The following is a 51,961-nucleotide window of genomic DNA, read 5'->3' on the forward strand; positions in this document are numbered from 1 at the left end:
AAAAATGCAAAACAAATTTTCTAATTGAGAATTTTGTAATAATTTTTAATAATTTTCTTAGAATCTGAATGACAACTAAAAAGTAATCAAGCAAGTAATTACAATTTTATTTACATGTTACATGTTAATATAAAACATAAAAAGAAAAAAAATGTAATGGAAATGCTTGCGTTGAGCTTAAAGTCTATACTTCAATAAAAAAAAATACATTTGTGTAAGTGTAACCATCATATATATATTAAGATGAATCTGATATCAATAATGATTCATAAAATATTTTTTATAATTAATAATTAGTTTTTATAATAAATTCTACATTTAAATATTTTACTATAAATTATAATAAAATTAATATATTGTACATGAAAGTTATAATTTTACATATTAAGGTAAAAATATTAGCATCATGGTCCCTACACTAATTTTTTCTTTCAAAACAAAATATTTGTATTTGAGATTTTATTATTTATTTTATTTATTTATTATAGATTATATATTATTAATAAATCATAGATACACTATATTAGTTATTTTTACACTAAAACTCAAAATTAAGTATTATATTAACTTATTATATTTTATACTTTTGACAATGTTGACATTTATGTGTATTTATATTGATTAAAATGAATTATAAATTTGTATTGTAGTATTTTAGTTTATTATAAATTGCAGTCCTATTTTTTAAATTACTATGATAAACTTTATTTTTATTAAAAAATTATATTGATAGCTACACATTCAACATAGTAGTTATATATATTTTTAAAAATTAAAAATTAATAATTATATAATTATTATATTGGTTATGTTTAGATCATAAACATTATTTATAAGTGTACTATAAAAAAAATTATGTGCATTTTCATGTGTATTTATATTTATTAAAATAAATTATAAATTTATACTGATAATATAAATATAAATATAAATAATATTATTATTTATTTAATTTTTAATATTAAATATAGTTATATGTGAATAATAAATATAAAAAATATTAACGGTGTTTCCAATAGTACAAATAAAAGAAATTCATTCAAACACTTTGACAATGTAAACTTTATTCTATTCCAATTGTAAATTATGTTATTTCAAGTATTCATGATAACTTTTAATTAGTTAAATAATACATCAATGATAAACTCGTGTAAAATGAATTTGTCAAGTTCGTTTTTATCCCCATACAAATAGGCATGAAATGATCATTATTAAAACTTTACAAATGCGTCTTTATTTTATTATTGTGTATGAAGATAATCTTGTTAAAGATTTTGTATGAAATTTAAGAAAAGAGTAGTAATAATTTCATCCAAATGACATTCATCTTATGTTTTATTATTTTACAAAAAATACTCCTATCTCATAAGTAATCCAATACTTAAAGAAGTTGTAATTTGGAGCAAAGTAAAAATGGCTGTCCAAAAATATTTTTCTTAAAAAAAGATTTTGTATTGATTAGTTTACAAAATTAAATAGGTCGAAAAATAAAATTAAAGAATGAAAATTTAAACAATGTAATTATTGAGAGTAGTTTGTAATTGAGGATACGAAGAGAATCATTTTAGTCACTTATTTAAAGTTTGTTTTTAATAAATTGTGGCGGTGGATTTTATTGAATAAATTATATAACAATAATATCAATTTTTTTTTTTATGTTTCTATTACTTAATTTTTTTTATGTAAAATTAGTTATATATATATTAAAAAATTTGATGTAAAATTAGTCATATGCATATCATCTATTAAATTTATATTTTTTTAGAAAAAAAAATTAAAAATTGAAAAAAAGTAAAAGTAAAAAACTTCACTAATCATGCAACTACAAAAGTAATGTTTTTTAATATATCAGAACCTTAAATATATATGTTAGATAACAGACATTGTAATTTGGAGCAACTTAAAATCATTTGTGGAAAAATCATTTTCTATGTGGAATGGGCTATATCCTGTACGGTTTTGCCATAACATTGCAAATTTGGTTATAACTACTTCTGTTTTTTATGTACCAATTAAGTGTATGCATATCACGATTTTCTAATGGACCATTTTTGCTGTCACTTTTCTTGCCTTTAAACTCATGGGTGTTAGGAAAAACGGGTAATTTTTCCACTAAAACAAAACCTTAACAGAGCTATCCGACAAATAATATTGAATAAATAAAGCGGAATAATAAAAGAGATAAAGAGGAAAAAAACACACCCGAAAATTGTTAACGGAGTTCGGCCTGTTTAGCCTAATCTCCGAGCACAACAAAAACTACTCACTTTTATTATTATGAGAGAAGATATTACAAATTGGGATATATAACAGTGAAGGAGAAGAGTTTAATTTATAACCCTCAAACCTCCTTCTCAAACAATGAACCCACTGATGTGGGACTTGGGATTAAGCCAAAATCAACAAATCTCCACCTTGGCTTAATTTCAAGTCCCACCTAAAACAAATCTTCTCAAAACATAACAAAAACAAACTTTACAGTGCTTCAAATTTGCGCCTCCGGGAGCCAACTTCAAATGTGCAAGATATTAACCAAGTCTAAACAGTGTTCAAACTTGGTCCTTGTAACCACCTTGGTGAGCATATTTGCAGGATTCTCCGTAGTGTGAATCTTCTGGAGAACAATCTCCTCTTCTTCGAGAATCTCACGCACAAAGTGATAGCGAACATCAATGTGCTTCGTCCGAGCATGAAAGACTTGATTCTTTGCTAAATGAATAACACTCTGACTGTCAGAATATAACTCAAGTTGTTTCTGACCAACTCCCAAGTCTTTAAGCAACCCATGAAGCCAAATTGCTTCCTTCACAACCTCTGTAATCGCCATATACTCTGCCTTTGTCGTAGACAAAGCCACCGTAGACTACAAGGTAGACTTCCAACTGACTGGCGCTTTTGCTAAAGTGAACAAATAGCCAGTTGTTGACCGTCGCTTATCCAAATCACCTGCATAATCAGAATCACAATATCCAACTATGCATTGACCAAGTGATTCATCTTGCTCAAATGTCAATCCAACATCTAAGGTACTTTGGAGGTACCGTAGAATCCATCTCACAGCTTGTCAATGACCCTTGCCCGGATTATGCATGTACCTGCTAACAACACTCACAGCCTGTGAAATATCCGGTCTTGTACACACCATTGCATACATCAAGCTTCCAACTGCATTTGCATATGAGACTTTCGCCATGTATTCTCGTTCTTCATCAGTCGTCAGAGATAAACGACTACTCAATTTCAAATGAGGAGCAAGTGGGGTACTTACAGGTTTTGTATCTTCGTGTATACCAAAACGTTGTAGTACCTTCTGCAAATACTGCTTCTGTGACAGCCAAAGTTTTCCCCTCTCTCTGTCCCTATTTATCTCCATGCCGAGAATCTTCTTGGCTTCCCCCAAATCCTTCATCTCGAACTCTTCTTCTGCCATAGGAGAGTCACTTGTGGTATTTCGTGTTGGGATCACCACTGTCGGCTCAAACTCCACCTGCTTCCGGGCACACTCCACCTGTTGCGGAGTACTATCAGCTCCTTCTGGATTTACCTTCTTTAACATGGCAGATTCATCAAAGGTAACATCCCTGCTGATAATCGTCTTCTTTGCCTCTAGACACCACAAACGGTATCCCTTCACTCCAGGACTAAAGCCCATGAAAAGAGCTTTCTTTGCCCGTGGATCCAACTTTGATTCAATCACATGATAATATGCAATAGAACCAAAAACATGCAAAGAATCAATATCAGTTGCAGGTTTTCCAGACCATACCTCTAACGGGGTTTTGCCATCTATAGCAGATGATGGCAAACGATTGACGAGATGTTGAGCGTATGTCACAGCCTCAGCCCAAAACTCTCTGCCTAACTCAGCATTAGACAACATACAACGAACTTTCTCCACAAGTATCTTGTTCATACGCTCTGACACCCCATTCTGCTGTGGTGTTTTTCTAACAGTGAAGTGCCGAACTATGCCACAATCTTGGCATACCTTCAGGAACGGATCACTCTTGTATTCTCCTCCATTGTCGGTTCGGAGAACCTTAATCTTCCTTCCTGCCTGGTTTTCAACTTCATCTTTCCACTTAAGGAAAATTTCAAGCACATCATTTTTGTTCTTCATAGTAAACACCCAAACTCTCCTGGAAAAATCATCCACAAAAGTGACAAAATAATGCCTACCTCCGATTGACGGAGTCTTGGCAGGTCCCCACACATCTGAATGCACATAATCCAGAATACCCTTGGTATTGTGAATTGCAGTGCCAAACTTCACTCTTCGTTGCTTTCCCAGAACACAATGCTCACAAAATTCAAGTTTGCAAGCCTTCGTACCTTTCAACAATCCTTGCTTGGTAAGAATTTGCAAGGATTTCTCTCCAGCATGTCCCAACCTCATATGCCACAACTTCGTTGCCTCAGCATCCTTCTTAGAGCTAGAAGTTGCTGCCGCTACTGTCCCCACCACTGTACTACCTTGATAGTAATACAAATTGTTCTTCATCACGCCTTTCAACATCACCAGTGCTCCTGAAGTTGCTTTAAGAATTCCATCTCGCATCGTCACAACTAGGCCTTTAGATTCTAAAGCCCCCAATGAGATGAGATTCTTCTTCAACTTTGGCACGTACCGTACATCCCGCAAAATTCTGGTGGATCCATCATGATTCCGCAGCTTGATTGAACCTATCCCAGCTGTCTTACATGGATTATGATTACCCATGTAAACAACCCCGCCATCAAGTTCTTGAAATTCAAAGAACCAATCCTGAATGGGACACATATGATAGGTACAACCTGAATCCAATATCCACTCATCTGGATACGATGATGCTGAAAGCGAGACAATTAAAGAGATATCTGATTCCACATCACTTTTGCATTCTGCAACATTTGCATCTTGCGGAACCTTTTCTTTTTTCTGCACTTTTGGACAGTCTTTCTTCCAGTGTCCTTTCTCATGACAGAAAGCACACTCATCTTTGGCAACGACTCGACCTTTAGACTTAGACATCCCTCTTCTCTCCTTTGTTTGGCTTTGCTGACGACCTCTTGCCACCAATGCTTCTTCTGATGTCGTTGATTTGGTTCTCATCTTATCCTGCTTTCTCAATTCATGACTATATAAAGCAGAACAAACAGCATCTAACGACACATTCTCCTTCCCGTGAAGGAGCGTAGTCTCCAAATGTTCAAATTCATCAGGAAGAGATGATAACAACATCAAAGCCAAATCCTCATCCTCAAACTTCACATCTAAATTCAACAGGTCTGCTACTAATTGATTAAACATAGTGATGTGTGCATTCATAGTAGTACCTTGTTGGTAGTCAAATCGGAACAACCTTTTCTTCATCAGGAGCTTGTTCTGACCACTCTTCTTCAGAAACTTGTCCTCCAATGCCTTCCACAGTTTGTGTGCAGAAGTCTCGTTTTTTACAGCGTACTTCTGCTCTCTGGACAGGCAGGATCGAATAGTTCCGCATGCCAACCGGTTGATGATGCTCCAATCTTTCTCCTCTACCTCTTTTGGTTTCTCTCCTTCAATAGCAATATCAAGACCCTGCTGAAAAAGAGAGTCCAAGACCTCTCCTTGCCACATGCCAAAATGTCCAGTGCCATCAAATATTTCCACCGCCAATTTCAAGGTGGACACCGGGAACCTCGACCATGATGAAGAGGAGCCCGACACTCTGGATACATCCTTGGCTTTTTCTTCTTGATTTGCCATTACAAACTCAAAATATAATATTCAATATTACAAATAATTTCAAACAACCCAAGGCGAACCTTCGGCTCTTGATACCACTTGTTGGGAAAAACGGGTAATTTTCCCACTAAAACAAAACCCTAACAGAGCTACCCGACAAATAATATTGAATAAATAAAGCGGAATAATAAAAGAGATAAAGAGGAAAAAAACACACCCGAAAATTGTTAACGGAGTTCGGCCTGTTTAGCCTAATCTCCGAGCACAGCAAAAACTACTCACTTTTATTATTATGAGAGAAGATATTACAAATTGGGATATATAACAGTGAAGGAGAAGAGTTTAATTTATAACCCTCAAACTTCCTTCCCAAACAATGAACTCACCGATGTGGGACTTGGGATTAAGCCAAAATCAACAATAGGTACGTACAAATGGACTCCTAATATACAAAAGAATGAGCGGGTCCCATGAATATAGTATGTTGTTTTTTTGCGTTTGGTGCAATCTGCTATGAAAAGGTTTATCCCCTGTGTTGGGATGTAAAGTTAGACAAGATAAAGGAAAAATTGTAAGTGCTTTTATCTCAATATTATAAGAAGATTCGGTTCAAATGTTCTCGAGTAAAAGGAGAGCGATCTTTCATCCTCTTCTATTTTTTGCTAAGTTAAACCATTTTTATGGAAGTTATTTACTTTTTGTTCTAATTCAATTATTATTTTCTCTTAAATAACTTTTTTTTTACTTTTCATATATCAAGAATTAAAAAATGCAAACTTTAAGAAGATGCTAAAACGGGAAGAACTTGATATATATTTAGATGACCCAACATTAGATCTTGATTTTACAAAACATATGGATGTTCTTCAATGGTAGAAGAGTAATAGTAATAGTCCATGTTTTCCAAATATCGTGATTACAATAGTTGCATCTGAATTTGCATTTAGTATTGATTCAAGGATTCTTAATAATTATAGAAGTCGTCTTTTGCTAAAAATCATGAAAGCAATTATCCGTACTTCCAATTTGAGACATGGTTTTTCTTATGATAATTTGTATAATTTAAATCTAATTATTATTTATTACTTTGATAAGCAATTTTTAATATTCTAACATTTTTTTTTCATTTTTATGTGATATTGAAGACGATCAAGAAAGTGACAAAGATGGAAGAGAGAAGAGGAATTGTTCTAAGGGTGCATCTAATAATCTTGAAATGGAACATGATTAATAAATTGAGTTTTTGATGAATTTAAATTTAGTTTGATTTATGTTTAATTTAGCTAAAGTATGCTCTGATGAGTTGTTGATGACTAAATTTTACTGTGAGATGTGTTTATTGTGACTGGAAAATTGAGTTAGTGATATATTGTTTGAAATTTGGCTAGTATTGAAATTTTGTATGCAATGCTAAATAGTAATACGTACATCCTTTATATGCTATATGCTAAAAATTAATATTAACTGTTGTTTAGTTGTTGGATTGTTGTCTTGTTTTGAGAATGTAATTCCTTTGGAGGATTGATGTAACCGTATTTGTTGTGTTCTTGTATCTTGATCTGGTATGTTAATAAAGTTGATGTGTTGTAATGTTTGTTGGATCCCCAGCTGGTTGGGTGTTAAGAAGCTTGATTTGAAAATTTTGTATAAAGGTTGGAACACGAACATATTCTTACAATTATGCCTTCATACAAAAGATATAACATCTGATAATAACTAATTAGAGATATATCTCTCTTCTTCTTGTACATAATCGACTTTCTCTATTGATTATTTGTAATACCTATTTATATTATTCATTAGGGAAATTTTTCCTGCATCATACCAATTTTAACTTCCACCCTATCTCTCAAATTTTCCAAAATGATCCTCTATTCTATTTGAAAATTCCAAAATCAAAATCTCATTTCGAAAAAGTGAATGTGAAATATATAAAAAAATACATTTTGAAAAAAAAAATTGAGAACACAAAATCTAAAAATGTATTTCAAAATTCATAAATATATTCTAGAAATCCAAATATGAAAATGTATTTTAGAAAAGAAATTCTTGAAGTATTTTTTATTTGTACCCACTTTCATTTAAGAGACATTTTCATTATTTCATTAAAAATCGAGTTGAAGTTCGAATTGTTATGGTGAAAAACAATTTCCATATTAAAAAAAAAACATACCTAATTAATTTCTTATATTGTTTACATTTTTTTTATTAAAAAAGAAATGGCTGATCCGCTAACGAACGAGCCAAGCTATCAATTTTAAACTACTTAGGTGAGTCATCCAACCCGACCCGCGGGCCACAACAAACTAGGCCAAAACAGAGAGGTCGGAGAGTCCCTTTTTGCCTCCCATGCGTGGAACCCCTCTCACTATCATATCCTGATTTTGTTTCACCAATTCGTAGGCCTCTCTTTTCTTTTTACATGATAATCCATTTTTTTATATAACAATATTACATCTATTATTATTTGAATTTTTTTATATCATTTAATTCTAAATTTATCCTTTATTATATATATTTATTTCTATATTCATCATATCAAGAATTGTATACAACTTCTATAGTTGTCAAAATATCATTTTCCTTATATACGGTTGGTTATTAATTCAGATTTTATTAATCTTAAATTATTTACCGTTATTATTGCATTAATGATCCGTTTAGAGGCCGGTTAGTATTCCTATTTTATAGCTTTCAGTAATTGTAATTTTATTATATATATTATTTCCTTCAATTACTTTCTACAAGTGGTATCAGAGCTAGTCTGTTATCATGAACTCTACCCAATTATCAGTCTTTATCCTTGATGGAAAAAATTACAATCGGTGGTGTGTGCATATGAGAGTTTTGTTTGATTATCATGAGTTATGGGATGTCGTTGAAAGTGGAGTGTCTGCATTAGCTGATAATGCAACTGAGGCGCAACGAGTAGCGCATCGTGACCAGAAGAAGAAAGACAAGAAGGCTTTGTATCTCATCCATCAAGGGATGAGTGACGAGACGTTCAAGTAGATAGAAGGAGCAACAACTGCAAGTGAGTCTTGGATCATTTTATCAACCAATTATAAAGGTGGTGACAAAATCAAGAGGGTGCGTCTTTAAACCCTAAGACGCCAATATGAACCGATGCAGATGGAAACCACATAGACTATTGATGTCTATATAAATAAAGTTCTTGCATTGACAAATCAGATGAAGACCAATGGTGAAACACATCCGGAGCAGGCAAAGGTGGAAAAGATTTTTGCGGTCTTTAACTCTCAGATTTGAACATGTTGTTGCCGCAATTAAAGAGGCCAATGACATTTCAACAATGACAGTAAGGTTATTGTCTGGTTCCCTACGAGCACATGAGCAGTGGATGAATGATAATAAGATTAAAAAACTAATTGAACAGGCTTTACAAGCACAAGCCTCAATTGATGGCTCCTATCATAATCACGGTAGTTCACGAGGCAAAGGATAGGAATGTGGTGGTAGCTATTCCAACAAAGGTCGTGGTGGAAAAAATCATGGAGGCGCTGAGCAAAACAACACTGGTTCCAATGACAAACCAATTTCAAATAACTCCTGGCGTGGAGGACGAGGAGGTATGTATGATAAATCAAATGTGGAGTGTTATAAACACGACTATTATGCAAATGAGTGCATATAAAAAGGTGATAATCATGTTGCCAATTGTGCTCAAGAAGATAGTAATCACGAACAAGATGAAGAGGATCATGCATTACTAATGACAACCACATCAAATGAAACTCCAAACAATCAGAACAATCAGACTTGAATACAGGTTGCTGTTGATTAATTTTCTCGGCAAGTGTACCAAATCAACTGTAATATAGTACTCTTTAAAGTACAATGTCGAACCCACACGGAACAATTCTAATTAAGATGTTTTGTTTTAAAACTCATTAAGTATAGAAAATAATTTTGAGACTTTGTTCATAACCAAATTAAAGATTTCACAAGAACTCAAAGATTTAGGGTTTGATTCAACCAAATACCAAACTAACTTATCAAATATAGAGAAAGATACTTGGGATTGAATTGCGTTTATCTCAATCATCTGTATTTTGAATAATACAATATATAATACTCAAAACTACTTATTCTTGATGTTTAATTTAAAGTCATTCATCTTGATTCCTCACAGATGAAATTCATAAGATAATTTCTCAAACACTGATTCCTCAGATATTTAACAAATCATCCAGCTTTAAGAACAGAATTATAATGCAATCAATAACCTGGAATCTATTCCTAGCATTACAAGTTATCAAGTATTTTCGTTTATTTCAGATCCTTAAAGGTACTTTCCAGTTAAATTTAAGGATCAAAATCAAGAATCTATTGATCAGACAGAATCAAGCAATAAGCATAAAACGAAAATACCAAGAACAAGTAGAAAAGAGAATTTTATATATATATATATATATATCTATATATATATCACCAAGAATACATTTGATCAAGATAAATTACATTCAATCCCAAGTTAGAAAGAACTTAGCCACTCATGACAGCTCCTCCAATCTTCATTCTTGATCTGGATTGCATAAGAAGGGCTGATCTGAGCAAGTTCTTCTCCTAAGAACAGAGGTTTCTTCTCTTTCTCTCACTAGTCTCTCTCTAAAAAACCCAATCTGTTTTCCACCACTGGTTTTGAGTTATGTTTCAGAATTTATATAATCAACTTTAGCTCAAGCGAGCCTGTTTTAGCTTGAGCTAGATCTTTCGGTGCATTTTTAGCTTGAGCTAGCGATTCTAGCCTGAGCTAGATCAGTACTGCACCTTTAATCAACTCTGGACAGTTTTAGCTTGAGCTAGCAATTCTAGCCTGGGCTAAAATTGTACTGCACCTTTAATCAACCTTGGACAGTTTTAGCTTGAGCTAAATCCTCTAACTTGAGCTAAATCTTCTTGTGATCCAATTCAGTTTTTACTTTTTTTCTTTCTTTCAATGCCAGCTTGAATACATTCTTTCAATGCTTCATATTCATCTGCAAATTACATAAAAATTGAGATTAAATTTCTTCATTTGTTTCTTGGTTCAAAAAATATATAATCAGATTCAATAATTCTCATATTAGAGTAATTTTCTTACATTAAGCAACAATTAAGTTCCAAAGTGTTCAATTTTCTCAATCATAAAAACTACACATTGGCACTTATCAGTTGCACAAATCATATGGGTGGTCAGAAGGAGCTGTTTGTAGATTTAGATTACTCATTTCGCACAAAAGTGAAATTCGGTGATGGCAGATTCGTTCAGTTGACTAGAAAATTGCGAATTCTTATCACATTGAAGAATGGTGATCACAAGTACATCTATGATGTTTCTATGTACCTGATATGAAAAGTAATCTGTTGAGTATGAGATAGCTGGCCAAAAAGGGTTACGTGATGCACATAGTTGAAAATCAATTCTCAATTTTTGATAAAAAGGTAGTTTGATTCTTATAACCTTTTTATAAAAAAACTGCATGTTTCCAGTATATTTTCATATGGGTGATTTCAAGTGCTTGAATGCAATAATGAATAATGAATCATGGTTATGGCATTTATGCTTTGGGCACTTAAATTTTCAGAGTTTGGAAAATTTCTCCAAACGAAATTTACTGAATGGTTTACTCCTATTCATCACTCTGGTCAATTGTGTGAGGCTTTCATTTTTGGAAAAAATCACAGGATACCATTTGTTAAGGAGCCTTGGCATGCAAAATTTCCTTTGGAGCTTGTTCATATAGATGTTTGTGGTCCGATGAACATATCATCAATTGGAGGTAATAAGTATTTTTAATCTTTATTGATGATTTTTCTAGGAAAACCTGGATTTATCTATTGAAAAGCAAGGATGAGGCATTCATGTGCTTTAAAATATTTAAAGAATTTTTTGAAAGACAGAGTGGCAAACTAATTAAGATGGTGTGTAGTGATGGAGGGGGTGAGTACAAGTCTAATGAGTTAAATAGGCACTTGAAGAACTTGGGTTGCAACATAACATAACCTGTCCCTACACACCTCAACACAACGGATTTTCTGAGAGAAAGAATAGAACAATCATGGACATGGTGAGGAACATGCTTAAAGCGAAAGGTATGCCAAATTATTTTTGGACTGAGGCCGTAACATGTGCGGTATATTTGATAAACAGATCACCCACTCAAAGTGTTCCTAACACAACTCCGATTGAGGCATGGAGCGGATTCAAACCCAATGTGCAGCACTTGAAGGTATTTGGGTCAATTACTTATGCTCATGTCCCCAAGACAACAAGATCGAAGTTGGATGATAAGGCAGTGAAGACCATTTTCATTGGATATAAGCATGAGGGATACAAACTGTACAATCCAATGACAAAGAAGGTGATTGTCAGTTGTGATGTTACATTTGCTGAAGATGAGAAATGGCAATGGAATGCAGCAGCTGAAATGGATTCAAAAAAATGATATATTTACGTTTTGAACGATGATGTGAAAGATAGAATCACTCTTGAAGCACCTGCAGTTCAACCTGAAGCTGTAATTCAACCTGAAGTTGTAGCTCCAATTGCAACTATGATGGAGCGACCAAGAAGGCAACAAAGACAACCTATACACTTTCAAGATTGCGAAGTAAATCTTGATGATGAAGTTGATGACAATGGAGATTTGGTTCACTTTGTTTTTCTTGCATATTCAGAACCCGTGAGACTTGTAGATGTCATTCAACACCCCAAATGGCAAGAGGTTATAAATGAAGAATTGATGACAATTGAGAAAAACAATACATGACATCTCACTGATCTTCCAAAAGGACACAAAGCAATTGATGTGAAGTGGGTGTACAAGATTAAAGTGAAAGCAAATGGTGAGATTGATAGATACAAGGCAAGGTTGGTGGCAAAGGGATTCAAGCAAAGAGAAGGCTATGATTACGAAGATATATTTTCTCCTCTAGCTCGAATGGAAACAGTGAGATTAATCATTGCTTTAACTGCACAAAGACAATGGAAAATTCACCAAATGGACGTCAAGTCTGCATTTCTAAACGACCCACTTAACGAAGAGGTTTATGTAAAGCAGCCGTTGGGTTTCATACAATCTGGCAAAGAGGAGAAGGTGTACAAACTAACTAAGGCTTTATATGGTCTTAAACAGGCACCAAGAGCTTGTAACAAAAGGATTGATTCATTTCTTCATGCCACTGGATTCAAAAAATGTGCATCAGATCATGGTCTTTATGTAAAGACTAATGATTATAGAGATTTGCTAATTTTATGTCTTTATGTTGATGATGTGATTTTTACAGGAAGTAATCTCAAATTGATTGGTGACTTCAAGCATATCATGACGAAGGAATTTGAGATGACTGATCTCGGTCTTATGTTCTACTTTTTAGGCATTAAAGTCATCCAAGGAGACGATGAAACCTTCATTCATCAAAGAAAATTTGTTGTTGAGTTTTTAAAGAAGTTTAAGATGGAGGATTCAAATCCAGTTAAGACTCCAATTGAAACTGAAATTAAGATTACGAAGGAAGGTGATGGGCGAACTGTAGATGCAACATACTTTAAGCATAATGTTGGGAGCCTTAGATATCTCACGTGTATTAGACCCGACATATGTTATGTTGTGGGATTGGTCAGTCGATACATGAAGTCATCTCGACAAGTTCATTTACAAGCTGTAAAGAGAATTATGCGCTACATCAAAGGTACTACAACTTTTGGTCTATTTACTCTTCATCTAAGAAGATTGAGATCGTTGGATAGTCAGACAGTGATTGTGGTGGAGATTCAGACGAGAGGAAGAGCACTAGTGGTCATTGTTTTATGATCAGAAAGATTGTTTGCTTGTGGTCATCAAAGAAATAGTCAATTGTTGCATTATCTACTTGTGAAGGTGAATATGTAGCAGCAACAAGTGCTTGTCAATCAGTTTAGCTTAGTAATATCATCACTCAAATTGGTTTTAATCTAGATGTTCCAATTAAGATTTATGTTGACAATGTCTTTGCAATTAATCTTACAAAGAATCCAGTTTTTCATCAAAGAAGTAAACACATTGATATTCGATCGATATCACTTCCTGCCAGACCAAGTTTGGAAGAACATGATCAAATTAGAATATTGCAGATCAGAAGATCAGATTGCAGATATTTTCACTAAGCCATTAAAGATTGATGTTTTCATCAAGTTAAGAGATATGTTGGACATGAAGGTTGTTCCAAATCAGATTTATGGGAGGATGTTGGTTATTAATTCAGATTTTATTAGTCTTAAATTATTTACCGTTATTCTTGCATTAATGATCAGTCTACAGGGCTGTTAGTATTCCTATTTTATAGCTTCCAATCATTGTAATTTTATTATATATATTATTGAAGTAAATCAAAATGTATTTATCAGTTTAGCAGTTTTGGCAATTTCGTGCAATTAGGTTCAATCAGTTTTTACAACTTTTTGTTTTCTGTTATTTCCTTCAATTGGTTTATACAGAAACAACCTTGTTTTGTTTTTATCAGCAATAAAAAAAATATATACATAAGAACCACTACACTTATACAAAAAGGTACGAGCAACCTAACTGCATAACACTTTTCAAACAACTAAGAAACAAAACAACTCCTGACATATCTTGACAATAACCTGAGAGAAATTACCTCCAACATCCTACTAAAACGAATATTGACAAACCAAAAGGGCGAGACACCAATCAGAAAAAAGAAAAACTAGCTGAGGAAAACTTAGACGTGAGCCAAACCCAAATCTTCAACTGAGCTAAAGAAAAGATTTCAGAAAAGTCCAGAATTCCCTCAATAAAAACTATCTTATTTCTATGACGCCAGATTTCAATGACCATCGTTATCCACATTTTTTTATCAGCAATGAATGAATTAAATAAAGAGATACTTCAGAGGTATTCAATCTCTACACAAAACCCATAAGTTACACCCCTTATGGTTTAGATCAAAACCAAACGTTCTAAGGCTTCTAACACCAAAAACCTAGTGTAAGAGGTGCACTAACATGACTGCACCTACATTGCCAAAAAACCTACGACCAACCTGCATAGGAAGAGCCTAAAGAGAGGTTGTTCAAGTGGCAAAAACCAGAACAGGGCAGCGTCCAAAAGAGGCATACAGAGCAGAAAAGTTAACGTTAAAGATGACACAATAACATACATATGGTAGCTTTAACATATAGTGCAACAGGCTCCTTTTGACAGCACCAGAACACCACCGTGAGGCAGTGGAGGATGATGAGGAGGTTGTGATGGTATATATTATAACCAGGTCCAAGTGGCAAGCTAAGAGAGAGTGCAGGAGGTGGATTTGGGTCGGAACCCAATTTTCTCATCTTCATCAGATCTGCAAATTAAACTGCGGATACCAAACAGAGACCAGAAAAACTGCACACAGCCAACAGCATCAACCAGCCATCAGCACCATTCTGCCTGAAGAAAAGGACAGATTTGGCAGCAAACACCAAAGCACACTTAGACCCTTTAGAGACTGCCACTGGTGCTTAACAGGGGTAATTTAGATGCCAAGATCTCATTTGCATCAGAATACTCTGATAAAGCTCCATGCAAATATCGCTGATAACCCCAAACACTTCAACTCCCCATTAAAACCTGAATTCTCCTCCCATTCACACTACATGAATAGCCTTTGATACAGAGTTGATGTGTCTACTTCACAGAGACCAGCTAGATGAGGTGCTGCCGACCCATCTTAGACTAGATACATAAGCTCCACTAAACAAAAAACCAGCATCAAACAACAAAGCACCACTTCCTACCTACCAAAATAATCCCATACCATTACATGTTACTTGTAATACACACACGGTACAGGATTCAAATACCAATCTGAAAATGAGTAATCGAACTACCCCTTGTTTAAACACAACTCCATTTCTATGATCTCATATGAACCTCACAACAGTATACATTAAATGAAAATCTCTAAGTGACATGTCAGCATATCCATATATTACCCAACCCGAAATTTAGCCAGAGCATTAAGTGAATCATGCACTAAATAAAGGCAAAGTAAAGCAAACTTGGATGGAAAAGTGGTATAAGATGGAACGCATGCATAGTGAAATGAATGCAGTAAGCATATGCAACATTTGTGATGGCTTCTTTGAAATAAAAGCAGAATTGGAAAATGAAACATAGGTACAAAATAGAGCTAGAAATTAAAAAGGTGCACATGTGATGCAAAACATGGGTTCGACCAAAAGCTTAAAAGCTCTCTATAAATCCTTTCCATTTTGTTTCAACTCCAAACCTTGCACTGAAAACTCTCATTCCCACCAACGAATAGAAATCACGCTCTAAAAAAATAAGCAGCAGCTTAAACAACATTCAATATGCACTTATAAAAACCTGAACCACAAACTTCTCTTCATGCAAATGAAGATGAAGAAACTCGCCCACGCGTACAGAAATGCGATGAGTGCAGATGAGACTCCTACATTTTTAACGCAAATAGCAAAAGAAAACACACTTAAAAATGAAACGCAGAAACTGTATCCACACTCAAATGTATCTAGGTTGCACCTCCATATATACGTCCAAAACACCATCAAAACGCGATTATTAAATAACAATCATGCAAAACAGAAGAAAAATCCTGCACCCGAACTGCACCCTTGTTCATTCCAAACAGCACATACAACAACTTGGGTCGATCAAGTATAGGTATAGGTATATGTATGCAAATGAAAAAAACCAACAATACATTTTTAAAATTGAAACCTAGAAACATATACGTTACATGCAATTAAGACATGTATATGAGAACAACACAAGCACACCCAAAAAGGATGAACTCAATGTACCCATTTACAAAAGGAAAAGCTGGAAGTGACGGCTCCGTTGAAGATTCTGGTGCCACTGAGAGTCTTGAAGAGAGTGCCAAAGGAGAGTAAATGCAGTAGTGAATGAAAGCAAAAGGAAAGGTGGTGTGAATAGCGAGGCTGTAACGGCTTCTGTTCGTGTCCAGTGGTGTGTGGTGTTGTTGGGTGATGGAAACAAATGAGGTGGGAGGTGAGGATTTGTTGTGCTGTGAGTATGAGAAACAGGAATGTGAAAAACCTGTGGAAGCCAAGAAAGAGAGAGTAGATGAGAAAAGGAAGTGGCGGGAGTGTAGAGGCCGTGTCACTTTTTTTGTTTATGAGGTGGACTTGAGGGATAGATGAATGAAAGATCAGGGTTTGAGGTGCTCCGAGCTCGCTTCTTTCATGCCTTGTTTGTCCAAATACGTGTAATGTGAGAGGGTAATGATAGGCACAATTTTTTTATAGGTAGGAATATTTTTACACCTCGGTTAAGGTTGCTCCATAATACAACTAACGGTTTTTTTACTACTTTTTATTTTTTAATTAAAGTTTCTTAATGGGTTTCACAACTTCACTTTAAATAAAATTGGATTAAATAAAATTGGATACTGGATTAACAATTTCACTCCATTGGAGTTACCAATTCGGTTGACAAGTTTAGTTGATTTTTTTTTAATAATTAATTTTTTAAAAAAATTAATTTTTTTATATAATAATAATTTTTTAAATTTAAACTATTAAAACTAAAAAAAGTTAAAACTAAATTTTTGTTTTCAAAAAAACAAAGTTACCCAAAATTAAGTTGGATTAAAAATAGATTGTGTAATAAATGTAAAATATTTAGTATTTTTTAAATAATGTTAAAATTAAAAATATTTTTGTTGTTTTTAAAAAATTGAAATTATGTTCGTGAAGTAGCGTTTATAATTGATATAGTTATAAATAAATAAGGTAGCGTTTAAACAATATTTATAAAATGATAAGTAAGTACAATTCATACATGATTATAAAATAGAGATGTAGGAAAAGTTGTCATCTATGTAAAGTTGTGCCGCATGGTGGTCTTTGTCTTCGTGGTCGTTGTTGTGGTTGTTGATCATACCTGACCCCCACATGCGACGTAAAAACTCGGGACGACCAATTACAACTTGTTTGCATAATGAAATAGATCAACCAATTTAAAACAAGCCAAAAAAATGTTCTTACTGTTCCAATGAAGGTCATAACAGAGGAAATTGTCCATTTAGACAGTAGAAACATCATTTGTAATGTTGTTCTTATCAAATATTTTAATATCATATTCTTTTAATGACTTTTATTCAATATTTTCATTTATTTTTTAATACATTTATTTTACATAAATACATGTATATTATTACTTTTTACATATTATATAATTTATACTTTCATATATTATATAATCTAAAAATTTATACATAAATCATATCATATATTTTTATAAGTGTATTTTTAACTTTAACAATATTTAAAAAATAGTAAATATTTTTAATTTATCACACAACTCATTTTTAACCCAATTTATTTAAAATTATTGTAAAAATAGTAATTTTAATTCTTCAACTTTATATACCATTTTCTTAAATAAAATAAAATAAAAATTTGATATTATAATTAAAATAAAAATTTTAACTATATATTTTTATTTCCAAAAATATTAATTGTCATTTCTTTTAAAAAAAATCAACTGAATTTGCCAACCGAATTGACAACTTCAATGGAGTGAAATTGTCAATCCAGTATCCAATTTTATTTAAATTGAAGTTGTCAACCAGTTAGAAACTTTAATTAAAAAAATAAAAAGTAGACAGATTAATTTAATTGACGTTGCCTACACCATTGGCAACTTTGACCAGGAATTGTCCATTTCTGTAATTTTGTCTGCTTTTGCCCATTTACGTAAATATGAAAAAAAAATGCACCATTTTGGTGAAAAACCTACAACTAGCAGACATGACTTTTTTAATATTAAAGAAAGAGTGTGTGAGTCCCACATGCTGAGTTTGAAAAATTGACAAATTATAGCATTTGGCATGTGCGTTTCTAAAAGAGAGTGCGTTCGCAAAAGGATTTCTCGAAGCAATAGGGTTTGTTCTTCCATTGATCGGTGCGTTTGAAAGATAGGATTGTGGATTGCGAAGGGACAATGCTTGCGTTTGAGGTTCTTCATTGCGAAAGAAGAGGTTCAAATTTGTCCGCATTTTGGATTGGGCGCGAAACAAATGTGCGACGGTTATTGAAGGGAGAAGCAAGCTTCATAGAGGTGGGTTGGCAGTAGGATTTTGATTGAAGAGTGTAATTTTGAATCCGGTATGTATTTTGGTTCGTTTAGTTTAGGGCCTATTTGTTTGATTGTTTTGCTTTTGGTTTGATTTCTGTTGTCTAGCGTTCAGTGTAGTGTAACTGCGTTTCTTTGTTTGTTGTTGTGGTTTTTGAGCTTTGAATTTTTAATTGATTTGGATTTGATCGTTTACTGTTGTTTGGTTTGCGATTTTGGGACTGGTTTTCAACTCTTTTTTTTGTGTTATGAGTTGGTGGTTTTGAATTTAATGTGAATGTTTTCATGTTTTCTGTCTAGCTAAGTGGAGACCCCTTCGTATTTGTGTGGGGACTTATGAAGGAGTTTTTTCACTGTGATTTTGTATAAAAAATTTGTTCCCAAAATAAAGCTTGTAGCCTTGTACAATTTAAATTCCTAAAAAAACCAGTTTTAGTGTTTAAGTTTGGAAATTTTGATATAAATTTTTTAAAGAATATTAGTTAAAGAAAGTTTGTATAATTATGAAGAAGTGCAATATGTAATTACTATTAATCACAAATAAGTAAAACTGTTAAGGACCATCCTTGTCATACTGTTAAGTCATAGGGTTTGATTACATAAAAATCTTGAAAATGTGCAGATAGAATAGTGCAAGAATAATGGACCAAATAAGGATAAGTGGCAAATATAATAGTGTTTGTGTTGATTTTTCTCGACAAGTGTACCGATTCAACTGTAATATAGTACTCTTTAAAGTATGAATGTTGAATCCACAGAGAACAATTCTAATTAAGATATTCTGTTATAAAACTCATTAAGTATAAAAAATAATTTTGAGAACTTGTTTGATTCAACCAAAAACAAAACTAACTTATCAAATATAGAGAAAGATACTTGGGATTGAATTGCGCATATCTCAATCATCTGTATTTTGGAATAATACAATATATAATACGCAAAACTACTTATTCTTGATGCTTAATTTAAAGTCATTCACATTGATTCCTCACAGATGAAATTCATAAGATAATTTCTCAAACACTAATTCCTTAGATATTTAACAAATCATCCAGCTTTAGCAACAAAATTATGATGCAATCAATAATCTGAAATCTATTCCTAGCATTACAAGTTATCAAGTATTTTCTTCTATTTCAGATCCTTAAAAGTACTTTCCAGTTAAATTTAAGGATCAAAATCAAGACTTCATTGATCAGATAGAATCAAGCAATAAGCATGAAACGAAAATACCAAAAACAAGTAGAAAAGAGAATATTATATACATCACCAAGAATACATTTGATCAAAGTAGATTACATTCAATCCTTAGTTAGAAAACACTTAGCCACTAATGGAAACTCCTTTAATCTTCATTCTTGATCTGGAAAGCATAAGAAGGGTTGATTTGAGCAAGTTCTTCAACTAAAAACAAAGGTTTTCTTCTCTTTCTCTCACTAACTTCTCTATAAAAATCACTTCTTTTTTTCACACCTCTTTTTTCACTTTGTTCCAAAATTTATATATTGAAGTTTAGCTTAAGCGAGCCAATTTAGCTTAAGCTAGATCTTTCGGTGCATTTTTAGCTTGAGCTAGCAATTCTAGCCTGAGCTAAATTAGTACTGCACCTTTAATCAAATCTGGACAGTTTTAGCTTGAGCTAAATCCTCTAGCTTAAGCTAAATCTTCTAGCTTGAGCTAAATCTTCTAGTTTGAGCTAAATCTTCTAGCTTGAGCTAAATCTTCTTGTGATCCAATTAAGTTTTTGCTTTCTTTCTTTCAATGCTTCATATTCATCTGCAATTTACACAAAAATTGAGATTAAATTTCTTCATTTGTTTCTTGGTTCAAAATATATAATCGGATTCAATACTTCTCAGATTAGGGTAATTTTCTTACATTAAGCAACAATTAAGTTCCAAAGTGTTCAATTTTCTCAATCATAAAAACTACACATTGACATTTATCATGTTGCAGGTCAGGTGAACGCACAAGCTTAATTTGTTCATTATGTGTCCAACTTTTTGAGCCAATTGACATAGATTTGGTATAAAACCCTGTAAGTTGAACGTGTATGAACCATTTTTCGGTTTAACTCAAAAGGGTCAATATCACTAAATTTATGGCATTAAAGAAATAATTATTATCAAATTATACGTAATTATTGTACGCAATTATACGTCATTAATTTTATAATGATAAAATCGCATGATTAGTTGATCTATACATAGTGGATTACTACATAATTAGTTTGCAATTTGAAAAGAGAAAGTCTCCATACACTTTACCTTTACTATATACTTTGAGTATTGTATATATTTTCTATACTTTGAGTAATACATACACACAAGAGAATAAATAATTACTATTTTTCTTACCATCATCTTATATACAATTTTATTATTTTTATATGGTATTAGAGCACCGATCTAGGTGCTTTGACCGCCTCACCATTTTTATCCGCTAAATAAGAGATCATGTCTGACAAAGAAGGCACATTAACGAGTCTTATGGAAACCTGATATAAGACTTCACTGTTGAGCAAATTCAGCAATTGGCAAAGGTTGTTTACTCGTTCAACAATAATGGTAAAAGTAACGCGTTTATAATGCTACAGGTCTATTTGCCCATAACTCATCTATTAATTTTGTTTTTACGAAGCCATGGATTTTGGATAACAGAGCAATCGATCACATTGCATCTGATTCGCAATTTTTTACACACTTCATTGTCATTTATTCCAAATGTTAATCTAGCACAAGCTCAATTGTGGTCATCTCATCTATGAGCACGATTAAATTCAATGACAATATCACTCTCTCAAAGAAGTTCTTTGCGTTCCTTCTTTTAATTTAAATCTCATGTTAGTTAGTAAGATAATCAGTTCACTGAATAAATAAATTGTTGTGTCATTTTTATTCACATGACGCATCTTGCAGGACTTGGCTACATGGCGATAATAATTTTGATCATATTGGAATGATAATAATTTTGATCACACAGGACGATAATAATTTTTGCAGAATAAAATTTGAAATTATCATAACAATTAGAACTGTTATTTTCAGGATAAACTCTCAACAAATTTAAATCATAATAAACTTTTTCTCTTCAAATTACAAGAGTTAATTATGTAGGGACCCACTAATCATGGAATTTTATCATTATTAAATTAGTTACGTATAATTTGATAATTATTATTTTCTTAATAAAATCAATTTCAAAATTTTATTATAGGTGTTTCCATATTTTTGTGGACCAACACAAGAAATGTTTGCTTAGTTAGCTTCAATAGCTAAATTGTAAGAGAATATATCATCTGATATCTTGGGTAATCTGAGTAACTTAACAAATTCAAATTCCAGTAAATATAATGGAAGCAATACATTAAAGATTTGGTTCAGCTGAAGATATTTTAGTTAGGGTGTTAGTACGCTTATCAAGCGACCATCACTACCTCATCACTCTTATAACAGTCATTGTCCATGGCTCTCCTATGTACAGACTTGTAAGTGTACCCTTTTGTCACCAAGAGAAAGAAACACAAAACCAAAACATTTATGACAGCCAACATCCAATAAAATATATCGAGAAGACTTGAATTTATGTTCTTGCCTATCCAACATTTGTCATTCTTTCTTGTGAGATGGTCCACAATGATGATTAGAAAACTGCTTAAGAAGAATCCTACTCCAAGCACACTAAGATACAAAGCCATTCCTAGCTTCTCATTGAGTCAGGAACTTGGTCATAGAAATACTCTTGCAAACCAATTATAGAAAATGAATCCCCAACGCCAAGGACTAAGTATTGAGGTATCAACCACAACACGCTCATAGTATTATGGTTAGCCTCCCCTACTGTGAGGACGTTATGTGTAGCCATTCTTAGTCTTTTTGCTTCTACCAAGGCAGCAACAACCATGAGCAAGACAGATAATGCCATGCCAATGCCAATCCTCCGAAGAATGTTGATGCCTCTTTCATTACCAGTGACTTTCCTCAAAATTGGAACAATAATCCTATCATATATTGGGACCGTTATTAAGGTACCAACCGCTGAAACAGAGGACATGGAAGCTGCTGGGATTTTGAAGTTGTCTGTCACTTATCTTTAAGTTCATAGCAGCTGCTTGTTTGACAAAAAGTGTTGTGCCTTGCGCCACACATACACCAACTGTTAATGAAGTTAGCCATATGGGAATTAATTTTATAACAAGTTTTGTTTCTTCGACTCTTGTCACTGTTACTAATCTCCATGAACTTTCCTTCTGCTCAACATGTTTCTCTTCAATTATTGCAGCCTTGTCAAGAAACCTATTCATTGATTTGATTTGCATTAATTTTTATGATTAAATTTAAGAGCCATTTATATAACACTTTTTACACCATAATCTAACTAGAAATATTGTTTGATCAGATTAATTTGTAAGATAATGATTTGTTATTGTATTCTAGTGTAGATGGCATTTGCAGTAACTACTCCTTAATTTCTAACAATGAAGAATACTAATATCAATCTGACAAGGTCCATGTGTGATAAATACCTTAGCCCACTAGTGTGTCTTAGAAGCCTCTCTGACTCTGGGACCTCATACAATAAAGCAGGATTTGAAGGACAAGGCACATTTCTTTTCCTTACTGCTGCAATTAAAACTTGTAAAATTGGTTTTAAAGGGTTTCCTTCTGTCCTTTTGTACCTGTAAAATGGTTTTCCCACACAAAAAGCTATGATAGTGAGAGCCATAAGAAGACTAATGATGAGGCAAGCAACTCCCCAGCTGATAAAGTCTTGAACATAAACAATCACGGTTGCACCAAGCAGTAATGCAAAGCACAGTGCAAAGTTCCACCAGTTGAAGAAAGACATCTTCTTTTTCCTTTCTTGCAAGTGATTATCTTCAAATTGGTCAGCTCCAAAGCTTTCCAAGCATGGTTTGTATCCTCCTGTACTGAAGGAGATACAGTAAAGAGAAAGGAAGAAAATCACTTCATGAATCTTTCTTGGTTGTTGGCATATCCTAATATCACAAGGCTTTAGCTTGGGATGAATTGAGACATGGTCAAGAGACTTAATCCCTGATTGACACATAAAAAAAAATTAGCTTTATTTTTCGTGACAACACGTTAAATTATATAATTATATAAACAAATTGAGAAAAAAGAAAAACAATTCCAACATAAAGTGTGTCAAATTTATCAAACATATATGAAGTGTAACAAAATATGTTGTGTGTTAGTAAAAAGACTTTAAATGAAATTACAAGTTCTATTTATAAGGTGAAATTTAAACACTACTTTTTTATTTATATATATAATAATAATAATAACTTTATTAAATCTCGTTTAGATAGTTTCTTTCTATAACTCTAATATCACGTTGGAAAGGAGATTTTAATCATAATTTAATCTTAAAAACATATTAAAATGAGTCTTGCAGACTATTTTTATAATATATTACAAAATCAATCTTTAAAATGAGGAATGCACACTATTTATATAATATATTATGGTCTTACATGTATTGATTGGGGAAAAGTAGATTTACCATGAGGTATAGAAAGGAGGAAAACAAGACCATATAAAACCGACCAGTGTAGGCATCAGCAACAAATCCCCCAACCAGAGGCATTAAGGTTGTTGTTCCTGACCAGTAGTTTACATTCTTGGCTGCTGTTTTGAGGTCTTCATGCATCACTTTAGTCAGGTACGAGATGAGATTATTGGCTATTCCAAAATAGCTCAACCTTTCACTAAATTCAATAGTTGTTCCAAATTGAAACACAATCACAAGTTATGTGGTGCTTATATAAGTCAAACACAAATATTAAACATTTTTATAGTAACTTCTTTTCGACTATCAATAACCTATAAAAGAAGAAAGCTCTCCTAAAATTGTTGAGAGGGAAATGCATTTTGACTTTGAAAATCATTTGCCTGTTACAATAACAGTAACAGTGTATGCTAACATTCTTGTTGCTGAAAACTAGTCACTAACTTTTCGTCTTGAATTTTTCATACGGGTGGCTAGTAAAAGTCTAAATCTTCTAGGACATGCCACTTGTTTTTTACAAGGTTGAACATCTCTTGTTAGTTTATGATGACAATAAAACTAGAAAATGAACAACAAAGCAGTGTTGAAATGATTACTGAAAACGAAGCTCTTGTGAAGAAGCATCTTACCGAGGACAAAGAGGGAGGCTTTCCATACACCAGTGGAAGCACGGAGAGGTACTCTGCCTTTATAGTCCACAGATGCATCATGCACCCATTTTTCTTCACTTTGCTCAGTTCTACTCCCTTTCTCTTCTCCATTTCTTGCTCCATCTTTAGAAATGGAAGTGCGAAGTAAAAGATTGTCGCGCTGAGATGGAATGTTATTATAGAAGAAGGTAAAAGCTAACACATATGATTGCTAGTCACTACATTTAAATTCATGTATTAGCATATTCTCTATTAAGGATGATAATTAAACTAAGTACATGATTTTTATACTGTAGATTATGATTAGTTATAATAAATCTACCGGTCGGGATCTGATGAATAACAGAGATCCCAACATTCGGTTAGAGCATATTAACAGAACCAAATTTATTATGTATAACAGAAGATTAACAAAACTAAACAATGATTAAGCATGAGATAATCCACTCTTAAGCATGATTCAAATAGTTATAGGTTTGGAGAACAAGATACATCATCATCACACACATTAATTGCACGCACTACAAGAAAAATTAGTTTTAGTGACAAAAGGTTAATGATAAATATAAGATTTGTCACTATTTATATATTATTTGTGACTATTTTTTTTATTGTCACTAATATTGCTTATAATAATGACAAAACTAAAAAATATCACAATAAGTATATTAAAATTAGTGATAAAGATAAAATTTGTCACTATTTATCTATTATTTGTGACTACTCATTTTATTTGTCACAAATGCTATTCATAATAGTGACAAAATTAAGATATCTCACAATAATTATTAAGAACACATCATAAATAATTACTAAAAAATATATAATATTTTTTTATAATAAGAATATAATTAATATAAATTTATTAAATATTTATAAATTAATAATTATTTTTATCAATGATAAATTATTAACTAATTGTCTGTTAAAATATGTCTAACATTATTTTCATTTTATGATAATATAATTAACCGTGATAAATATAAAAATTATGACTATTTTTTTTAATTTGTCACAAAAAGTTAAAAAATAGTTGTTCTACTTTAGATTTGAACTCAAAACCCCCTTTAATGAAAAAAATTCATTATTTCCACTATACCACTTTAGAATTATCACATTGTTTGTATCAATAATAATATGTAATAAATTCATTCTTACGAAAAAATTAAATTTATGTTATTTTATACTTAAATGTATGATCTTCTTTTTCATAAGTCAATATTATTTTTATTTTGTGATAATGCAATTAATAGTGTTATATATAAAATTAGTTACTATTTGTATATTAATTGAGATTATATTTTAAGTTGTCACTATTTGCATATTACTTGTGACTATATTATAAGTTGTCACTATTTGTATATTACTTGTGACTATATTTTAAGTTGTCACTATTTGACTATTAGTTGTTACTATATTTTAAGTTGTCACTATTTGCATATTACTTGTGACTATATTTTAAGTTGTCACTATTTGTATATTACTTGTGACTATTTTTAAGTTGTCACTAAATTTTTATTAAAAATAAAAAATATACATGTTATAAATAATTATTTATTAATGTAAAATACCATATGATAAATTTATTTTTCTTTTAATAAAAATATAATTAAGAAAAAATTTATTGAATTTTTATAAATTAATAATGATTACTTAATATAAAATATCATATAATACTAATTTCATTATTATTATATCACTAGTAATTGTAAAAAAAATATTAATTTTTTATTTATTTTAAATTTGAACTCATAACTTTTATTAGAGAAAAAATTTATTTTCATTGTGTCACTCTACAATTACAATACTTATTTTTACACGATCGGTGGGTCACGGAGACCGAGTGACTGACTCGTCTAGTACCGCCGGTACATTAACAATTTAAGAAATTATACAACTAATGTGCGAAAGTGAAAAAGAAACCATATAATTAGAATTCATGAAAATATAATTATAAAATATAAATGATTAAGTACAAAGTTTGTTATTATGTATAAATGCATAAATATAGAGGATAATGAATCAATCTCTATTTGTAGGCTTTTAGTTATAACTGGTTAAAAATATTAAAAAAATAAGTTTAGATCTTATAAATTAGTTAGCTATAACTAAACCAGTTATCATGTATTGTTCTCCACATATGTTGAAAGAAGATATATCTTCAAAAATCTCAGAGTTAAGATACGAATAAGATGTTAGTATTTAGGCTTATTATGAGAAAAATGAAATTATTCTCTTTGAAATTAGGTTTATCAATGTTGTCAATATTCTCTTACAAAAATGCAATTATTCTCTCCTCAACATTACTCAAAAACTCATGTTTGTATGTTTGTGAATATCTAAAACTGAAGCAGTTGTTTTCGTGAGATGTATAATCTGAATAATAATATTAATGAAATTAATGATATTAAATATATGAATATTATTAATAATTTTTATATTATTAATTATATTAATATTGATAATCATAGTAATAAGTATAACAATAATTAAAGCATGACAACAAAACTTAATAGATGTAATGGTTAAAGCTTCTTTGGTCATTCGAGGGACTTGGTTTTGAATCCCACCCCGTACAGTTTATTGCTAACATTTATAATAATTATAATAGAATATATAATATAGTGTGAATAATAATTGAAAATAATACTAAAGGATGAGTTCTTCCGCGTTGAGATGAAAGAAATTATTAATGGAAGATAATGATGTGTACAAAAAAAGTTTCCTGAGACACACAGGGTGGAACTTTGCAATGTGCTTAATTTTACAAGTCTTAGTTGCAGCAATAAGAAAAAGACATTTGTCTTGTCCTTCAAATCCTGCTTTATTGTATGAGGTCCCAGAGTCAGAGAGGGCCAAAGGAAGGTTTCTGAGACTCACTAGCACACTCAGGTATATCATATACAATAGTTTTACTGATTTTTATTATAATTATTTTAAAAATTAATCCAATCAAACAATATTTAGTTAGATTATAACAATATATGCCTATTAAATTCATTAGTTGAAATTAACGCAAATCAATTCAATAAATAGTTTCCTTGACAAGGCTGCAATAATTGAAGAGGGACATATTGAGGAGAAGAATAATCCATGGAGATTAGTAACAGTGACAAGAGTCGAAGAAACAAAACTTGTTATAAATTTAGTTCCCATATGGCTAACTTCATTAACAGTTGGAGTATGTGTGGCTCAAGGCACAACGCTCTTTGTCAAACAAGCAGCTGCTATGAACTTAAGGATAAGTGACAACTTCAAAATCCCAGCAGCTTCCATGTCCTCTATTTCAGCGGTTGGAACCTTAATAATTGTCCCAATATATGATAGGATTATTGTTCCAATTCTAAGAAAAGTCACTGGCAATGAAAGAGGCATCAACATCCTTACGAGGATTAGCATTGGCATGGCACTATTTGTCATACTCATGGTTGTTGCTGCCATAGTAGAAGCGAAGAGACTAAGAATGGCTACACATGACGCCCTCTCAGTATGGGAAACCGACCACAATTCTATGAGTGTGTTGTGGTTGATACCTCAATACTTAATCCTTGGCTTTGGGAATTCATTTTCTATAGTTGGTTTGCAAGAGTACTTTTATGATCAAGTTCCAGACACAATGAGAAGCTTAGGAATGGGTTTATATCTAAGTGTGATCGGAACAGGATACTTCTTAAGCAGTTTTCTGATAATAATTGTGGACCATGTCACAGGGAAGAATGGCAAAAGTTGGATTGGGAAGGATATCAATTCAAGTCATCTAAATAGGTTTTATTAGATGTTAGCCATCATAAATGCTTTAAATTTGTGTCTCTTTCTGTTTTTTGCAAAGAGGTATACTTATAAGACTGTGCACAGGACAATTGTAGAAACTGATGGTTGTAAGAATGATGGAGTGGAGATAGTGGTATGATAAAACCGACCTAAGATGCTCCTCATGATTTGCTATAATTTTTACTTAACTCTTAAATATATTTATCTGGATTTTGGATTAGTGCTCAATTCGTATTTAGAAAATACATTATGCCAAAATTCATTTTTTTCATATAAAAAATGAGATTGCACTGTTAGATTTAAAGTTTAACAAAGTTAATTATGCAGCGGACACTGTTTTCATTAACACAAATCTTAATATCTTCTATGAATTGATTTAATGTTATTGATTTTTTTATTAAATATGAAAGATATATAGTATAATTTGGTTTCAGAGATGTTCTAACGAGTTTTAGTAAAAAAAAGAAATACGAATAAAAAAATAAAATTAATTTTTGCAGAAAATGCAAGAAGAAAAAAAAGATGATTCTGAAACATGGCAAACAAGAAATTTTACAATGGCAGCGTCACTCATGATGGGAAGGAAAAAAGTGATGTATCAAATGAAATTATTTATGAAGTCCTTTTTCTAACACCAATATCAACGATGACACATATTATCCCTATAAAAAAATATATTAGAAGTTTGATGCAATTGATTTGTTCAAAGTAGCTTCAACCAGATAGTAAATATTCTTGGCCGGCCATAAGATCTTCTAACGGGTTTTTTAATAATTTTTTTTAGTAGAAAATAAATGAATAAAAATAAAATTAATTTCTGCATAAGTTAAAATTAACTTGTGTATATGTTAAAAATACAAATAAAATAGAAAAAAAAAACGTGAGTTTTAAAAATTAGTACATAGTTTTATGCTTTTGTTTTTTAAACCCTTGTTTAGAAGCCTAATAAAATACTGGCTAGCATGTACATTACTATATCTCCACCCATCATTGTTACAACCATTAATTTCCATAACTTTCCTATGCACAATTTTACAAGTATAAATCTTTGTCAAGAATACGGACACACAAATTTAAAGCATTTATGATAGCCAACCTCCAATAAAACCTATCTAGATGACTTGAATTGTTATCCTTTACAATCGAACTTTTGCACAGCTTCCTCGTGACATGGTCCACAATTATTATCAGAAAGATGCTTTAAGAATTATCCTGCTCTAATCACACTAAGATACAAAGTCATTTTCCTAAGCTTCCCATTGAGTTAGGAACTTGATCATAGAAGAACTCTTGCAAACCAACTATAGAAAATGAATCTCCAACGCCCAGAATTAAATATTGGGTTATGAAACACAACAATCATATAATTGTGGTCAGTTTCCCATACTGTGAGGGCGTCATGTGTAGCCATTCTTAGTCTCTTTGCTTCTACTAAGGTAGCAACAACCATGAGTATGAAAATTAAAATTATTTTCATGTTAATGTTGATCCTTGTAATGTTGATGCCTCTTTCATTATCGATGATTTTCCTCATAATTGGAACAATAATCCTATCATATATTAGGATAGTTATTAAGGTACCAACAAATGAAATAGACATGGAAATTGTTGGAATTTTGAAGATTTCACTTATCTTTAAGTTGATAGGAACTACTTATTTGACCACGCATACTCCAACTGTTAATGAATTTAATCATATAAGAACTAAATTTATAACAAGTTTTGTTTCTTTGACTCTTGTCGTCACTATTACTAATCTCCATAGATTTTTTCTCTCCTGAACATGTTCTTCTTCAATTATTACAACCTTATGAAAAAACTATTCATTAAATTGATTTACGTTAATTTCCACTAATAAATTTAGTAGGCATATATTGTTAGTGTAATAGTTTTTATGCTATAATCTAACTAGAAATATTGTTTAATTGGATTAACTTTTAAGATAATTATTATTAAAATCAATAAATTTATCGTGATAATTTGTGATTGAATTATAATGTACATATCATTTATGCAATCAACTCCACTAAATTCTAACAATGAGAAATATTAATTACCCTTTCATTAGATCGAAACGCCGACCTTCAACTTCACCAGCGTAACCATCTTGGATCTTGTCTACGCTGCAAATCTCGTTGAAGCGCCACATGAATGTTAAGGTTGAGCTCTTGTTCTTCACTGCGTTTCCTTTTGAAATGTGTTCAGATGTATGTTTCATTTTTATATATGGTGCTCGGAGGGATGTCAAGGGTACATGGTTTTGCTGCAGCTTTATTAGCCGTAGGAGATGCATATATATGTGATTTCCTTTGTTCCAGTGGTTGCATGATTGTTGCATTCAAAATACATATCAGGTTTTCGTTTCAAACTGTTGGATATTTTTTCAGTTTTTGGCGTATGTGTGGCTGCTGTATGTTTATTATACATGTGTGGGTATAAAAAAACCTGTACCGTTTTACCACAGGACTGCAAATTTGGTTATAACACTTGTGTTTTTATGTACCAATTAAGTGTATGCACATCAAGATTTTCTAATGGACATTTTTGCTGTTACTTTTCTTGTCTTCATGGGTAGCTTGTACAAATGGGCTCCTAATATTTAAAAGAATGAGCGGGTTCCCATGGGTTTAATTTAAATTGGTGAGTAAAAAATTGCAATGGACCAGAGAAGATCCACGGAATTTAATCTAACGAAAATGATGCTGTGACAAATTTGGAGTTATATATAATTTTTTTTTATGTGATAATTTAGAAATAAATATATATAATAAAGAATAAATTTATAATTTTATGATATAAAAAATATTAAAATAAAAGTATTAAGGCTGTAATGACATTATAAGTTTAGCAATTTGTATCATTACTATTTTACCAATTTGCATGCAAGTGGGACCCATGGCTTTCTTTTTGCAAAATGGAATCATGGACGTATACATACTAGAAAATTTTCACTCGTGTGCATGTGGGGTCCATGGTCATGAGAGGACTACTTTGTTGCATCCTTGGATTCATGAAATCAGTGGCAAGAAGATCAACTAAGTGCCATGTAAATTAAGATCCCAACTGAAGCTGCATTGAATACTTCTTCTACAATAAGTGCAGTTGGACTGTATTCATCATAAATATTTGTTATTCTTATGCCAATTCCAATACTCATTGGAGTCGTAAAGGCAAAGAACAATTCCATCACGATAACAGATACTCTCTTGAAATTTGCCTGAGATATACAACATCCAAGTCACATGCCTTCAAAGAATTGATGAAAAGTCAACGCATGTACCAGTGGTCTTATTGTGCTCGGACTCTCTGAAGCTCCCAATCAAATTCCAATGATAACAGAATGAACAATAATTTCCAACTCCAACACCTGTGATATGACTCGATGGTGAAGAAGCTGAGAGGAGTGAACAGGGCTATGAGCATGGCATGCGTGTGAAGATGAACGTGCTCTGCCTATATTCACATCCCCATTCTCACTCCTCCCAGATTCTTCGCCATCGAGTCATATCACAGGTGTTGGAGTTGGGAATTATTCTTCATTCTGTTATCATTGGAATTTCATTGGGAGCTTCAGATAGTCCGAGCACAATAAAACCACTGGTACATGCGTTGACTTTTCATCAATTCTTTGAAGGCATGTGACTTGGAAGTTGTATATCTCAGGCAAATTTCAAGAGAGTATCTGTTATCCTGATGGGATTGTTCTTTGCCTTTAGAACTCCAGTGAAGATTGGAATTGGCATAGGAATAACAAATATTTATGATGAGAACATTCCAACTGCACTTATTGTGGAAGAAGTATTCAATGCAGCTTCAGTTGGGATCTTAATTTGCATGGCACTTGTTGATCTTCTTGCCACTGATTTCATGAATCCAAGGATGCAACAAAGTGGTCCCTCTCATGACCATGGACCCCACATGCACACGAGTGCAAATTTTCTACTATGTATACGTCCATGATTCCATTTTGCAAAAAGAAAGTCATGGGTCCCACTTGCATGCAAATTGGTAAAAGAGTAATGATACAAATTGCTAAAACTTATAATGTCGTTACAACTTTAATACTCTTATTTTAATATTTTTTTATATCATAAAATTATAAATTTAATTTTTATTATATATATTTATTTCTAAATTATCACATAAAAAATTATATATAACTCCAAAATTCTCACAGTATCATTTTGGTTAGATTAAATTCCGTGGATCTTCTCTGATCCATTACAATTTTTTACTCACCAATTTAAACTAAACCCATGGGGACCCGCTCATTCTTTTAAATAGTTGGAGTCCATTTGTACAAGCTACCCATGAGCTTAAAGACAAGAAAAGTGACAACAAAAATATCCATTAGAAAACCGTGATGTGCAAACACTTGCTTGGTACATTAAAACAGGAGTGGTTATAACCAAATTTGCAATTATGTGACAAAACGGTACAGGTTTTTTTATGCCCCACACATGCATAAAAAACATACAGCAGCCACACATACGCCAAAAACTGAAAAATATGCAGCAGCGAAGACTTGATATGTATTTTGAATGCAACAATCATGCAACCACTGAAACAAAGGAAATCACATATATATGCATCCCTACGGTTAATAAAGCTGCAGCAAAACCATGTACCCTTGACTTCCCTCCGAGCACAATATATAAAAGTGAAACATACATCTGAACACATTTCAAAAGGAAACGCAGTGAAGAACAAGAGCTCAAACCTTAACATTCACGTGTGGTGCTTCTACGAGGTTTGCAGCGTAGACAAGATCCAAGATGGTTACACTGGTGAAGGTGGAGTTGGTTGGTTGGGGCGGGGGCGGGGGCGGTGGTGTGCGGTGCATGGAGAATCAGGAGTGATGGTGTGTACTGGTGCGTGGCTGGGCTGCGGCTGACGCAGAAGCTAGCGGCGGAGCTGCGGTGGTCGTCGGTGGAGTGGGGTGGTGTGGGTTGTGGTGAGTGTGAGTGAAAGTGTGCGTTGTCTGTATTTATAAAGGGGTGGGGTGATGATATTTTTGACACTTCCAGTTCCATTTTTAAAATTAAAATAATTAAAAATGTTAAAATATTAATATCTAATGGGAGTAGATATTAAGTAATAGTGAATGAGACAAGCTGATATATGTGAAAGTGAGGGGTGCAGAGTGTAATAGTGGGACGGTGTAAGATAGAAAATAAGATGGACGGTGTGTGATATAATAACACTCTATAATAAATTATTATTATTATTTTTTATTATTATTATTTAAAGATATTATTAGATTATTATAAAAAATCTCAAATATATGTTATTTACTGTTTAATATGTTAACAAAACTTTTCTCTTCAAATATATTAATCTGCACATGCATTTTACTTATCGTGTAAACCAAACAAATGAGTCACAAGAAAAAAGTTAATTCATTATATTGATTTGTATTAGTAAATTCTAAATCAACATGGAACATTTTTATCTATTTCTATAAAACACTTTATTGTTGTTATACAGGTGATCTTTGTATTATGTTGTGTTTCAATGGTTTACAATTAATATATAAATATTAACTTGAAATACTATGTTTCAAGTGTAAGATTTTAACCTTACACATCTTAAACGTTGCTTTCTTGAATCAACCTTTGCCAAAGATAAACACATCTAAAAATCTTCCCCACCCCACTTCTGAAATACTCTCCATAAATCTCTTGCCTTATGCTGGTTTGAAAAGTTTGTGAAGAAGAAAGTTACACTAATCACTTGCCTTATGCTAGAGATATCTAACCAATCACAAATAGAGAAGCTTTCCCTACACCAGTTGCAGCAGGGAGAGGAACTCTGCCCTTATAATCAGCACATGCATCACGCACCCATTTCTGGTCTTCTTTTTCTTCACTTTCACCTCCCTTTCTCTTCATTTCCTGATGATCTCTTCACCTTTTTCTACAATCTATTGTTGGTGTGGCATTTCAAATGCAAAAATAGCAACCAGAATTGCCACTTCAGTTGATTCAACTGCATTATTAACTGCTTCGAATACAACCTGCAACTGAAAGATAACAAGGTGTTGCTCACATTACAACTATGCTTAATTACTTAACTTCTCACTTACCAATTTATGGGTTAATTAATGATTTCAATACTTCATTGCTTCACCCAAATAAATCTCACAATGCTAATTCTTTTATCCCCGCACTGTATAAACAATACAAGCAATAAAAAAAATTAAGCAAATACCTCCTCATGACACACTAAATTATATAAGATAGAGACTTCTTTTTAAGAAAAAATTATGTGCTTTGCAGTAACTTTGATTTCAATCAACAGCCGTAGTTACACTCTCTGTCATCAGTTTAAAACAAAAGAAAAATTAAATAGTGAAGGATGTTACGAAGGTTGGTTGTCTCATTAGTAACAGGTTCTACATAAAGGTTGGTGTCTAAACAATACTGGAAGGGAATCATGACAATCTCTTACAAACTTTTCTCCACGCAAAGAAAAGAACACAAAACAAATTTTCGATTGTGATGTCCTAGTAAAGTGGCATCACTCACCTCCTTTTTTTTTAGGCAGCAAAACAAGGAATTAGAATTAGTTACTTACTTCAATGATAATTTATCTTATATTTAGCTGAAATAAAACTGAATCCACATAAACTCATTCCACACTTCAAATAATTTTAAATTAGAGCATTACTAATGTCGCTATTTCCTATTCATTATGAGTATTAAGATTGTGGAGGTTATTTTTGCGAAAATTTTGATCATATGATATGTCATAAGTTTTTTTCATTAATAAATTTGTTTATTTATCAGAAGGCTAATATAATAAAAGGATAATATCCTCTCTGTCTATTACTATTGAGTTGTAATCTCTATGAAAACCGACATTAATACTTGTGGTATTTTATTTCACTTTCAGATACGTTGCTTTTTTTTATTGAGAATAGGTGCCACGTTATTGGTAAGAAGGGTATGTTAGTTACTTTTTTCCCCTTGTTTAACACCTTGAACAAACATAAAACTGCTTTTAATTAAATAAATTAAAAGAATTATTATTTATATCAAAATCATTTTATTATAATTAATGATTAAAAGTTAATGTGTTAGTGTTAATGATTAAGTTAAAAATAATATTGTATATTTATCTCTTCAAATAATATAATAAATAAATAAATATTTTTGAAACTATTTTAATTTTAATTTTTAATTTAAAAAATATAGATCAATACGTTAGCTTGCCTCGCTTGGATTGGGCCACCAAATTGGCCTAACAACAGTCTGGCTCTAACATTGTAACTGATAGAGTGGAGTTTCTATCAAAGAACTTCAGAGTATTTGTTTTTTCTGAAAAATATTTTTTAATAACAAAACAAATTACTCTGAAATGCCGATTTCATTTTTAGGTTTAGATTTTGAAGTACAAATTCCCTCGAGAATGGACTCTCCATTTATATCAAATCAAACATTTTAAAAAAAAATTATGTACCTAAAAAAATTAGCGACATTTTTACATACCAGTCAAAGGAAACTACATTAGTTGTCTACTTCATTTATACTCCAAAAATATTCCACATACACGTACATGTACATATACATACATATATACATTTTCATATACATACATATATAAATATACATATACATACATATATAAATATACATATACATATACATATATATATATATATATTCAAGTAACAATATTCTGAAATTCATAAGTACTGTAAAACATTTATGAAGTGCAGTCAAACATCTTTTTTTATTATAAAAGGGAATAAGATGATAAGAGTCTAATGTGAAACTACAGTTAGAGTTGCTTAATTACTACTACTAATAAACTAAGCAATTAGACCAAACACAAAATCTGAATGCATGTATTTAAGAATCAGTATACCAAAGTGAGGACTACAAATTGTTAACACTTGTCTTCTATATGCATTTTTCTGTTGTATTTGTCGAAGGCTGTGGAGATCAGCCTCTCATGTCTTCTAAAAAAACTAGATCATGAAGAAAATGTAGCAGAAGGTAACACTACTCGTCATGTCCTCTGTCTTTTCAAATACAAAAAAAAAAATCCCTGAAAAAACTTGTTCCTCCTCATCTTTTCTACAACTTTAATTGGAGCAACAAGATTTCTTCTCCACACTATCAGACATATTTGAGACATTTATGGTAGTCCCATGAGGAACGCTAGTGGAAGCTGCTTCCTGTGCAGCCAGTGCCTTTTTACTTATAATTTGGTAAATATCAAACAAAATGGTTTGAAATGCTTTCTCAACATTGAAGGCCTCCAATGCTGAAGTCTCTAGGAATGACAAACCCTCTCTCTCAGCCAAACTTTCAGCATCCTCGGTAGAGACTGCTCTGAGATGGTTGAGATCAGACTTGTTTCCAGCCATCATAATAACAATGTTGGAGTCTGCATGGTCCCTCAGTTCACGAAGCCACCTTTGTACATTCTCAAATGTTTGCCTCTTCGTTATGTCATACACCAACAAGGCACCAACTGCTCCTCTGTAGTATGCACTTGTGATAGCCCGATACCTCTCTTGACCAGCTGTGTCCCATATTTGTGCCTTCACAGTCTTCCCCTCCACCTGTATGTCAAACAAACAAACAGTGTATGAGCAATGAAAACCATGGAACTGCAATACATCTAGTGTAGACAAAATTATAAGGGAAACGGTCAAAAATTTTCAGACATGATTCACAACAGAGTACTATACATGGCTATGTTGCAGTTATGGTCATAGTTGAGATTTAGTTGACATTGATGTTACAGAAAATTATAGATAAATGTGACCAATGACCACAATGTGATTATGAAGACTGCAAAAACCTTGTTGTTACAATCCAAATCATAGACCGTTTAATAAAAGCTTGGTTATGACATCATTCATCTCAAACTTTCATTCATCAATTTCGGTGGTCACATCAAATACCAAATAACATTTTTTTTAATCACGATCATCAAGTTACATGCTTTTCGGTATTATTATCATCACATTGTTAGAATGATCACACCAAAACTAAAGGAGGGTAATAAGAAAATGACAAAAATTGAAGTTTTAGAGGCACAGCCCTACCTCTGAAATGAAGATTAAGAAAAAAAGGAAATTTGAGGAAAAAGAACCTGTAATGTTCTGGTTGCGAATTCAACCCCAATGGTAGACTTAGACTCCAAGCAAAACTCGTTCCGTGTAAACCTGGAAAGGATATTGGATTTTCCAACGCCAGAGTCTCCAATGAGTACTATCTTGAAGAGATAGTCGTATTCATGGTCCACTTTGTATGCCATGTTTCCAACACTCGACACCACCCAAGACCTGACCCATTGCAAAATTGGTTCCCAAAATCAAGTACATTCACATTCACATTCACATGCATGTCGATAATGACATAATGATAAGCAATGTAGTGATAAAGTGGAAAAAGAATTGAAAAGATGAAGGGTACTAACCATGAAAAGAAGGTGAAAGCAAAGTGGGGTGACGATGATGGAGGAATGCAGGGATTGAAGATGCTAAGATTGGAGAGAAGGAGGGAGAGAAAGAGGGAGAGAAAGAGAAAGAGAAAGAGAAAGAGAAAGAGAAGGAGAGAAGAAAATGCATTTTGAAAGGCCAACAACGAGTGTGCTCAAACCGAATAAACGGACGACATGCATGCCACTTTGAACGCTCATTCATTCGTCTGGAGTACATTACGCCAACCTCGCCGCTACACTTTTTACTTTCCATTTCCATTTCCATTTTTTAATCATGTCCATGTTCACGCAAAGCTTCTTCTCTTCATCTCTCCTTTTCTTATTTTATCTCCTGCTATATATAATTTATACACTCCATTTATTTTAATCTAAATATAATTGGGTTTAAAAAATTTAAGCAGTGTCAACATAATCTTCTATCATATATTTCTTATAGCTTTTAATATGAAATATGTGTAAGTAAACGTTAACCTTTTTAATCACCATTTTAAATAAAATAAATTAATATTAAAGATCAACATCGACCAAAAAAATAATATTTAATAATATATAATTGAATATAAATCTCAATTTATAAATTATTATCTATTATAGACTAATATTTTAGGGTTGATTCGTTATTTATAAAATTTTAATTTTATCTATTAGTTTGTTTGAATATTTAGTTTAAGTTAAGTTTTGAGATAAACTTAATATCGATCTAAATAAAATAAAGTAATAGATTGATAAGTTACCAAAAAATGTTATTGAATTATAAACAATAAAATTTAAAATAATTGTTAAACATAAAAATATATGTTGGAATCTTAAAGATTAAAATACATTCACCTTATAAATCAATTATATTGAATTAAATTCAAAATTCACTTCTATAATTTGTGATTTACAAAAAGTTGAATATGATTTGTTTCTTTTCTCATATTAGCCGTTTTAAAATAAAAACTAACTACCATGCTGTTAAATTTTAAAAAAAATTTAATAAATATTTTAAATAAAGAATCAATTCATCATCCCCAAATAAGTTTATTAGTATAAATTTATAATTATGTTAACATATTTAATATGTAAAAGTAAATAAATATATAATTTATAAAAAATTAGTATAATAAATAGTATTTACAAAAAAAAAGTATGAACTGTTTATATGAATTAGCTTGGTGTATTTAAAATAATTTTTTATAAAAAAAATTGGTTTAGTTTATTAAAAATCTGACCTAACTGAATATAAATTAAGTCATATATTCTGACCTAACTTAATATAAATTAGCAGTAATTTTTGTCCTCTCTAAACCAATATTTTGGCAAGTTGTGAATGAGAGGAAGCACATTTGCATGGATCATATTACCTCACATAAGGATATGGATGCGTGTATAATAAGAAAGTAATTGGATGATGTAATTAATGATTAAATATAATGTCAGATGACAAAATTGAATTAAATATATCCCATCTCCTTTAGTTGGACCAGAAATTTCCACCCACTTTCCACTTTGTCTTTTCTCCAAATTAAATAAAAAATAGATATATGTTAATACAAATATAAAAAGTGCTTTAGTTTACTTTAAAATAATCCAACTACAAATGTCGTAGTTAACAAAGCAATTAACTATTTGACCAACATTATTAATGACTTTGAAAAATTATTGGAGAGACGGTGGGCTCAAAAAAAAAGTTTCCAACTAGGAAAAGAAAAAAAAATCTTTATTAAATAATTAATTTATATATATATAACTAAAATAAATTTTAAATTTAAATTTAATTCAACTTATAAAAACAGTTTATAAATATTTGTTCAACATGGAATCCTCAACATATTCTATAATAATTTATTTATACAATTTCATGATAAGTTTATTTTGTAAATTTTTAGTGGAATCATCTTTGATATTTTGATTAAGCACTAATTGAAACTTTGGTGCTTGAATAATTTATTTGGATGATTAGTTTGTGGTGTGTCGAAAAGGATACGGTACACCCTCGAAAACTTTGATATTATTTATAATTTTGTATTTTATGACTATTAGTCTAAATAGTTAATTATACAAAAAAGAATAATAATAGTGGACTATTCTTCTTCTCTCGCTTTCGTAGGAGAGAACAACAAACAATCAAAAGTATTCATTATTTATGAACTAAAATGACTTAAAAGTATTTTGGTCAAAAATTAATTAATGCATAAGAAAGATATGACAAAGTCTTATTTGAAAAGATATTATGGATATAAAAAGACAAAAGATTGATACTTATCTGATAATATATTATTATTTAATTTTAAATTTTTATTTATATTAAGTTTTATTAAGAAAATATAATGTTTTATTATTAAAAGAGATTATAAAGTAAAATTGAGATAAAAAACTAGTGTCAAATAAATTTATTCATATATAAAATTATGTGAGGACCTGCCTTAAAATAAACAACTATTTTACATTTTTAAAATTAAATAATACATTATAATAGAATAATAATTTATATAGATGTCAAGATATCATTGGTCTAAGTTTTAAACAAGCAAAACGAAAACCTAGCTCGTTCCAACCAAACAACATTCTGGGATGTTTCCATGACTTTTTATATTCAGATAATAAAATAGAACATCTTTATTTATTTAGATGTGGAAATAATTGTGTCTGATGTTGATTTCAACCCCACTTCGGGCTTGCTAGCTGTAGTTAGCATGTGACATGAGTCCAAAATAAATGCTTTTCTGTACTATTACCATCATTTGTAGTTGCAAGTTCCAATTCTTCCACTCACAGATTCCAAATATGCAAACCCTTTTTTAATTTATTTTCTAATTGTTTTTAAAATCTAATTTTTTTACTATTAAATGATCTATTGATGTGTGATATGAATTAGGAATAATGTGAAAGTGTGATTGAGATATAGTATTTTCAAAAAAAAAAATATCGTATTAAGATAGTTAAGATATGCATTGAGTTAAAGATTCATCTAAAATAAGTTTTTTGAGTTGCAGGAAATTCACATGATGAATTATGCGTTTGAAAATTAATTGGTTTGACAAGTGACTAAATTCATATGTCCAAATAACTTTGGGGAGAGGTAACACATAGTATGACAAATGCAAATATCTGAATCAAATTCAACACATGAGTCTTTCGAAAAGAAAGTTAAATATCTATGTATGTATTTCAAAAAATTTCTAACACGAGTAATATTGAATATTTGAATGAGTTATTTATAAACACTAGATTGTTTAATACAATATAATGAATGAAGTGTGATGATTCATATGTTTGTGATTGTATTACTTGAATGTAAAATTATATTGAAAGTTTTAAAAATCTTTAACTTACTTTGTGTTTATTTGTTACTTGTGTTGTGTTTATTTGTTTTTAAAATGGATAGTGTGTTACACTAGAACAAATAATATTATAGTGACAAAATTTAATATGGGTCTTTCCTTTTTTTTATATTTGTTTTAAATGATGTAACTAGAGGTGTTACATTATTAATAAGTAAATAAAAAATACTAATTATAAGTTGGATTTTACTAAGAGTTGAATATATTTTATTTTTTTCATGATATCAACACATTTTAAGAGCAAAGCTAACTATCATGCTGATTTATTTAAACGTTTATTTTATAATAAAACTTTTAAATAAATACTCAATTTATTAATAGGTATAGTTTATCTATGTACTGTTTTTGTTAATATATAAGTTTTGATATGGTCCCTCTATATTTTTTATTTTCTTTTATTTTCTTTTTTTTAATAATATTTTTTTTCATGTAATGACAAATGATTGTTGTTATTTGAGGTGTCATCCTAAAGATAAGTAACATAGTGATGTCTAATATAAAAAAAATTTATAAAAAAAAATACTCAATTTATCCCCCAAAAATTTATTATTAATATAAAATTATAGTTAGGTGATATTTGTTTGACAGCAGCATATTTAATATTTAAAAGTAAATAAATATACAATTTTAATATAATTACAAAAACATTATTCTGTTTATATATTAGTTTGTTTAAGTTTAAAACATTTTTTTAATTGAATAAGTTTTACAAAAATAACTTAATATAAACTCTGCCCTAAACTTAATATAAATTAATAGATTATATTAGTCTAATCTCTTTTTATATATCTGATCAATGAAGGCCGAAAGGGTCACGAACCCCTAAACCAAAAAACTAAAATATGAGTCTAATTTTTGTCATCTATAAGCAAATTTTCGCCGTAAACTTGCGAATCTTTGCAAGCACACTTGCGTAGAAGATTCATGTTCCTCACTGTGGAATTTGAATGAGTGTAGATAAAAATAATAAAAAGTAAATGAGAGATATAAATGATTGAATATAACGTTTTCTAATTATATGAAGATGACAAAATTTAATCAAATATTCTATCTCTACTAATTGGACAAGGCATTTCTAGCCAATTTCCTCTTCCACTTTTCTCCAATTAAATGACAACTCATTATATGAGGCTCTCAATTAGTTCAAATAGTATTATCTCATTAGGTATTTTTAATTAGAGTTTTTTAAGTACTCCTTATATATCTTGTAATATTTTATGATTTTCAAATGATACATTAACTAGTTTCTTCAATTTTAAAATTCTTATAAAAAAAATAAATTTTGTCATAATCAAATGCAAATTCTTAAATATAATTTAAAAAATCCTTAAGTAATATTTAATTGAAGTATAATTAAATAAAAATATAAAAATATGAGTTTCTTGAAATTTATTAAATTTTTTATTATTAGAATAAAACTGAATATGAATTTATTAAAAATAATAAAAGCATTTATTATTTATGAACTAAAATGACTAAGAGTATTTTGGTCAAAAAATTAATTTATGCACTAGACTGCTTGAACAAAGTCTTATTAAACAATATTAATATAGTTTGGATATAAAGAGTGTGTTTTGAGAATCAACTAAAAAAATATCAGTAATATGTGAAAAGTGACTCAAAGTACATTTTATCTTCAAAAGATTAATTAGATGCAAAATAAAATAAAATAAAATAAAAACTAAAATACTTTGTATCTTCCGACACAAAAAGATGTGAGAAACAAAGCTTCAACAACTAATTTTCTGGTGTTCTGCTGACATGTTGGAAAATGAAAACCATTTTCCAGAAACGAGTCAATTTGTTGATTAGAGTTATGATTATGTAATACACAGCCACTTATCAAAACATGAACCTGCAAGCTCCAACATGCCAGGGAGAATAAGCAACCATTTAATAGCCTCTTCCATGTGTATACAACGCACTAAGCACGTTTCAATCTAACAGCACTCACGGATGTTTCTAACTCGAACTTTTTTCCCAGATAATAAAATGGAACATTTTAATTTATTTAGAAGTGGAAATGCCTGTGTATCTGATGTTGATTCCAACGCCACTTTGTTTTCATGCTAGCTGTACTTGGCATGTGACATGAGTCCAAAAGAAATGCTTTTTTTCTTTACTGCTATCATTTGTAGTTGATGCTAAGCGTATTACAAAGGGTACACAAAGAAATTGTTTTTCCTTGATATGATTTGTAGTTTATGTTAAGCGTATTACAAAGGGTACACAAAGAAATGGTTTTTCCTTAATATGATTTGTAGTTTATGTTAAGCGTGAAGTGTAGTGTAGAGTAGATGGAAGTAATGAATAAGTTACACTATTCATGGTGGATTAGTGTCATCTCAATGGATGCTATCTTCCAAGAACAAAGAGCCCCACGGGCTAATGTTCTAATGTTTCCTTTATGTTTGTAGACTTTTCTACATGATGTTTGAACCGTTCAACTAAGGTGCAGACCTTTCATATTTTATCTGAAAACACGTCTTGCTTGATTGGTGGGATGGGTGAGAGAAGATAACTCCTAATGCTGCAAATCAATCGAGCATGGATGGATAGTATGTCTCTGTCAATTGGCGTGTATATAAACTGACACGGCACCAACCACTTAGCTGCAACCTTCTCTGTTTTTACTAATCTGATAATGGATACTGCTTGCAGAACCTCTCTCCATTTGTTCACACTTCTTTGTTTTGCTTTATTTCTTCAACTATGTCAGTCATCATCCCAACTGAAGGCAAAACTTGCTCTCCGACCCTTCTTTTCTGTGCTTTTTGTCTTGGTTTTGAAATTCATGTGCTTCTTGTTATTGGCTTTGGTAGCTTATTCAGGAGAGGAGTATGTGTCTTATTTTTTATAACATTGTTCTGAATGCAGAGCTACATTGTCTACACTGGCAATGCCATGAAGGATGAGGATTCTGCGTTGGCTCTTTATTCAAGCATCCTACAAGAAGTTGCAGAGAGGTAATAACATCATATCAGAATAAAAACAATTTTAGACGCTACAAATTTTTAATGAGACGGTTGGCCAGTTCCAAAATGGTAGCAACCAATCAACTGAGAGCTTCCGAGTAATCCCCTTAAACGTTGACCTCCTGATAGATGCACAGATTGAATGCCACAAAAATAAACTTGACAAATAATTTATCACGTAAGAAAATATTTGTGTTAAAGTTTCTCTATCTATCTATCTATCACGACAAATTTATTGCACACCGCAATTTTGAATAAAGAGGAAAAGAAAGCTGAGTGTGTCATGTTCAGATTTTGACTCAAATTATTACCTAAGCGACCTGGAGGAAGCTGTTATGTTTTTGGTACATAAGTTTTTCTTATTGGGTTATCAGTACCTGGCTCTTGTATAATGATTATATGGCTGTTTATGAGCACTCTGTCTCACTTATTGATGACATATTCAATCATACTTTTACTATAACTGGTAAGCTAAAATGTAACTGCATCATACCATCATCAGTTGGCAAACCTATTTTTTGCTCCTTGTTTTCTGCATTAACAAAAGTAAAGTTGAAAAGTAGCTATTTGTATAGTTTCATTATTTGAAGAGACTTAGTGAACTAAACATGCATCATTCATTAGCTTCTTTTTCTTGCCTTCTCTTTTGATTTATACTCACAATTTCAGCAAAGCCGAGCCCAAGTCAGTGCAGCAGCACTACAGACGAAGTTTCAGTGGCTTTGCTGCTAAGCTAACGGAGGAGGAAGCCAATAGATTGGCTAGTATGCCCAAAAACTATTTTATCTTCTATTTTCTTCAAATTATATATGTCTTTTCTTCTAGGATTAAAAAATTTGCCAACCAAGAATACTCTCATTGTAGGACATGAAAGAGTGGTAGCTGTCTTTCCTAATGAAAAGAAGCAACTCCATACAACAAGGTCATGGGATTTTATTGGCTTTCCACTACAAGCAGAAAGAGCAACAGTTGAGAGTGATGTCATCATTGGAGTGCTTGACTCTGGAATCTGGGCAGAATCTGAGAGCTTCAATGACAAAGGATTCGGTCCACCACCTAGTAAATGGAAGGGCACCTGCCAAAGTTCTAAGAACTTCACATGCAACAAGTATGCAGTTAATATTGTAGTCTAGCCCACATATACAACTACACCCACTTGATAACATTAAGAGGCACACAAAATGTAACTATCATTAACACATGTTGCTACTATATTCTTGTAGTAAAATCATTGGGGCTAAGAGTTACAAAGCTGATGGATTCTTTACCAATGAAGAACCAAACTCTCCATTAGATATAAATGGTCATGGAACTCATACAGCCTCAACAGCAGCAGGGAATCCAGTTAGTCCAGCAAGCATGTTAGGCCTTGCTCAGGGAACGGCAAGGGGTGGCGCCATAAAAGCGCGCATTGCTGTGTATAAAGTGTGCTGGTTAGATGAAGGTTGTTCTGATGCAGACATACTTGCTGCATTTGATGATGCAATTGCAGATGGGGTTGACATAATATCAGTTTCTATTGGAGGTTTCAGTGGTGGAAACTACTTTAAACATGTAATTTCCATTGGAGCATTTCATGCTGTGAGAAAAGGAGTATTGACAGTAACTTCAGCAGGGAACAGTGGTCCTAGATATTCCTCCCTTTCCAATTTTTCGCCTTGGTCAATTACTGTGGCTGCGAGTACCATAGACAGGAAGTTTGTTACCAAGGTTGAATTAGGTAACAACATTACCTATGAGGTAAATTGCTTACTCTATATCCTATGTGTTTGGTTTACTTTTGTTTACAGTAAATTGTTAAGAGAATATGTTAATTTGGAGGATTAATGTGTTATTGTATCTTGTTATGGTATGATAATGTTGACTAATGTGTTCTAATGTCTTGTTGGATTCTCAGCTGTTTGATTGATAAAAAAACTTGTGTTGAGATTATTTGTATAAGGGTTGGATACCTTTAAAATATCTTAATTTATTTTATTTATTCTTTCCTGATAAAAAAATGTTATAGATCATGCCTCATGGGTTGATAAATTACTTTAAAATTTGATGAACTAATTTATATCAACTTTCAGTATAAAAGTCTTTATACTAATTTCTTCCTTCCATGTTTAGGGTGTCTCAATAAATACATTTGACCTCAAGGGAGAGTTGTATCCTATTATCTATGGTGGAGATGCACCAAACAAAGGCTTCGATTCAACAATATCAAGGTAACAATTCCTGATAGCCTTTAAGACGTATAACATTATGGCCAAACAAACAATCCAAACTACATTCTAAAATTGAATACTCTGTTAATGAAAATGTTTCCAAACTGCAGGTTTTGCTTCAGCGATTCCTTGGACAAAAAATTAGTTGAGGGTAAAATTGTTCTGTGTGATGGCAGAAGCGGAGCGATAGGTACTTTCGATGCCGGTGCTGTTGGGGCATTGCTACAAGGTCAAAGTTATAGAGATCTTTCTCCTTCTCTTCCATTACCTGGATCTTACCTTGATTTGCAGGATGGTACCTCTATACTTGACTACATAAACTCCACAAGGTATCAACTGAAGATTCCACTTACATTAACAAGAGTGTAGGGAATCATGCTGATCTAATATGATATTTTTGCAGGATTCCAACTGCAACCATATTTAAGACTGATGCGACAAAAGATACAGTAGCCCCTATTGTGGCCTCTTTCTCTTCAAGGGGTCCAAACATTATTACACCTGAAGTTCTCAAGGTACATCAATTAGCTTTTCCATGTTTGACTTAAATTCATCTTTATCTAGCATTCTGGAAAAACTATTATTTGGTTCTAGATCATCATTTATCAATGGTCCAGGTCAATCTCCACATAAAATCTAATAATAAAACTTTGCTACATGTAACCGAGACTATAAGCAGGTCATGGTTTGGACCATACACTAATTTCTCAGTATTCTAGTGATCATCTCTCATAAATTTGATTTTTCCTTTGTACACTTTGTAGCCGGATTTAGTGGCTCCTGGAGTTGATATTATAGCTAGTTGGTCTCCAGTTTCCCCTCCTTCTGGTGTGGACGGTGACAATAGAACACTAAGTTTCAATATTATCTCCGGAACTTCAATGGCTTGTCCACATGTTTCTGGGGCAGCAGCATATGTGAAGTCATTTTACCCAACATGGTCTCCTGCTGCTATTCGTTCAGCTCTGATGACAACAGGTAATACTAGAAATGAAAGGGGTGATGAGAATGAACTAGTATTGTATTTGGAACCATACTTTCAGCTAACTCTCTTATTTGTGCATGTTGCAGCTAGACAGCTGAATCCCAAGAATAACCTTCACGCAGAATTCGCATATGGCGCAGGCCAAATTGATCCTTCCAAGGCTTTGTACCCTGGTTTAGTGTATGATGCTGGTGAAATAGACTATGTAAGGTTTTTATGTGGACAAGGGTATAGTTCAAGGAGTTTACAACTCGTCACAGGAGATAGCAGTAGCTGCACTGAAACAAGTTCAGCAAGGGATCTAAACTATGCTTCATTTGCACTTTTTTCCCCACCCTCCAACTCCAATATAGTAAGTGGGAGTTTTAACAGGACTGTTACAAATGTTGGGTCAGCAACGTGCACATATAAAGCTCACGTGATTGGTCCTGAAGGACTAATTATTGAAGCCAACCCCAATGTTTTGTCCTTCACTTCTCTTAACCAGAAGCTCTCATTTGTGCTCACAATTAACGGAACAATAAACGAAGCTGTAGCATCAGCCTCTTTGACTTGGGATGATGGTAAAGTCCAAGTGAGGAGCCCCATTGTTGTGTTTACCACAGCATAATGGCCAAGGTTAATACTGCATTAAATAACTAGAAGCAAAAGCACTAGGTATTGCAGATTTTTCATGTATAATAGTAGTGAACACCCAATATGGCTCATCTCATTTCATTGACAATGTAATATTGAGAGTCTTCTGCTGCCAATTATGGAATGAGACAACAAAGTTTTTATCTCAACACTTCATGATTTCTAATAACTCATCCCTCATAACCTAATTTCGCGCTAAATTATGGTCATCATCTCACATTAGAGACTAAATAAATTATGTTGGAAATAATTACTTATATATGTGTTCTAAATAATGAAATTATATTATGGTAAAATAATACAATAACAACATTTTAATCCACATTTCAGAACTGGTGGGGATTGCCAGAGGTTGAGTCTGAATTTTTTAATATAAAATTATGTTAAATATTTTGAGAAACCAAAACTCCCCCTATTAATTGTTCACTCACTTTTAAAAAGTTTCATCTTTTCTGTTTTCATTTTCATGAACCGAAGTTTTAGGCTCTGGGCCATGAATAGGCCCAGAAGGGACAGACAAGTTGGCCTATCCATCTTCAACTTAAGTTAGCCATTTAATTTTGTATGGCAACTTATCATTTTCTGAAATTTTTAAAATTACTCTTACTTCAGATTTGAAAATCCAGAATAATAAATATAATTTAAAACTAAAAAAAATATATTATAAAAAAAAATATTCAAAAATATGTTTGGAAATCCAAATTTGAAATATTTCTGGATTAAGAGTTTTGAAAATGATTTTTATCTACACCTTCCTTTTATTTATATTTAAGGTTATTTTTGTCATTCTGGATAAAATTTTGTTATTGAGTGCTAGTCGGAATTGATATGGTGATAGAGGGAGAATTTGTCCATTTTGTATGCGTCTCAAAACAAATTCAGTTTTAAAAATATAATATTACAGTACCTTAACACGTTCCCAATATATTACAGTCTTAATGAATCTTACTTTTTGTCATAAATTCAGGTGTAAATCGTGAGACAAATGATATCTTACAGAACTCAAGAAGACTTTCATCTATTAGAACATGTCTGGGAATTATTATTCTTATTTATTTCAGTTGTTTTTTAAATAAATAAATTATTTTTCAACTTGTAGCTGTATATTTGGGAGAATAATTAAAAATTGTAAGAACTTGTGAAAAAATACTTTATTTTTATGAATTTAACAAAATTGTAATTTATACTAATTATTCTTTACCCCCTTTGTTTTGTTTAATTCTTTTTCAACTTCAAGTAAAAGCCTATTTTTTTTTCTTTCAAACCAAATTATTAATCTTAAAATAACGTTTCAACAAGCTTATCCAGATAAAACCAATTTTGGTTATATTGAACTATTGATATAATTATTACTGAAATAATTTAATTTTCACGGTCATCCTAAACACACCCTAATCTTCATATTCTCATTTCTTTACTATTAAGTTTTATTTAGTTTTTAAAAAGATATTTTAGTTATATTGGTTTTGGTTATACATTGTTTAATGGTTTGAATAGATTGTTTAGGGTTTAGTATTTGAGTAGATTGCTATTATGTATAAAGGGAGTTTCTTTCTACACTTCTAAATTTTTCTTCCTGCACCCTTACATTCTTTAAAATACCGAAATTACCTTTTCACAGTTTTATGTGATTTTAGAATAGAGATTCCGTAAAAAAAAGTGTTTGTGGAATAGGGGTTTCGTAAGAAATGAGTGTTTCTGGAATAAGAAACCTGGAAAACAAAAAATATTCTGAAATATCCTTTTTGAAATACATTTTTATTTATGGATTGGTAATTCCATAATTAATAAAATGTGTTATAGAAAATATGTTCCAAAAATATTTTGAAAAGAACAGTCCAAAAGTTATTTTTAAAGGAGTAAAACAATCTTCTTCAAAAATGATGGGATGAAAAAAAAAATTGTTAGGTAAAAATAATCCTGCACCTCCATGTTCCTGTTAAACCAATAATAAACGTAAAAATACGGTTTTATCCTTCAGTAAAATACCAAACAACTTTTCACCTTCTGTCTTCCTTTTATCTTTCTCTGCGCAACAGCCCCATGCTTTCTAACACCCCAAGGCACTCAACACTCATTTGAGCTCATTGAAGATTTTTTGGGTGTTTCTTTATACATTTTAGGATGATTTTACAGTTATTTTGTGATTCTGCAGTGAAAAAGATTATTTTTTTAGTTGTATTTTACTATTCACGTCCACTGGTTTGTTATTTTGTATTCTACAATTTTTATTTTATTTTTGTAAACATTTTGAACTATAGGCTGGTAGTATTAAGGAAATAATAATTATAAAATTATATGCAATTATTGTATGTAATATTTGACGATATTGTACCGAATTATATGCAATTAATTTAATAATTATAGAATCTCATGATTAGTATCCTACCTAATTAGATTGTAATTTGGGAGAGAGAAATTCCCTATATATTTCCTATACATGACTGATGTAATATACACATAAGAGAATAAGAAACATCTTTTCTTCTTACCATTTTTTTATCATTTTCTTATATGGTATCAGAGCACCGATCTTGGTGCCCTGACAGCCTCTCCATTTTTATCCCCTAAATAAAAAATTATGTCTGGCAAAGAAGGCAGCAGTAACGAGTCCGATAGAAACCTCGTACAAGTGCCGAACAAATTCAGCAATTGGCAAGGGCTATTTACTCGCTCAACAATAACGGTAAAAGTGACACGTTTGTTAGCTCTGCAGGTCTGCTTGCCCATAACTCCTCTTCTAATTCTGCTTTTACGAAACCAGTTCACTAAATTGTTGTGTCGTTTTTACTCCACGTGGTTGCGTTTTACAGGACTTGGCTTCGGGGAGGATGATTGGCTCGGGTAAACAACACGCAGGGTTATACTACATGTCCCCTCTTCCAAACCAAGCCCACGCATCTCAAATATCGACCGATCCTGATTTATGGCATAAGCGCCTTGGACATCCTTCTCCAGCGTGTCTACAACTTGTATCTTCCCTACTACCTATCCCTATCAGTAAAAATCTCATTCCCATTCATAATCATTGTAGTATTTGTCCCAAAGCTAAACAGACAAGGCTACCCTTTCCTTTAAGCACAATAAAATCTCATTCTCCATTTAATCTATTGCATTGTGACATTTGGGGTCCTCATAAAACCCCAACTCATTTTGGAAAACGTTTTTTTCTCACTATAGTCGATGATTATACTAGATGTACTTGGCTATTTCTTATGAATCACAAATCTGAAACCCAACATCTCTTAGAGTCATTCATTACATTTGCACAAAATCAATTTCAGGCATCTAGTTGACAACGGACTGGAATTTATTTCAATGTATGATTTTTTTCTCAAAAAAGGTATTGAATGTCAACGCACTTGCGTTTACACTCCTCAACAAAATGGGTAGTAGAACGCAAACATAAACATGTTTTAAACACAGCACGAGCCCTCCTATTTCAGTCCAATTTACCATTAGAATTTTAGGGAGAATGCGTTTTAACCGCCACATATATCATTAATCGTTTGCCATCACCTTTACTAAAAAATAAATCACCTTTTGAGCTACTATATAATCAACCACCTTCACTTTCTCACCT

At 31.8% G+C, this 51,961-nt stretch overlaps 3 protein-coding genes and 2 pseudogenes across 4 annotated transcripts; 3 read left to right on the top strand and 2 right to left on the bottom strand.

Annotated features, from left to right (window-relative positions):
• Positions 1-22,252: 22,252 nt before the first annotated feature.
• LOC137815026 (protein NRT1/ PTR FAMILY 5.6-like) lies at positions 22,253-25,142 on the bottom strand (annotated as a pseudogene). The gene is made up of 4 exons (XR_016515025.1): positions 24,996-25,142; positions 24,361-24,578; positions 23,360-23,891; positions 22,253-23,129 (listed from the first exon to the last, which is right to left on the bottom strand). The product of XR_016515025.1 is annotated as a protein NRT1/ PTR FAMILY 5.6-like (transcript).
• A 2,566-nt stretch (positions 25,143-27,708) lies between these two features.
• On the top strand, positions 27,709-28,953 carry LOC137816114 (protein NRT1/ PTR FAMILY 5.7). The gene is made up of 2 exons (XM_068619205.2): positions 27,709-27,908; positions 28,053-28,953. The coding sequence occupies exons 1-2, from the start codon at positions 27,709-27,711 to the stop codon at positions 28,789-28,791; spliced, it is 939 nt and encodes a 312-aa protein (XP_068475306.1). The 3' UTR covers positions 28,792-28,953.
• A 3,260-nt stretch (positions 28,954-32,213) lies between these two features.
• On the top strand, positions 32,214-32,747 carry LOC137816115 (zinc transporter 8 pseudogene; annotated as a pseudogene).
• Positions 32,748-36,503: 3,756 nt separating this feature from the next.
• LOC137815023 (ras-related protein Rab2BV) lies at positions 36,504-38,472 on the bottom strand. The gene is made up of 3 exons (XM_068618036.2): positions 38,223-38,472; positions 37,896-38,088; positions 36,504-37,359 (listed from the first exon to the last, which is right to left on the bottom strand). The coding sequence occupies exons 2-3, from the start codon at positions 38,058-38,060 to the stop codon at positions 36,877-36,879; spliced, it is 648 nt and encodes a 215-aa protein (XP_068474137.1). The 5' UTR covers positions 38,061-38,088; positions 38,223-38,472; the 3' UTR covers positions 36,504-36,876.
• A 4,841-nt stretch (positions 38,473-43,313) lies between these two features.
• Positions 43,314-48,527, top strand: LOC137815027 (cucumisin). The gene is made up of 10 exons (XM_068618040.2): positions 43,314-44,309; positions 44,450-44,538; positions 45,217-45,311; positions 45,412-45,655; positions 45,771-46,287; positions 46,660-46,757; positions 46,868-47,086; positions 47,161-47,272; positions 47,522-47,735; positions 47,829-48,527. Exons 1-10 carry the CDS (start codon positions 44,217-44,219, stop codon positions 48,350-48,352), a joined length of 2,205 nt encoding a protein of 734 aa, XP_068474141.1. The 5' UTR covers positions 43,314-44,216; the 3' UTR covers positions 48,353-48,527.
• The last annotated feature ends 3,434 nt before the right edge of the window (positions 48,528-51,961 follow it).

This window comes from Phaseolus vulgaris, chromosome 1 (genome assembly GCF_051622355.1).
Source record: "Phaseolus vulgaris cultivar YP4 chromosome 1, ASM5162235v1, whole genome shotgun sequence".
Taxonomy (NCBI): Eukaryota; Viridiplantae; Streptophyta; class Magnoliopsida; order Fabales; family Fabaceae; genus Phaseolus; species Phaseolus vulgaris.

What these genes read in the sequence shown, in the direction of transcription:
- LOC137816114 (XM_068619205.2), top strand. Translation starts at nt 27,709, where the DNA reads ATGGAAGATAATGATGTGTACAAAAAAAGTTTCCTGAGACACACAGGG. An exon ending in AGACTCACTAGCACACTCAG is followed by an intron (nt 27,909 to 28,052) that starts GTATATCATATA and finishes TTCAATAAATAG; the next exon opens with TTTCCTTGACAAGGCTGCAA.
- LOC137815023 (XM_068618036.2), bottom strand. Translation starts at nt 38,060, where the DNA reads ATGGCATACAAAGTGGACCATGAATACGACTATCTCTTCAAGATAGTA. An exon ending in TCGCAACCAGAACATTACAG is followed by an intron (nt 37,360 to 37,895) that starts GTTCTTTTTCCT and finishes TTTGACATACAG; the next exon opens with GTGGAGGGGAAGACTGTGAA.
- LOC137815027 (XM_068618040.2), top strand. Translation starts at nt 44,217, where the DNA reads ATGGATACTGCTTGCAGAACCTCTCTCCATTTGTTCACACTTCTTTGT. An exon ending in AGTCATCATCCCAACTGAAG is followed by an intron (nt 44,310 to 44,449) that starts GCAAAACTTGCT and finishes TTCTGAATGCAG; the next exon opens with AGCTACATTGTCTACACTGG. An exon ending in GTAACAACATTACCTATGAG is followed by an intron (nt 46,288 to 46,659) that starts GTAAATTGCTTA and finishes TTCCATGTTTAG; the next exon opens with GGTGTCTCAATAAATACATT.